We start from the raw sequence: 72,089 nt of genomic DNA on the forward strand, positions 1-72,089 counted from the left end.
CGAGGTTTCGTATTATTTAGTTCCAAGAAAAGGCATATGACAATGTTGTTTCCAATACAAATGATAAAAAACAATGTGTTTTCATTAGACTTAACTGTAATGTTCTTGATTTTCCGTTTATATTAACGAGGGAAGATGTACACGTAAAACCGCTCTAATCCGGCTGAAACGTCGATATATGCAATAAAAACCGAACTTCTCCCCCTTTCAACATCTTACTCAGTATTTTAACGAGAAACAAATAGATGATTGAAAATTAAGTATTTAAGGTATTATCTAATCAATTATGTGTTTGCATCATTTTTATCGTATATATATGAATTAATACCCATGGACTGAAAATTCACAAAAACGTGGAAAACGGCAAAATATTGCCTAATTCGATGATATTTTGCTTAAATCACATGAAGAAAAAGGGGATGATAAACGTCAAAATATTGCTAAATTCAATGATTTTTCGTACGAAACAAACTGCAAGAAAACTTGCTTAAAATGCAAAATTATGCGAAATTCTGAGATTTCAAGGCCAAATCACATATCGTGATACTACATGAAATAGTATCGAAATATTGGTAAAAATGAATATATTTACGTAATATCAAACTACATGACAAACGTGAAAAAAGTCACTATATAACCATATTAGAGGATTTTAACTTCAAATCATAGAGCGAGGTTTCGTATTATTTAGTTCCAAGAAAAGACATATGACAATGTTGTTTCCAATACAAATGATAAAAAACAATGTGTTTTCATTAGAATTAACTATAATGTTCTTGATTTTCCGTTTATATTAACAAGGGAAGATGTACACGTAAAACCGCTCTAATCCGGGGGAAACGTCGATATATGCAATAAAAACCGAACTTTTCCCCTTTTCAATATCTTACTTAGTATTTTAACGAGAAACAAATAGATGATTGAAAATGAAGTATTTAAGGTTATTATCTAATCAATTATGTGTTTGCATCATTTTTATCGTATATATATGAATTAATACCCATGGACTGAAAATTCACAAAAACGTGGAAAACGGCAAAATATTGCCTAATTCGATGATATTTTGATTAAATCACATGAAGGAAAAGGGGATGATAAACGTCAAAATATTGCTAAATTCGATGATTTTCTGTTCGAAACAAAATGCAAGAAAACTTGCTTAAAATGCAATATTATGCGAAATTCTGAGATTTCAAGGCCAAATCACATATCGTGATACTACATGAAATAGTATCGAAATATTGGTAAAAATGAATATATTTACGTAATATCAAACTACATGAAAAACGTTAAAAAAAGTCACTAATTAACCATATTTGAGGATTTTAACTTCAAATCATAGAGCGAGGTTTCGTATTATTTGGATCCAAGAAAAGACATATGACAATGTTGTTTCCAATACAAATGATAAAAATCAAAGTGTTTTCATTAGAATTAACTAAAATGTTCCTGGTTTTCCGTTTATATTACCGATGGAAGATGTACACGAAAATCGCTCTATTCCGGCTGAAACGTCGATATATGCAATAAAAACAGAACTTCTCCCCTTTTCAATATCTTACTCAGTATTTTAACGAGAAACAAATAGTTGATTGAAAATGAAGTATTTAAGGTTATTATCTAATCAATTATGTGTTTGCATCATTTTTATCGTATATATATGAATTAAAACCGATGGACTGAAAATTCACAAAAACGTGGAAAACGGCAAAATATTGCCTAATTGGATGATATTTTGATTAAATCACATGAAGGAAAAGGGGATGATAAACGTCAAAATATTGCTAAATTCGATGATTTTCTGTTCGAAACAAAATGCAAGAAAACTTGCTTAAAATGCAATATTATGCGAAATTCTGAGATTTCAAGGCCAAATCACATATCGTGATACTACATGAAATAGTATCGAAATATTGGTAAAAATGAATATATTTACGTAATATCAAACTACATAAAAAACGTGAAAAAAGTCACTAATTAACCATATTTGAGGATTTTAACTTCAAATCATAGAGCGAGGTTTCGTATTATTTAGATCCAAGAAAAGACATATGACAATGTTGTTTCCAATACAAATGATAAAAATCAATGTGTTTTCATTAGAATTAACTAAATTGTTCCTGGTTTTCCGTTTATATTACCGATGGAGGATGTACACGAAAATCGCTCTATTCCGGCTGAAACGTCGATATATGCAATAAAAACAGAACTTCTCCCCTTTTCAATATCTTACTCAGTATTTTAACGAGAAACAAATAGTTGATTGAAAATGAAGTATTTAAGGTTATTATCTAATCAATTATGTGTTTGCATCATTTTTATCGTATATATAATGAATTAATACCCATAGACTGAAAATTCACAAAAACGTGGAAAAACGGCAAAATATTGCCTAATTCGATGATATTTTGTTTAAATCAAATAAAGGAAAAGGGGATGATAAACGTCAAAATATTGCTAAATTCGATGATTTTTCGTACGAAACAAAATGCAAGGAAACTTGCTTAAAATGCAATATTATGCGAAATTCTGAGATTTGAAGGCCAAATCACATATCGTGATACTACATGAAATAGTATCGAAATATTGGTAAAAATGAATATATTTACGTAATATCAAACTACATGAAAAACGTGAAAAAAGTCACTATTTAACCATATTTGAGGATTATAACTTAGAATCATAGAGCGAGGTTTCGTATTATTTAGATCCAAGAAAAGACATATGACAATGTTGTTTCCAATACAAATGATAAAAATCAATGTGTTTTCATTAGAATTAACTAAAATGTTCCTGATTTTCCGTTTATATTACTGATGGAACATTTTCACGTAAAACCGCTCTATTCCGGCTGAAACGTCGATATATGCAATAAAAACAGAACTTCTCCCCTTTTCAATATCTTACTCAGTATTTTAACGAGAAACAAATAGTTGATTGAAAATGAAGTATTTAAGGTTATTATCTAATCAATTATGTGTTTGCATCATTTTTATCGTATATATAATGAATTAATACCCATAGACTGAAAATTCACAAAAACGTGGAAAAACGGCAAAATATTGCCTAATTCGATGATATTTTGTTTAAATCAAATAAAGGAAAAGGGGATGATAAACGTCAAAATATTGCTAAATTCGATGATTTTTCGTACGAAACAAAATGCAAGGAAACTTGCTTAAAATGCAATATTATGCGAAATTCTGAGATTTCAAGGCCAAATCCCATATCGTGATACTACATGAAATAGTATCGAAATATTGGTAAAAATGAATATATTTGCGTAATATCAAACTACATGATTAACGTGAAAAAGTCACTATTTTACCATATTTGAGGCTTTTACCTTCAAATCATAGAGCGAGGTTGCGTATTATTTAGTTCCAAGAAAAGACATATGACAATGTTGTTTCCAATACAAATGATAAAGAACAATGTGTTTTCATTAGAATTAACTATAATGTTCTTGATTTTCCGTTTATATTAACGGGGGAAGATGTACACGTAAAACCGCTCTAATCCGGCTGAAACGTCGATATATGCAATAAAAACCGAACTTCTCCCCTTTTCAACATATTACTCTGTATTTTAACGAGAAACAAATAGATGATTGAAAATGAAGTATTTAAGGTTATTATCTAATCAATTATGTGTTTGCATCATTTTTATCGTATATATATATTGTGACGGTAACGCGTTGGTGTTCGGCTGTTTAAGGCTAGGGGTATGGCCTCGTCACATAGTTATAAAAAAAAATAGAAAAACTGGAACTTCGTCTGTGGTAAGGTAAGGAGAAGACACACAAAACACAAGTAAACTTTAACAATGAAATTTTAATTACGTTAAATAAATCAAAACATGAAAAAATGGACAAACAAATTTGTATAATAAAATCAATCAATCAAAATAATGAGAATAATTAAATGACACAATGAAAAGTTACGTTAAGATAAAATAACAAGAAGTGCAACACAAAATAAAGGGAAGGTGCTGGAATATTGGCTTTAAGCTACCACCTCTCTCAGTACATGCTAACGTCTAGCCGGGAGGAGTGATAACCACGAAAGCACTGAATATTCTGAGGTCTGAGGTCGTGGCGACCCCAGACATCAAGTAGTATGGGGGGGGGCGAGTGCAGGTGCAGCCAGACCGGCGACCAATCAGCGGAGCCGGTAGCGATCAACAGGTAGTTTGGCGGTTTGAGTCTGAACAGGTGTCTCTGGCTGCAACGTTTTGCGCTCTGGCAAACCTTGCTGGTGTTGTTGTCGTTGTTAGACATTTCTTCCATAGTAGTATTATATAATTTTAACGACGTAATTATGGAGGGAAGAGCAGGCTCAATCTCTTGAAGGAGATTATCGTCACAACTCTCCCCCGAAGCCTGCGGTTCTGGAAAAAGTACGTCGTTATGTGGTGGAGTAATGGATGGAGTCGCTTCTACTTCATAAACTCTGGAGAGATCATGGGCTAAGATGTTGTCAGACTCTTGGTATAGCGTGTCTCCAGGTTGAATTTCTGCAGGTAGCAAGCCCATAGTAGAAGACGTTGAGATGGGAAGTGGGCGTGCTGCAGGTGGTGTAGGGTGGTGTGGTCCGTATTGATGGTGGACCGAGCACTTTTCAGGTGTGGAGTGAAGTGCTGAAGCTTCAGGATGAGGAAGAGTAGCTCCTTGCCAATTGTTCCGTAGTTCCTTGTAGCAGTAGTTGCTGACAGGTGTATTCTTCACGCCTCGTTGCTGCATCACGACATCACCAACGTCGGTACCATTGGCGTCGACATGGAGGATGAAGGGCTTATCTGACGAGGTGAGAGTGGAATTAGAAGAGGGCAAAGGAGCACGATTATTATCCTGAAAGCATTTGGGAAGATCATTAAGGATTTTGGAACTAGAAAGCGCTGACTCCTTGTCAGTGCTTTCGGGAGGAGAAGCTGGGATGGTCTCACTGTGAATGTAGGGTTCTGTGAAGGTAGAACAATTAGTCAGGACAGTGGGAGGAGTACCATTATATTGCTTCAGGAGGTTGACGTGGCACAGCTGGGTCTTCCGCCGCCTATCTGGAGTCTCTATTACGTAGTTGTTATTATTCCTGCACTCTTTGACGCAGTAGGGTCCTGAAAACCTGTTTTGCAAAGGTGAACCTGGGATAGGGAAATAGGCAAGGACGAAGTCTCCCGGCTTGAATTTTCTTACTTTGCTGGTCTGGTCGTAATGAGTCTTCATTCTCACCTGGGCTTTCAATAGATTATCATGGGCAAAGCGGTGGACTCTCTCTAGAATGTGTTGAAGGTTTTGAAGAAACTGGGGCACATTCTGATGCTCACTGAAGGTGGCATCTCTGAGAGAGTCTTTGAAAGCCTTAAGGGGAGTACGGCACTTACGGCCGTAGAGCATCTCATAAGGAGATACTCCTAGGGACTCATTGGGGAGACTTCTGAAAATACACATTATAAGGTCAATCTGCTTATCCCAATCCTTCGAGGTTTCACTACAAAACTTTTTCAAGAGTGCTTTGATGGTCTGATGACTACGTTCAAGCGAACCCTGTGAAGCAGGATGATAGGGGCTGGACAATACCTGTTTGATGTTGAACTCCTCCAGTGTCCTTTTGAAGAGATCACTGGTGAAGTTGGTACCACAGTCACTTTGAATCTCCCTGGGAAATCCGTATTGAGTGAAGATCTTCAATAGATGTTTTATAACCGTAGCAGCCGTGATGTTCTTCACTGGAACTGCTATGGGAAATCTGGTGGTAGGACACAGGATGGTTAGGATGTAGGCGTTACCTGAACCGGTCCGAGGTAAAGGACCAACACAGTCTATTATGAGTCTGTGGAAAGGTTCCGCAGGCACCTGTATGGGAATCAGTGGTGCTCTGGGAATGGAGACGTTCGGTTTGCCTGCCATCTGACATGTATGACACTGTTTTACGTACTGTTTGACGTTATTTACCATACCTGGCCAGTAGTAGTCTTGACGAATCCCATGGTAAGTCTTGTTGAAGCCGTAGTGGGAGAATGCTCCGTGGGCCAGGTGTAGAATAGTGGGCCGCAGGCTGGTGGGAATCACAAGTTGTTCGATGTTGGCCCAATCGTCCTCCTCCTTCAGTTTACTGGGTCTATATCTGCGGTAGAGCAAGTTGTTCTCTAGGAAGAACCCAGGAATACTGTCGGGTTGAGTCTCAGCCTGGAAAAACAATGGTGTTAAAGTAAGATCTTCTCTCTGCAACTTACGGAACTCTAACTTGGTCAGATGCGGGGGTAGTTTCTGAGGGTCTTGAGGGACAGCGGTAGCAGTAGAGTCAGCTGGCTGTGGACGTGCGGCTTGTGCACGGGTGGTCACGAGAACCGGAGGAGAAACTTCATCACTCTCTTGAACCTCTGCTGGAACATACTCGAGAATAGGGTTTATTGGCACAGAGTTACACACCTGGGGTTTGTCCATGACGATCAGGTTGGTCGGTTGCAGGTCTTCTGCCAAGTCGTTGCCTAGGAGAAGTTGCACTCCAGGCATGGGAAAAGGCTTTTCCCTGACGGCGACTTGGACTTCCCCGTTCACGTAGGGACAGTCCAGGTGGAATCTGGCGAGAGGGTATGGAGTGGTAGCAGTGAGGTCAGTGATGAAGACAGTTTCTCCGGTGTAGACGATGTTGGGCACAGCCGACTTCAAGATGATCGATTGTAGAGCCGCTGTGTCCCTCAAGATCTTCAATTTGAAACGTCCCTCCGGATTTGAACCGTTGGCAGAGACAGTTCCAGTATACAGGTGGTTACTGAAAAGAGAAAGATCATTAACATCAACACCAACATTCATCACAGGCTTACCGGACTTAGGAGGAGTTGGTTTGGGTCTTTGTTGGTCAGTGGTTCCCTTGTATTGAGACTTACCACACTTGTCTATGGAAATGTCCATAGAGTCTACAATACTTGCAGTACAGTTGTGAACCAGCTTGATCGGGGCTCACCTTCTCGTAACTGTACCACGACTTCTTACTGGAGGATGGTTCGGGTGTCAGCCGGTGGATGAGGCTGTAAGTGTCAGCCGACTTAGCACACTTCAGGTAGTCGGTTTCTTCTTTATCTGCTAAGTAGAGGCGGACAGGAGGTGGCACACGTCTCAAGAATTCTTCAACAAGCATCAGGTTGACGAGTTCTGTAAAAGTAGAGACATGTGCTGCTTCCAGCCATTTCATGAAATACCTCCGTTTCGTGTTAGCAAACTCGAGGAAGGTAGTGGTACTTGCCTTCAGGTGGTCACGGAATTTCCTTCTATAACTTTCAGTAGAGAGGAGGTAGGCGTCCAACACTGCTCTTTTCAGAGTGTGGTAGTCATTCTCAGACGCCAAAGTACTGAGTGTGACTGCAGCTCTACCTGTAAGATGGACTCTGAGAAGTGTGGCCCATTGGTCGACAGGCCAACTGAGTTGATTAGCAAGGGTTTCAAAGGTGGTAAAGAACACATCAACTTCTGCTTCTACAAAGGATGGCATTAACTTACTTGCATGTGATATATTAAAACTGACGGGAAGATTGGCAGTAGCTTGCTGGCGTTGAGTGAAGTGTGAAGTTTCCAAGGCGATTTCGCGTTGACGACACTCTAGAGCCAGAGTCGCTTGTTGCTTGTCATGTTCGCGTTGCATCTCCAACTCGCGTCGTTTGGTTTCAAGCTGTACTCGTTCCCGCTCCTGGAGTAGTGCAACCTCACGTTCCTGGAGGGCGAGTCCACGTTCGTGTTCTTCTCTCCTCAAAGCAGCCTCGCGTTCTTGTTCGTTTCTCCTCAAAGCAGCGTCGCGTTCTTGTTCGTCTCTCCTCAAAGCAGCTTCACGTTCTCTGAGGGTCATTTCTCGTTCTTGTTCTTCCCTCCGTATGGCAGCTGCTCGTTCTTGTTGTTCGAGGGCTTCCCTTTGTTGTTCGCGGGCTTCCCTTTGCTGCTCACGTTCAATCTTGGCCAGTTCCAATTGGAGTTTCATCGTTGCCAAATCAGTTTTTCCTGCAATATAGTAAGTTTCATGAGTTTCAGAGTCTATCTTACCTTGCTCTAAATAGTAATCCAGCAACAGGTTGTGTAGGTCATTTTTGTTGGCTTGGTAGGGAACTTCTAGTTGATACTCATGTGCAAGAGTTTGTAATTCAGTCTTCTTGGCACGACTTAAAGTCCCTATTTCACCTGCTGGATTTGTACGGAAAGCTTGGAGACGAAACATGGTGAAATTAGCAAATAAAGGTACACGAATATTCAATAGTGAATGTCAGAAACAGGACAACGTGGCAACTGGTACCTATCCTGTGAGATCTTTAACAATTAAAGTTAAGTAAAAGATGTTAAATGATTAAATTAAATCAAGGGCGCAGGAAATCTTGTACCCGGTACTCATGTAAGAGGATAAGGGCAAGAAAATCCTACTAACAAATGAAACAGAGTTTCGAAAACAAATGAAACAATTAAATGCTTCGAAAGTAAAATTGGTAGTCCAAGGATGTAGGCATACCTTGCCAAGTCTCTATAGGATATAAAGCAAGTTTTTCCTACTGAATTTAATATGATACTTACAGAATTAGCGAACTTTTGTGCTCTGAAAAAATAAGCTAATTCCCTACCGTTGTATGTATCATCATCTCTGACTGATGTGTAGGGGTGCGAGGTGTCAACTGGTGACGAGAACTGCTGCTGAGGTCCCAATTCAGCAACTAAAGTTCGAGCTAGAGGAACTATGGCCCTCTTTGTCCTCCTACAGTCAGATTGCAGAAGATTGGGTACTCTTGACCCGGGGCAGACCACAGTACCAGGGTACCAATATGATGATCTGTCAAAATGAGAAATATTCAAGGGACAAAGATGGTAAACACGAGTAATAACAAGGAGGGAAAGATGACCAATTAAGAGTATGACTGAGGCCTACAGTCACCACGTAATCCAAAGTTGTCTCACCTTCACCATATGTTACTCTCGTAATGCACAATACACCGCACCTTATAAAAAATGAAATTGAATGAAAAATAGTAAAGCTACGTTAACAAAGTTAAATACGCTTACCATAAATTACCACTTGGCACCAGTACCTGAGTGAAGCTCCCGGACAGGCCCCCATATAACTTGTGTTGGTAACGCGTTGGTGTTCGGCTGTTTAAGGCTAGGGGTATGGCCTCGTCACATAGTTATAAAAAAAAATAGAAAAACTGGAACTTCGTCTGTGGTAAGGTAAGGAGAAGACACACAAAACACAAGTAAACTTTAACAATGAAATTTTAATTACGTTAAATAAATCAAAACATGAAAAAAAATCAATCAATCAAAATAATAAGAATAATTAAATGACACAATGAAAAGTTACGTTAAGATAAAATAACAAGAAGTGCAACACAAAACAAAGGGAAGGTGCTGGAATATTGGCTTTAAGCTACCACCTCTCTCAGTACACGCTAACGTCTAGCCGGGAGGAGTGATAACCACGAAAGCACTGAATATTCTGAGGTCTGAGGTCGTGGCGACCCCAGACATCAAGTAGTATGGGGGGGGCGAGTGCAGGTGCAGCCAGACCGGCGACCAATCAGCGGAGCCGGTAGCGATCAACAGGTAGTTTGGCGGTTTGAGTCTGAACAGGTGTCTCTGGCTGCAACGTTTTGCGCTCTGGCAAACCTTGCTGGTGTTGTTGTCGTTGTTGGACATTTCTTCCATAGTAGTATTATATAATTTCAACGACGTAATTATGGAGGGAAGAGCAGGCTCAATCTCTTGAAGGAGATTATCGTCACAATATGAATTCATACCCATGGACGGAAAATTCACAAAAACGTGGAAAACGGCAAAATATTGCCTAATTCGATGATATTTTGTTTAAATCATATGAAGGAAAAGGAGATGATAAACGTTAAAAAATTGCTAAATTCGATGATTTTTCGTACGAAGCAAAATGCAAGAAAACTTGCTTAAAATGCAATATTATGCGAAATTCTGAGATTTGAAGGCCAAATCACATATCGTGATACTATATGAAATAGTATCGAAATATTGGTAAAAATGAATATATTTACGTAATATCAAACTACATGAAAAACGTGAAAAAAGTCACTATTTAACCATATTTGAGGATTATAACTTAGAATCATAGAGCGAGGTTTCGTATTATTTAGATCCAAGAAAAGACATATGACAATGTTGTTTCCAATACAAATGATAAAAATCAATGTGTTTTCATTAGAATTAACTAAAATGTTCCTGATTTTCCGTTTATATTACTGATGGAAGATGTTCATGTAAAACCGCTCTATTCCGGCTGAAACGTCGATATATGCAATAAAAACAGAACTTCTCCCCTTTTCAATATCTTACTCAGTATTTTAACGAGAAACAAATAGTTGATTGAAAATGAGGTATTTAAGGTTATTATCTAATCAATTATGTGTTTGCATCATTTTTATCGTATATATAATGAATAATTACCCATAGACTGAAAATTCACAAAAACGTGGAAAAACGGCAAAACATTGCCTAATTCGACGATATTTTGTTTAAATCAAATAAAGGAAAAGGGGATGATAAACGTCAAAATATTGCTAAATTCGATGATTTTTCGTACGAAACAAAATGCAAGGAAACTTGCTTAAAATGCAATATTATGCGAAATTCTGAGATTTGAAGGCCAAATCACATATCGTGATACTACATGAAATAGTATCGAAATATTGGTAAAAATGAATATATTTGCGTAATATCAAACTACATGACTAACGTGAAAAAGTCACTATTTTACCATATTTGAGGATTTTACCTTCAAATCATAGAGCGAGGTTTCGTATTATTTAGTTCCAAGAAAAGACATATGACAATGTTGTTTCCAATACAAATGATAAAAAACAATGTGTTTTCATTAGAATTAACTGTAATGTTCTTGATTTTCCGTTAATATTAACGAGGGAAGATGTACACGTAAAACCGCTCTAATCCGGCTGAAACGTCGATATATGCAATAAAAACCGAACTTCTCCCCCTTTCAACATCTTACTCAGTATTTTAACGAGAAACAAATAGATGATTGAAAATTAAGTATTTAAGGTATTATCTAATCAATTATGTGTTTGCATCATTTTTATCGTATATATATGAATTAATACCCATGGACTGAAAATTCACAAAAACGTGGAAAACGGCAAAATATTGCCTAATTCGATGATATTTTGCTTAAATCACATGAAGAAAAAGGGGATGATAAACGTCAAAATATTGCTAAATTCGATGATTTTTCGTACGAAACAAACTGCAAGAAAACTTGCTTAAAATGCAATATTATGCGACATTCTGAGATTTCAAGGCCAAATCACATATCGTGATACTACATGAAATAGTATCGAAATATTGGTAAAAATGAATATATTTACGTAATATCAAACTACATGACAAACGTGAAAAAGTCACTATATAACCATATTAGAGGATTTTAACTTCAAATCATAGAGCGAGGTTTCGTATTATTTAGTTCCAAGAAAAGACATATGACAATGTTGTTTCCAATACAAATGATAAAAAACAATGTGTTTTCATTAGAATTAACTATAATGTTCTTGCTTTTCCGTTTATATTAACAAGGGAAGATGTACACGTAAAACCGCTCTAATCCGGCGGAAACGTCGATATATGCAATAAAAACCTAACTTTTCCCCTTTTCAATATCTTACTCAGTATTTTAACGAGAAACAAATAGATGATTGAAAATGAAGTATTTAAGGTTATTATCTAATCAATTATGTGTTTGCATCATTTTTATCGTATATATATGAATTAATACCCATGGACTGAAAATTCACAAAAACGTGGAAAACGGCAAAATATTGCCTAATTCGATGATATTTTGATTAAATCACATGAAGGAAAAGGGGATGATAAACGTCAAAATATTGCTAAATTCGATGATTTTCTGTTCGAAACAAAATGCAAGAAAACTTGCTTAAAATGCAATATTATGCGAAATTCTGAGATTTCAAGGCCAAATCACATATCGTGATACTACATGAAATAGTATCGAAATATTAGTAAAAATGAATATATTTACGTAATATCAAACTACATGAAAAACGTGAAAAAAGTCACTAATTAACCATATTTGAGGATTTTAACTTCAAATCATAGAGCGAGGTTTCGTATTATTTGGATCCAAGAAAAGACATATGACAATGTTGTTTCCAATACAAATGATAAAAATCAAAGTGTTTTCATTAGAATTAACTAAAATGTTCCTGGTTTTCCGTTTATATTACCGATGGAAGATGAACACGAAAATCGCTCTATTCCGGCTGAAACGTCGATATATGCAATAAAAACAGAACTTCTCCCCTTTTCAATATCTTACTCAGTATTTTAACGAGAAAGAAATAGTTGATTGAAAATGAAGTATTTAAGGTTATTATCTAATCAATTATGTGTTTGCATCATTTTTTTCGTATATATATGAATTAAAACCCATGGACTGAAAATTCACAAAAACGTGGAAAACGGCAAAATATTGCCTAATTCGATGATATTTTGTTTAAATCACATGAAGGAAAAGGAGATGATAAACGTCAAAATATTGCTATATTCGATGATTTTTCGTACGAAACAAAATGCAAGAAAACTTGCTTAAAATGCAATATTATGCGAAATTCTGAGATTTGAAGGCCAAATCACATATCGTGATACTACATGAAATAGTATCGAAATATTGGTAAAAATGAATATATTTACGTAATATCAAACTACATAAAAAACGTGAAAAAAGTCACTATATAACCATATTTGAGGATTTTAACTTCAAATCATAGAGCGAGGTTTCGTATTATTTAGATCCAAGAAAAGACATATGACAATGTTGTTTCCAATACAAATGATAAAAATCAATGTGTTTTCATTAGAATTAACTAAAATGTTCCTGATTTTCCGTTTATATTACTGATGGAAGATGTTCACGTAAAACCGCTCTATTTCGGCTGAAACGTCGATATATGCAATAAAAACAGAACTTCTCCCCTTTTCAATATCTTACTCAGTATTTTAACGAGAAACAAATAGTTGATTGAAAATGAAGTATTTAAGGTTATTATCTAATCAATTATGTGTTTGCATCATTTTTATCGTATATATAATGAATTAATACCCATAGACTGAAAATTCACAAAAACGTGGAAAAACGGCAAAATATTGCCTAATTCGATGATATTTTGTTTAAATCAAATAAAGGAAAAGGGGATGATAAACGTCAAAATATTGCTAAATTCGATGATTTTTCGTACGAAACAAAATGCAAGGAAACTTGCTTAAAATGCAATATTATGCGAAATTCTGAGATTTGAAGGCCAAATCACATATCGTGATACTACATGAAATAGTATCGAAATATTGGTAAAAATGAATATATTTGCGTAATATCAAACTACATTACTAACGTGAAAAAGTCACTATTTTACCATATTTGAGGATTTTACCTTCAAATCATAGAGCGAGGTTTCGTATTATTTAGTTCCAAGAAAAGACATATGACAATGTTGTTTCCAATACAAATGATAAAAATCAATGTGTTTTCATTAGAATTAACTAAAATGTTCCTGATTTTCCGTTTATACTACTGATGGAACATGTTCACGTAAAACCGCTCTATTCCGGCTGAAACGTCGATATATGCAATAAAAACAGAACTTCTCCCCTTTTCAACATCTTACTCAGTATTTTAACGAGAAACAAATAGATGATTGAAAATGAAGTATTTAAGGTTATTATCTAATCAATTATGTGTTTGCATCATTTTTATCGTATATATATGAATTAAAACCCATGGACTGAAAATTCACAAAAACGTGGAAAACGGCAAAATATTGCCTAATTCGATGATATTTTGTTTAAATCACATGAAGGAAAAGGGGATGATAAACGTCAAAATATTGCTAAATTCGATGATTTTCCGTTCGAAACAAAATGCAAGAAAACTTGCTTAAAATGCAATATTATGCGAAATTCTGAGATTTCAAGGCCAAATCACATATCGTGATACTACATGAAATAGTATCGAAATATTGGTAAAAATGAATATATTTACGTAATATCAAACTACATAAAAAACGTGAAAAAAGTCACTATTTAACCATATTTGAGGATTTTAACTTCAAATCATAGAGCGAGGTTTCGTATTATTTGGATCCAAGAAAAGACATATGACAATGTTGTTTCCAATACAAATGATAAAAATCAATGTGTTTTCATTAGAATTAACTAAAATGTTCCTGATTTTCCGTTTATATTACTGATGGAAGATGTTCACGAAAAACCGCTCTATTCCGGCTGAAACGTCGATATATGCAATAAAAACAGAACTTCTCCCCTTTTCAATATCTTACTCAGTATTTTAACGAGAAACAAATAGTTGATTGAAAATGAAGTATTTAAGGTTATTATCTAATCAATTATGCGTTTGCATCATTTTTTTCGTATATATAATGAATTAATACCCATAGACTGAAAATTCACAAAAACGTGGAAAAACGGCAAAATATTACCTAATTCGATGATATTTTGTTTAAATCAAATAAAGGAAAAGGGGATGATAAACGTCAAAATATTGCTAAATTCGATGATTTTTCGTACGAAACAAAATGCAAGGAAACTTGCTTAAAATGCAATATTATGCGAAATTCTGAGATTTGAAGGCCAAATCACATATCGTGATACTACATGAAATAGTATCGAAATATTGGTAAAAATGAATATATTTACGTAATATCAAACTACATGAAAAACGTGAAAAAAGTCACTATTTAACCATATTTGAGGATTATAACTTAGAATCATAGAGCGAGGTTTCGTATTATTTAGATCCAAGAAAAGACATATGACAATGTTGTTTCCAATACAAATGATAAAAATCAATGTGTTTTCATTAGAATTAACTAAAATGTTCCTGATTTTCCGTTTATATTACTGATGGAACATGTTCACGTAAAACCGCTCTATTCCGGCTGAAACGTCGATATATGCAATAAAAACAGAACTTCTCCCCTTTTTGATATCTTACTCAGTATTTTAACGAGAAACAAATAGTTGATTGAAAATGAAGTATTTAAGGTTATTATCTAATCAATTATGTGTTTGCATCATTTTTATCGTATATATAATGAATTAATACCCATAGACTGAAAATTCACAAAAACGTGGAAAAACGGCAAAATATTGCCTAATTCGATGATATTTTGTTTAAATCAAATAAAGGAAAAAGGGGATGATAAACGTCAAAATATTGCTAAATTCGATGATTTTTCGTGCGAAACAAAATGCAAGGAAACTTGCTTAAAATGCAATATTATTCGAAATTCTGAGATTTGAAGGCCAAATCACATATCGTGATACTACATGAAATAGTATCGAAATATTGGTAAAAATGAATATATTTGCGTAATATCAAACTACATGATTAACGTGAAAAAGTCACTATTTTACCATATTTGAGGATTTTACCTTCAAATCATAGAGCGAGGTTTCGTATTATTTAGTTCCAAGAAAAGACATATGACAATGTTGTTTCCAATACAAATGATAAAAAACAATGTGTTTTCATTAGAATTAACTATAATGTTCTTCATTTTCCGTTTATATTAACGAGGGAAGATGTACACGTAAAACCGCTCTATTCCGGCTGATACGACGATATATGCAATAAAAACCGAACTTCTCCCCTTTTCAACATCTTACTCAGTATTTTAACGAGAAACAAATAGATGATTGAAAATTAAGTATTTAAGGTATTATCTAATCAATTATGTGTTTGCATCATTTTTATCGTATATATATGAATTAATACCCATGGACTGAAAATTCACAAAAACGTGGAAAACGGCAAAATATTGCCTAATTCGATGATATTTTGTTTAAATCACATGAAGGAAAAGGGGATGATAAACGTCAAAATATTGCTAAATTCGATGATTTTTCGTACGAAACAAACTGCAAGAAAACTTGCTTAAAATGCAATATTATGCGAAATTCTGAGATTTCAAGGCCAAATCACATATCGTGATACTACATGAAATAGTATCGAAATATTGGTAAAAATGAATATATTTACGTAATATCAAACTACATGACAAACGTGAAAAAAGTCACTATTTAACCATATTTGAGGTTTTTAACTTCAAATCATATAGCGAGGTTTCGTATTATTTGGATCCAAGAAAAGACATATGACAATGTTGTTTCCAATACAAATGATAAAAATCAATGTGTTTTCATTAGAATTAACTAAAATGTTCCTGATTTTCCGTTTATATTACTGATGGAAGATGTTCACGTAAAACCGCTCTATTCCGGCTGAAACGTCGATATATGCAATAAAAACAGAACTTCTCCCCTTTTCAATATCTTACTCAGTATTTTAACGAGAAACAAATAGTTGATTGAAAATGAAGTATTTAAGGTTATTATCTAATCAATTATGTGTTTGCATCATTTTTATCGTATATATAATGAATTAATACCCATAGACTGAAAATTCACAAAAACGTGGAAAAACGGCAAAATATTGCCTAATTCGACGATATTTTGTTTAAATCAAATAAAGGAAAAGGGGATGATAAACGTCAAAATATTGCTAAATTCGGTGATTTTTCGTACGAAACAAAATGCAAGGAAACTTGCTTAAAATGCAATATTATGCGAAATTCTGAGATTTGAAGGCCAAATCACATATCGTGATACTACATGAAATAGTATCGAAATATTGGTAAAAATGAATATATTTGCGTAATATCAAACTACATGACTAACGTGAAAAAGTCACTATTTTACCATATTTGAGGATTTTACCTTCAAATCATAGAGCGAGGTTTCGTATTATTTAGTTCCAAGAAAAGACATATGACAATGTTGTTTCCAATACAAATGATAAAAATCAATGTGTTTTCATTAGAATTAACTAAAATGTTCCTGATTTTCCGTTTATACTACTGATGGAACATGTTCACGTAAAACCGCTCTATTCCGGCTGAAACGTCGATATATGCAATAAAAACAGAACTTCTCCCCTTTTCAACATCTTACTCAGTATTTTAACGAGAAACAAATAGATGATTGAAAATGAAGTATTTAAGGTTATTATCTAATCAATTATGTGTTTGCATCATTTTTATCGTATATATATGAATTAAAACCCATGGACTGAAAATTCACAAAAACGTGGAAAACGGCAAAATATTGCCTAATTCGATGATATTTTGTTTAAATCACATGAAGGAAAAGGGGATGATAAACGTCAAAATATTGCTAAATTCGATGATTTTCCGTTCGAAACAAAATGCAAGAAAACTTGCTTAAAATGCAATATTATGCGAAATTCTGAGATTTCAAGGCCAAATCACATATCGTGATACTACATGAAATAGTATCGAAATATTGGTAAAAATGAATATATTTACGTAATATCAAACTACATAAAAAACGTGAAAAAAGTCACTATTTAACCATATTTGAGGATTTTAACTTCAAATCATAGAGCGAGGTTTCGTATTATTTGGATCCAAGAAAAGACATATGACAATGTTGTTTCCAATACAAATGATAAAAATCAATGTGTTTTCATTAGAATTAACTAAAATGTTCCTGATTTTCCGTTTATATTACTGATGGAAGATGTTCACGAAAAACCGCTCTATTCCGGCTGAAACGTCGATATATGCAATAAAAACAGAACTTCTCCCCTTTTCAATATCTTACTCAGTATTTTAACGAGAAACAAATAGTTGATTGAAAATGAAGTATTTAAGGTTATTATCTAATCAATTATGCGTTTGCATCATTTTTTTCGTATATATAATGAATTAATACCCATAGACTGAAAATTCACAAAAACGTGGAAAAACGGCAAAATATTACCTAATTCGATGATATTTTGTTTAAATCAAATAAAGGAAAAGGGGATGATAAACGTCAAAATATTGCTAAATTCGATGATTTTTCGTACGAAACAAAATGCAAGGAAACTTGCTTAAAATGCAATATTATGCGAAATTCTGAGATTTGAAGGCCAAATCACATATCGTGATACTACATGAAATAGTATCGAAATATTGGTAAAAATGAATATATTTACGTAATATCAAACTACATGAAAAACGTGAAAAAAGTCACTATTTAACCATATTTGAGGATTATAACTTAGAATCATAGAGCGAGGTTTCGTATTATTTAGATCCAAGAAAAGACATATGACAATGTTGTTTCCAATACAAATGATAAAAATCAATGTGTTTTCATTAGAATTAACTAAAATGTTCCTGATTTTCCGTTTATATTACTGATGGAACATGTTCACGTAAAACCGCTCTATTCCGGCTGAAACGTCGATATATGCAATAAAAACAGAACTTCTCCCCTTTTTGATATCTTACTCAGTATTTTAACGAGAAACAAATAGTTGATTGAAAATGAAGTATTTAAGGTTATTATCTAATCAATTATGTGTTTGCATCATTTTTATCGTATATATAATGAATTAATACCCATAGACTGAAAATTCACAAAAACGTGGAAAAACGGCAAAATATTGCCTAATTCGATGATATTTTGTTTAAATCAAATAAAGGAAAAAGGGGATGATAAACGTCAAAATATTGCTAAATTCGATGATTTTTCGTGCGAAACAAAATGCAAGGAAACTTGCTTAAAATGCAATATTATTCGAAATTCTGAGATTTGAAGGCCAAATCACATATCGTGATACTACATGAAATAGTATCGAAATATTGGTAAAAATGAATATATTTGCGTAATATCAAACTACATGATTAACGTGAAAAAGTCACTATTTTACCATATTTGAGGATTTTACCTTCAAATCATAGAGCGAGGTTTCGTATTATTTAGTTCCAAGAAAAGACATATGACAATGTTGTTTCCAATACAAATGATAAAAAACAATGTGTTTTCATTAGAATTAACTATAATGTTCTTCATTTTCCGTTTATATTAACGAGGGAAGATGTACACGTAAAACCGCTCTATTCCGGCTGATACGACGATATATGCAATAAAAACCGAACTTCTCCCCTTTTCAACATCTTACTCAGTATTTTAACGAGAAACAAATAGATGATTGAAAATTAAGTATTTAAGGTATTATCTAATCAATTATGTGTTTGCATCATTTTTATCGTATATATATGAATTAATACCCATGGACTGAAAATTCACAAAAACGTGGAAAACGGCAAAATATTGCCTAATTCGATGATATTTTGTTTAAATCACATGAAGGAAAAGGGGATGATAAACGTCAAAATATTGCTAAATTCGATGATTTTTCGTACGAAACAAACTGCAAGAAAACTTGCTTAAAATGCAATATTATGCGAAATTCTGAGATTTCAAGGCCAAATCACATATCGTGATACTACATGAAATAGTATCGAAATATTGGTAAAAATGAATATATTTACGTAATATCAAACTACATGACAAACGTGAAAAAAGTCACTATTTAACCATATTTGAGGTTTTTAACTTCAAATCATATAGCGAGGTTTCGTATTATTTGGATCCAAGAAAAGACATATGACAATGTTGTTTCCAATACAAATGATAAAAATCAATGTGTTTTCATTAGAATTAACTAAAATGTTCCTGATTTTCCGTTTATATTACTGATGGAAGATGTTCACGTAAAACCGCTCTATTCCGGCTGAAACGTCGATATATGCAATAAAAACAGAACTTCTCCCCTTTTCAATATCTTACTCAGTATTTTAACGAGAAACAAATAGTTGATTGAAAATGAAGTATTTAAGGTTATTATCTAATCAATTATGTGTTTGCATCATTTTTATCGTATATATAATGAATTAATACCCATAGACTGAAAATTCACAAAAACGTGGAAAAACGGCAAAATATTGCCTAATTCGACGATATTTTGTTTAAATCAAATAAAGGAAAAGGGGATGATAAACGTCAAAATATTGCTAAATTCGGTGATTTTTCGTACGAAACAAAATGCAAGGAAACTTGCTTAAAATGCAATATTATGCGAAATTCTGAGATTTGAAGGCCAAATCACATATCGTGATACTACATGAAATAGTATCGAAATATTGGTAAAAATGAATATATTTACGTAATATCAAACTACATGAAAAACGTGAAAAAAGTCACTATTTAACCATATTTGAGGATTATAACTTAGAATCATAGAGCGAGGTTTCGTATTATTTAGATCCAAGAAAAGACATATGACAATGTTGTTTCCAATACAAATGATAAAAATCAAAGTGTTTTCATTAGAATTAACTAAAATGTTCCTGGTTTTCCGTTTATATTACCGATGGAGGATGTACACGAAAGTCGCTCTATTCCGGCTGAAACGTCGATATATGCAATAAAAACAGAACTTCTCCCCTTTTTAATATCTTACTCAGTATTTTAACGAGAAACAAATAGTTGATTGAAAATGAAGTATTTAAGGTTATTATCTAATCAATTATGTGTTATCATCATTTTTATCGTATATATATGAATTAATACGCATGGACTGAAAATTCACAAAAACGTGGAAAAACGGCAAAATATTGCGTAATTCGATGATATTTTGTTTAAATCACATGAAGGAAAAGGGGATGATAAACGTCAAAATATTGCTAAATTCAATGATTTTTCGTACGAAGCAAAATGCAAGAAAACTTGCTTAAAATGCAATATTATGCGAAATTCTGAGATTTGAAGGCCAAATCACAGATCGTGATACTACATGAAATAGTATCGAAATATTGGTAAAAATTAATATATTTACATAATATCAAACTACATGAAAAACGTGAAAAAAGTCACTATATAACCATATTTGAGGATTTTAACTTCAAATCATAGAGCGAGGTTTCGTATTATTTGGATCCAAGAAAAGACATATGACAATGTTGTTTCGAATACAAATGATAAAAATCAATGTGTTTTCATTAGAATTAACTAAAATGTTCCTGATTTTCCGTTTATATTACTGATGGAAGATGTTCAAGTAAAACCGCTCTATTCCGGCTGAAACGTCGATATATGCAATAAAAACAGAACTTCTCCCCTTTTCAATATCTTACTCAGTATTTTAACGAGAAACAAATAGTTGATTGAAAATGAAGTATTTAAGGTTATTATCTAATCAATTATGTGTTTGCATCATTTTTATCGTATATATAATGAATTAATACCCATAGACTGAAAATTCACAAAAACGTGGAAAAACGGCAAAATATTGCCTAATTCGACGATATTTTGTTTAAATCAAATAAAGGAAAAGGGGATGATAAACGTCAAAATATTGCTAAATTCGGTGATTTTTCGTACGAAACAAAATGCAAGCAAACTTGCTTAAAATGCAATATTATGCGAAATTCTGAGATTTCAAGGCCAAATCACATATCGTGATACTACATGAAATAGTATCGAAATATTGGTAAAAATGAATATATTTGCGTAATATCAAACTACATGACTAACGTGAAAAAGTCACTATTTTACCATATTTGAGGATTTTACCTTCAAATCATAGAGCGAGGTTTCGTATTATTTAGTTCCAAGAAAAGACATATGACAATGTTGTTTCCAATACAAATGATAAAAAACAATGTGTTTTCATTAGAATTAACTGTAATGTTCTTGATTTTCCGTTTATATTAACGAGGGAAGATGTACACGTAAAACCGCTCTAATCCGGCTGAAACGTCGATATATGCAATAAAAACCGAACTTCTCCCCTTTTCAACATCTTACTCAGTATTTTAACGAGAAACAAATAGATGATTGAAAATTAAGTATTTAAGGTATTATCTAATCAATTATGTGTTTGCATCATTTTTATCGTATATATATGAATTAATACCCATGGACTGAAAATTCACAAAAACCTGGAAAACGGCAAAATATTGCCTAATTCGATGATATTTTGCTTAAACCACATGAAGGAAAAGGGGATGATAAACGTCAAAATATTGCTAAATTCGATGATTTTTCGTACGAAACAAACTGCAAGAAAACTTGCTTAAAATGCAATATTAAGCAAAATTCTGAGATTTCAAGGCCAAATCACATATCGTGATACTACATGAAATAGTATCGAAATATTGGTAAAAATGAATATATTTACGTAATATCAAACTACATGACAAACGTGAAAAAAATCACTATTTAACCATATTTGAGGTTTTTAACTTCAAATCATAGAGCGAGGTTTCGTATTATTTGGATCCAAGAAAAGACATATGACAATGTTGTTTCCAATATAAATGATAAAAATCAAAGTGTTTTCATTAGAATTAACTAAAATGTTCCTGGTTTTCCGTTTATATTACCGATGGAGGATGTACACGAAAATCGCTCTATTCCGGCTGAAACGTCGATATATGCAATAAAAACAGAACTTCTCCCCTTTTCAATATCTTACTCAGTATTTTAACGAGAAACAAATAGTTGATTGAAAATGAAGTATTTAAGGTTATTATCTAATCAATTATGTGTTTGCATCATTTTTATCGTATATATAATGAATTAATACCCATAGACTGAAAATTCACAAAAACGTGGAAAACGGCAAAATATTGCCTAATTCGATGATATTTTGTTTAAATCACATGAAGGAAAAGGGGATGATAAACGTCAAAATATTGCTAAATTCGATGATTTTTCGTACGAAACAAACTGCAAGAAAACTTGCTTAAAATGCAATATTATGCGAAATTCTGAGATTTCAAGGCCAAATCACATATCGTGATACTACATGAAATAGTATCGAAATATTGGTAAAAATGAATATATTTACGTAATATCAAACTACATGACAAACGTGAAAAAAGTCACTATTTAACCATATTTGAGGTATTTAACTTCAAATCATAGAGCGAGGTTTCGTATTATTTGGATCCAAGAAAAGACATATGACAATGTTGTTTCCAATACAAATGATAAAAATCAAAGTGTTTTCATTAGAATTAACTAAAATGTTCCTGGTTTTCCGTTTATATTACCGATGGAGGATGTACACGAAAGTCGCTCTATTCCGGCTGAAACGTCGATATTTGCAATAAAAACAGAACTTCTCCCCTTTTCAATATCTTACTCAGTATTTTAACGAGAAACAAATAGTTGATTGAAAATGAAGTATTTAAGGTTATTATCTAATCAATTATGTGTTTGCATCATTTTTATCGTATATATATGAATTAATACGCATGGACTGAAAATTCACAAAAACGTGGAAAAACGGCAAAATATTGCCTAATTCGATGATATTTTGTTTAAATCACATGAAGGAAAAGGGGATGATAAACGTCAAAATATTGCTAAATTCAATGATTTTTCGTACGAAGCAAAATGCAAGAAAACTTGCTTAAAATGCAATATTATGCGAAATTCTGAGATTTGAAGGCCAAATCACATATCGTGATACTACATGAAATAGTATCGAAATATTGGTAAAAATTAATATATTTACGTAATATCAAACTACATGAAAAAACGTGAAAAAAGTCACTATATAACCATATTTGAGGATTTTAACTTCAAATCATAGAGCGAGGTTTCGTATTATTTAGTTCCAAGAAAAGACATATGACAATGTTGTTTCCAATACAAATGATAAAAAACAATGTGTTTTCATTAGAATTAACTATAATGTTCTTGATTTTCCGTTTTTATTAACGAGGGAAGATGTACACGTAAAACCGCTCTAATCCGGCTGAAACGTCGATATATGCAATAAAAACCGAACTTCTCCCCTTTTCAACATATTACTCAGTATTTTAACGAGAAACAAATAGATGATTGAAAATGAAGTATTTAAGGTTATTATCTAATCAATTATGTGTTTGCATCATTTTTATCGTATATATATATATGAATTCATTCCCATGGACGGAAAATTCACAAAAACGTGGAAAACGGCCAAATATTGCCTAATTCGATGATATTTTGTTTAAATCACATGAAGGAAAAGGAGATGATAAACGTTAAAAAATTGCTAAATTCGATGATTTTTCGTACGAAGCAAAATGCAAGAAAACTGGCTTAAAATGCAATATTATGCGAAATTCTGAGATTTGAAGGCCAAATCACATATCGTGATACTATACGAAATAGTATCGAAATATTGGTAAAAATGAATATATTTACGTAATATCAAACTACATGAAAAACGTGAAAAAAGTCACTATTTAACCATATTTGAAGATTATAACTTAGAATCATAGAGCGAGGTTTCGTATTATTTAGATCCAATAAAAGACATATGACAATGTTGTTTCCAATACAAATGATAAAAATCAATGTGTTTTTATTAGAATTAACTAAAATGTTCCTGATTTACCGTTTATATTACTGATGGAAGATGTTCACGTAAAACCGCTCTATTCCGGCTGAAACGTCGATATATGCAATAAAAACAGAACTTCTCCCCTTTTCAATATCTTATTCAGTATTTTAACGAGAAACAAATAGTTGATTGAAAATGAAGTATTTAAGGTTATTATCTAATCAATTATGTGTTTGCATCATTTTTATCGTATATATAATGAATTAATACCCATAGACTGAAAATTCACAAAAACGTGGAAAAACGGCAAAATATTGCCTAATTCGATGATATTTTGTTTAAATCAAATAAAGGAAAAGGGGATGATAAACGTCAAAATATTGCTAAATTCGATGATTTTTCGTACGAAACAAAATGCAAGGAAACTTGCTTAAAATGCAATATTATGCGAAATTCTGAGATTTGAAGGCCAAATCACATATCGTGATACTACATGAAATAGTATCGAAATATTGGTAAAAATGAATATATTTGCGTAATATCAAACTACATGATTAACGTGAAAAAGTTACTATTTTACCATATTTGAGGATTTTACCTTCAAATCATAGAGCGAGGTTTCGTATTATTTAGTTCCAAGAAAAGACATATGACAATGTTGTTTCCAATACAAATGATAAAAAACAATGTGTTTTCATTAGAATTAACTATAATGTTCTTCATTTTCCGTTTATATTAACGAGGGAAGATGTACACGTAAAACCGCTCTATTCCGGCTGAAACGTCGATATATGCAATAAAAACCGAACTTCTCCCCTTTTCAACATCTTACTCAGTATTTTAACGAGAAACAAATAGATGATTGAAAATTAAGTATTTAAGGTATTATCTAATCAATTATGTATTTGCATCATTTTTATCGTATATATATGAATTAATACCCATGGACTGAAAATTCACAAAAACGTGGAAAACGGCAAAATATTGCCTAATTCGACGATATTTTGTTTAAACCACATGAAGGAAAAGAGGATGATAAACGTCAAAATATTGCTAGATTCGATGATTTTTCGTACGAAACAAACTGCAAGAAAACTTGCTTAAAATGCAATATTATGCGAAATTCTGAGATTTCAAGGCCAAATCACATCTCGTGATACTACATGAAATAGTATCGAAATATTGGTATAAATGAATATATTTACGTAATATCAAACTACATGACAAACGTGAAAAAAGTCACTATTTAACCATATTTGAGGTTTTTAACTTCAAATCATAGAGCGAGGTTTCGTATTATTTGGATCCAAGAAAAGACATATGAAAATGTTGTTTCCAATATAAATGATAAAAATCAAAGTGCTTTCATTAGAATTAACTAAAATGTTCCTGGTTTTCCGTTTATATTACCGGAGGATGTACACGAAAATCGCTCTATTCCGGCTGAAACGTCGATATATGCAATAAAAACAGAACTTCTCCCCTTTTCAATATCTTACTCAGTATTTTAACGAGAAACAAATAGTTGATTGAAAATGAAGTATTTAAGGTATTATCTAATCAATTATGTATTTGCATCATTTTTATCGTATATATATGAATTAATACCCATGGACTGAAAATTCACAAAAACGTGGAAAACGGCAAAATATTGCCTAATTCGACGATATTTTGTTTAAATCACATGAAGGAAAAGGGGATGATAAACGTCAAAATATTGCTAGATTCGATGATTTTTCGTACGAAACAAACTGCAAGAAAACTTGCTTAAAATGCAATATAATGCGAAATTCTGAGATTTCGAGGCCAAATCACATCTCGTGATACTACATGAAATAGTATCGAAATATTGGTATAAATGAATATATTTACGTAATATCAAACTACATGACAAACGTGAAAAAAGTCACTATTTAACCATATTTGAGGTTTTTAACTTCAAATCATAGAGCGAGGTTTCGTATTATTTGGATCCAAGAAAAGACATATGACAATGTTGTTTCCAATATAAATGATAAAAATCAAAGTGTTTTCATTAGAATTAACTAAAATGTTCCTGGTTTTCCGTTTATATTACCGGAGGATGTACACGAAAATCGCTCTATTCCGGCTGAAACGTCGATATATGCAATAAAAACAGAACTTCTCCCCTTTTCAATATCTTACTCAGTATTTTAACGAGAAACAAATAGTTGATTGAAAATGAAGTATTTAAGGTTATTATCTAATCAATTATGTGTTTGCATCATTTTTATCGTATATATAATGAATTCATACCCATGGACGGAAAATTCACAAAAACGTGGAAAACGGAAAAATATTGCCCAATTCGATGATATTTTGTTTAAATCACATGAAGGAAAAGAGATGATAAACGTTAAAAAATTGCTAAATTCGATGATTTTTCGTACGAAGCAAAATGCAAGAAAACTTGCTTAAAATGCAATATTATGCGAAATTCTGAGATTTGAAGGCCAAATCACATATCGTGATACTATATGAAATAGTATCGAAATATTGGTAAAAATGAATATATTTACGTAATATCAAACTACATGAAAAACGTGAAAAAAGTCACTAATTAACCATATTTGAGGATTTTAACTTCAAATCATAGTGCGAGGTTTCGTATTATTTGGATCCAAGAAAAGACATATGACAATGTTGTTTCCAATACAAATGATAAAAATGAAAGTGTTTTCATTAGAATTAACTAAAATGTTCCTGGTTTTCCGTTTATATTACCGATGGAAGATGTACACGAAAATCGCTCTATTCCGGCTGAAACGTCGATATATGCAATAAAAACAGAACTTCTCCCCTTTTCAATATCTTACTCAGTATTTTAACGAGAAAGAAATAATTGATTGAAAATGAAGTATTTAAGGTTATTATCTAATCAATTATGTGTTTGCATCATTTTTATCGTATATATATATGAATTAAAACCCATGGACTGAAAATTCACAAAAACGTGGAAAACGGCAAAATATTGCCTAATTCGATGATATTTTGTTTAAATCACATGAAGGAAAAGGAGATGATAATCGTCAAAATATTGCTATATTCGATGATTTTTCGTACGAAACAAAATGCAAGAAAACTTGCTTAAAATGCAATATTATGCGAAATTCTGAGATTTGAAGGCCAAATCACATATCGTGATACTACATGAAATAGTATCGAAATATTGGTAAAAATGAATATATTTACGTAATATCAAACTACATAAAAAACGTGAAAAAAGTCACTATATAACCATATTTGAGGATTTTAACTTCAAATCATAGAGCGAGGTTTCGTATTATTTAGATCCAAGAAAAGACATATGACAATGTTGTTTCCAATACAAATGCTAAAAATCAATGTGTTTTCATTAGAATTAACTAAAATGTTCCTGATTTTCCGTTTATATTACTGATGGAAGATGTTCACGTAAAACCGCTCTATTCCGGCTGAAACGTCGATATATGCAATAAAAACAGAACTTCTCCCCTTTTCAATATCTTACTCAGTATTTTAACGAGAAACAAATAGTTGATTGAAAATGATGTATTTAAGGTTATTATCTAATCAATTATGTGTTTGCATCATTTTTATCGTATATATATGAATTAGTACCCATGGACTGAAAATTCACAAAAACGTTGAAAAACGGCAAAATATTGCCTAATTCGATGATATTTTGTTTAAATCACATGAAGGAAAAGGGGATGATAAACGTCAAAATATTGCTAAATTCAATGATTTTTCGTACGAAGCAAAATGCAAGAAAACTTGCTTAAAATGCAATATTATGCGAAATTCTAAGATTTCAAGGCCAAATCACATATCGTGATACTACAAGGAATGGTATCGAAATATTGGTAAAAATGAATATATTTACGTAATATCAAACTACATGAAAAACGTGAAAAAAGTCACTATTTAACCATATTTGAGGATTATAACTTAGAATCATAGAGCGAGGTTTCGTATTATTTAGATCCAAGAAAAGACATATGACAATGTTGTTTCCAATACAAATGATAAAAATCAATGTGTTTTCATTAGAATTAACTAAAATGTTCCTGATTTTCCGTTTATATTACTAATGGAAGATGTTCACGTAAAACCGCTCTATTCCGGCTGAAACGTCGATATATGCAATAAAAACAGAACTTCTCCCCTTTTCAATATCTTACTCAGTATTTTAACGAGAAACAAATAGTTGATTGAAAATGAAGTATTTAAGGTTATTATCTAATCAATTATGTGTTTGCATCATTTTTATCGTATATATATGAATTAAAACCCATGGACTGAAAATTCACAAAAACGTGGAAAACGGCAAAATATTGCCTAATTCGATGATATTTTGTTTAAATCACATGAAGGAAAAGGAGATGATAAACGTCAAAATATTGCTATATTCGATGATTTTTCGTACGAAACAAAATGCAAGAAAACTTGCTTAAAATGCAATATTATGCGAAATTCTGAGATTTGAAGGCCAAATCACATATCGTGATACTACATGAAATAGTATCGAAATATTGGTAAATATGAATATATTTACGTAATATCAAACTACATAAAAAACGTGAAAAAAATCACTATATAACCATATTTGAGGATTTTAACTTCAAATCATAAAGCGAGGTTTCGTATTATTTAGATCCAAGAAAAGACATATGACAATGTTGTTTCCAATACAAATGATAAAAATCAATGTGTTTTCATTAGAATTAACTAAAATGTTCCTGATTTTCCGTTTATATTACTGATGGAAGATGTTCACGTAAAACCGCTCTATTCCGGCTGTAACGTCGATATATGCAATAAAAACAGAACTTCTCCCCTTTTCAATATCTTACTCAGTATTTTAACGAGAAACAAATAGTTGATTGAAAATGAAGTATTTAAGGTTATTATCTAATCAATTATGTGTTTGCATCATTTTTATCGTATATATAATGAATTAATACCCATAGACTGAAAATTCACAAAAACGTGGAAAAACGGCAAAATATTGCCTAATTCGATGATATTTTGTTTAAATCAAATAAAGGAAAAGGGGATGATAAACGTCAAAATATTGCTAAATTCGATGATTTTTCGTACGAAACAAAATGCAAGGAAACTTGCTTAAAATGCAATATTATGCGAAATTCTGAGATTTAAAGGCCAAATCACATATCGTGATACTACATGAAATAGTATCGAAATATTGGTAAAAATTAATATATTTACGTAATATCAAACTACATGAAAAACGTGAAAAAGTCACTATATAACCATATTTGAGGATTTTAACTTCAAATCATAGAGCGAGGTTTCGTATTATTTAGATCCAAGAAAAGACATATGACAATGTTGTTTCCAATACAAATGATAAAAAACAATGTGTTTTCATTAGAATTAACTATAATGTTCTTGATTTTCCGTTTATATTAACGAGGGAAGATGTACACGTAAAACCGCTCTAATCCGGCTGAAACGTCGAAATATGCAATAAAAACCGAACTTCTCCCCTTTTCAACATATTACTCAGTATTTTAACGAGAAACAAATAGATGATTGAAAATGAAGTATTTCAGGTTATTATCTAATCAATTATGTGTTTGCATCATTTTTATCGTATATATATATGAATTCATACCCATGGACGGAAAATTCAAAAAACGTGGAAAACGGCAAAATATTGCCTAATTCGATGATATTTTGTTTAAATCACATGAAGGAAAAGGAGATGATAAGCGTTAAAAAATTGCTAAATTCGATGATTTTTCGTACGAAGCAAAATGCAAGAAAACTTGCTTAAAATGCAATATTATTCGAAATTCTGAGATTTGAAGGCCAAATCACATATCGTGATACTATATGAAATAGTATCGAAATATTGGTAAAAATGAATATATTTACGTAATATCAAACTACATGAAAAACGTGAAAAAAGTCACTATATAACCATATTTGAGGATTTTAACTTCAAATCATAGAGCGAGGTTTCGTATTATTTAGATCCAAGAAAAGACATATGACAATGTTGTTTCCAATACAAATGATAAAAAACAATGTGTTTTCATTAGAATTAACTATAATGTTCTTGATTTTCCGTTTATATTAACAAGGGAAGATGTACACATAAAACCGCTCTAATCCGGCGGAAACGTCGATATATGCAATAAAAACCGAACTTTTCCCCTTTTCAATATCTTACTCAGTATTTTAACGAGAAACAAATAGATGATTGAAAATGAAGTATTTAAGGTTATTATCTAATCAATTATGTGTTTGCATCATTTTTATCGTATATATATGAATTAATACCCATGGACTGAAAATTCACAAAAAAGTGGAAAACGGCAAAATATTGCCTAATTCGATGATATTTTGTTTAAATCACATGAAGGAAAAGGGGATGATAAACGTCAAAATATTGCTAAATTCGATGATTTTCCGTTCGAAACAAAATGCAAGAAAACTTGCTTAAAATGCAATATTATGCGAAATTCTGAGATTTCAAGGCCAAATCACATATCGTGATACTACATGAAATAGTATCGAAATATTGGTAAAAATGAATATATTTACGTAATATCAAACTACATGAAAAACGTGAAAAAAGTCACTAATTAACCATATTTGAGGATTTTAACTTCAAATCATAGAGCGAGGTTTCGTATTATTTGGATCCAAGAAAAGACATATGACAATGTTGTTTCCAATACAAATGATAAAAATCAAAGTGTTTTCATTAGAATTAACTAAAATATTCCTGGATTTCCGTTTATATTACCGATGGAAGAGGTACACGAAAATCGCTCTATTCCGGCTGAAACGTCGATATATGCAATAAAAACAGAACTTCTCCCCTTTTCAATATCTTACTCAGTATTGTAACGAGAAAGAAATAGTTGATTGAAAATGAAGTATTTAAGGTTATTATCTAATGAATTATGTGTTTGCATCATTTTTATCGTATATATATGAATTAAAACCCATGGACTGAAAATTCACAAAAACGTGGAAAACGGCAAAATATTGCCTAATTCGATGATATTTTGTTTAAATCACATGAAGGAAAAGGAGATGATAAACGTCAAAATATTGCTATATTCGATGATTTTTCGTACGAAACAAAATGCAAGAAAACTTGCTTAAAATGCAATATTATGCGAAATTCTGAGATTTGAAGGCCAAATCACATATCGTGATACTACATGAAATAGTATCGAAATATTGGTAAAATGAATATATTTGCATAATATCAAACTATATGTTTAACGTGAAAAAGTCACTATTTTACCATATTTGAGGATTTTACCTTCAAATCATAGAGCGAGGTTTCGTATTATTTAGTTCCAAGAAAAGACATATGACAATGTTGTTTCCAATACAAATGATAAAAAACAATGTGTTTTCATTAGAATTAACTATAATGTTCTTCATTTTCCGTTTATATTAACGAGGGAAGATGTACACGTAAAACCGCTCTATTCCGGCTGAAACGTCGATATATGCAATAAAAACCGAACTTCTCCCCTTTTCAACATCTTACTCAGTATTTTAACGAGAAACAAATAGATGATTGAAAATTAAGTATTTAAGGTATTATCTAATCAATTATGTGTTTGCATCATTTTTATCGTATATATATGAATTAATACCCATGGACTGAAAATTCACAAAAACGTGGAAAACGGCAAAATACTGCCTAATTCGATGATATTTTGTTTAAATCACATGAAGGAAAAGGGGATGATAAACGTCAAAATATTGCTAAATTCGATGATTTTTCGTACGAAACAAACTGCAAGAAAACTTGCTTAAAATGCAATATTATGCGAAATTCTGAGATTTCAAGGCCAAATCACATATCGTGATACTACATGAAATAGTATCGAAATATTGGTAAAAATGAATATATTTACGTAATATCAAACTACATGACAAACGTGAAAAAAGTCACAATTTAACCATATTTGAGGTTTTTAACTTCAAATCATAGAACGAGGTTTCGTATTATTTGGATCCAAGAAAAGACATATGGCAATGTTGTTTCCAATACAAATGATAAAAATCAAAGTGTTTTCATTAGAATTAACTAAAATGTTCCTGGTTTTCCGTTTATATTAATGATATAAGATGTACACGAAAATCTCTCTATTCCGGCAGAAACGTCGATATATGCAATAAAAACAGAACTTCTCCCCTTTTCAATATCTTACTCAGTATTTTAACGAGAAACAAATAGTTGATTGAAAATGAAGTATTTAAGGTTATTATCTAATCAATTATGTGTTTGCATCATTTTTATCGTATATATATGAATTAATACCCATGGACTGAAAATTCACAAAAACGTGGAAAAACGGCAAAATATTGCCTAATTCGATTATATTTTGTTTAAATCACATGAAGGAAAAGGGGATGATAAACGTCAAAATATTGCTAAATTCGATGATTTTACGTACGAAACAAAATGCAAGAAAACTTGCTTAAAATGCAATATTATGCGAAATTCTGAGATTTGAAGGCCAAATCACATATCGTGATACTACATGAAATAGTATCGAAATATTGGTAAAAATGAATATATTTGCGTAATATCAAACTACATGATTAACGTGAAAAAGTTACTATTTTACCATATTTGAGGATTTTACCTTCAAATCATAGAGCGAGGTTTCGTATTATTTAGATCCAAGAAAAGACATTTGACAATGTTGTTTCCAATACAAATGATAAAATCAATGTGTTTTCATTAGAATTAACTAAAATGTTCCTGATTTTCCGTTTATATTACCGATGGAAGATGTACACGAAAACCGCTCTATTCCGGCTGAAACGTCGATATACGCAATAAAATCAGAATTTCTCCCCACTTTCAATATCTTACTCAGTATTTTAACGAGAAAGAAATAGTTGATTGAAAATGAAGTATTTAAGGTTATTATCTAATCAATTATGTGTTTGCATCATTTTTATCGTATATGTATGAATTAAAACCCATGGACTGAAAATTCACAAAAACGTGGAAAACGGCAAAATATTGCCTAATTCGATGATATTTTGTTTAAATCACATGAAGGAAAAGGGGATGATAAACGTCAAAATATTGCTAAATTCGATGATTTTTCGTACGAAACAAAATGCAAGGAAACTTGCTTAAAATGCAATATTATGCGAAATTCTGAGATTTCAAGGCCAAATCACATATCGTGATACTACATGAAATAGTATCGAAATATTGGTAAAAATGAATATATTTACGTAATATCAAACTACATGAAAATCGTGAAAAAAGTCACTATTTAACCATATTTGAGGATTATAACTTAGAATCATAGAGCGAGGTTTCGTATTATTTAGATCCAAGAAAAGACATATGACAATGTTGTTTCCAATACAAATGATAAAAATCAATGTTTTCATTAGAATTAACTAAAATGTTCCTGATTTTCCGTTTATATTACTGATGGAAGATGTACACGTAAAACCGCTCTAGTCCGGCTGAAACGTACAATAAATGCATGCAATAAAAACAGAACTTCTCCCCTTTTAAATATCTTACTCAGTATTTTAACGAGGAACAAATAGATGATTGAAAATGAAGTATTTAAGGTTATTATCTAATCAATTATGTGTTTGCATCATTTTTATCGTATATATATATATGAATTAATACCCATGGACGGAAAATTCACAAAAACGTGGAAAACGGCAAAATATTGCCTAATTCGATGATATTTTGTTTAAATCACATGAAGGAAAAGGGGATGATAAACGTCAAAATATTGCTAAATTCGATGATTTTTCGTACGAAACAAAATGCAAGGAAACTTGCTTAAAATGCAATATTATGCGAAATTCTGAGATTTGAAGGCCAAATCACATATCGTGATACTACATGAAATAGTATCGAAATATTGGTAAAAATTAATATATTTGCGTAATATCAAACTACATGAATAACGTGAAAAAGTCAGTATTTTACCATATTTGAGGATTTTACCTTCAAATCATAGAGCGAGGTTTCGTATTATTTAGTTCCAAGAAAAGACATATGACAATGTTGTTTCCAATACAAATGATAAAATACAATGTGTTTTCATTAGAATTAACTATAATGTTCTTGATTTTCCGTTTATATTAACGAGGGAAGATGTACACGTAAAACCGCTCTAATCCGGCTGAAACGTCGATATATGCAATAAAAACCGAACTTCTCCCCTTTTCAACATCTTACTCAGTATTTTAACGAGAAACAAATAGATGATTGAAAATGAAGTATTTAAGGTTATTATCTAGTCGATTATGTGTTTGCATCATTTTTATCGTATATATATGAATTAATACCCATGGACTGAAAATTCACAAAAACGTGGAAAACGGCAAAATATTGCCTAATTCGATGATATTTTGTTTAAATCACATGAAGGAAAAGGGGATGATAAACGTCAAAATATTGCTAAATTCGAAGATTTTTCGTACGAAGCAAAATGCAAGAAAACTTGCTTAAAATGCAATATTATGCGAAATTCTGAGATTTCAATGCCAAATCACATATCGTGATACTACATGAAATAGTATCGAAATATTGGTAAAAATGAATATATTTATGTAATATCAAACTACATGAAAAACGTGAAAAAAGTCACTATTTAACCATATTTGAGGATTTTACCTTCAAATCATAGAGCGAGGTTTCGTATTATTTAGATCCAAGAAAAGACATATGACAATGTTGTTTCCAATACAAATGATAAAAATCAATGTGCTTTCCTTAGAATTAACTAAAATGTTCCTGGTTTTCCGTTTATATAACCGATGGAAGATGTACACGAAAACCGCTCTATTCCGGCTGAAACGTACAATAAATGCATGCAATAAAAACAGAACTTCTCCCCTTTTAAATATCTTACTCAGTATTTTAACGAGGAACAAATAGATGATAGAAAATGAAGTATTTAAGGTTATTATCTAATCAATTATGTGTTTGCATCATTTTTATCGTATATATATATATGAATTAATACCCATGGACGGAAAATTCACAAAAACGTGGAAAACGGCAAAATATTGCCTAATTCGATGATATTTTGTTTAAATCACATGAAGGAAAAGAGGATGATAAACGTCAAAATATTGCTAAATTCGATGATTTTTCGTTCGAAACAAAATGCAAGGAAACTTGCTTAAAATGCAATATTATGCGAAATTCTGAGATTTGAAGGCCAAATCACATATCGTGATACTACATGAAATAGTATCGAAATATTGGTAAAAATTAATATATTTGCGTAATATCAAACTACATGATTAACGTGAAAAAGTCACTATTTTACCATATTTGAGGATTTTACCTTCAAATCATAGAGCGAGGTTTCTTATTATTTAGTTCCAAGAAAAGACATATGACAATGTTGTTTCCAATACAAATGATAAAAAACAATGTGTTTTCATTAGAATTAACTATAATGTTCTTGATTTTCCGTTTATATTAACGATGGAAGATGTACACGTAAAACCGCTCTAATCCGGCTGAAACGTCGATATATGCAATAAAAACCGAACTTCTCCCCTTTTCAATATCTTACTCAGTATTTTAACGAGAAACAAATAGATGATTGAAAATGAAGTATTTAAGGTTATTATCTAATCAATTATGTGTTTGCATCATTTTTATCGTATATATATGAACTAATACCCATGGACTGAAAATTCACAAAAACGTGGAAAACGGCAAAATAGGGCCTAATTCGATGATATTTTGTTTAAATCACATGAAGGAAAAGGAGATGATAAACGTCAAAATATTGCAATATTCGATGATTTTTCGTACGAAACAAAATGCAAGAAAACTTGCTTAAAATGCAATATTATGCGAAATTCTGAGATTTCAAGGCCAAATCACATATCGTGATACTACATGAAATAGTATCGAAATATTGGTAAAAATGAATATATTTACGTAATATCAAACTACATGAAAATTGTGAAAAAAGTCACTATATAACCATATTTGAGGATTTTAACTTAGAATCATAGAGCGAGGTTTCGTATTATTTAGATCCAAGAAAAGACATATGACAATGTTGTTTCCAATACAAATTATAAAAATCAATGTGTTTTCATTAGAATTAACTAAAATGTTCCTGACTTTCCGTTTATATTACTGATGGAAGATGTACACGTAAAACCGCTCTATTCCGGCTGAAACGTACAATAAATGCATGCAATAAAAACAGAACTTCTCCCCTTTTCAATATCTTACTCAGTATTTTAACGAGGAACAAATAGGTGATTGAAAATGAAGTATTTAAGGTTATTATCTAATCAATTATGTGTTCGCATCATTTTTATCGTATATATATATGAATTAATACCCATGGACGGAAAATTCACAAAAACGTGGAAAATGGCAAAATATTTCCTAATTCGATGATATTTTGTTTAAATCACATGAAGGAAAAGGGGATGATAAACGTCAAAATATTGCTAAATTCAATGATTTTTCGTACGAAACAAAATGCAAGGAAACTTGCTTAAAATGCAATATTATGCGAAATTCTGAGATTTGAAGGCCAAATCACATATCGTGATACTACATGAAATAGTATCGAAATATTGGTAAAAATGAATATATTTGCGTAATATCAAACTACATGATTAACGTGAAAAAGTCACTATTTTACCATATTTGAGGATTTTACCTTCAAATCATAGAGCGAGGTTTCGTATTATTTACTTCCAAGTAAAGACATATGACAATGTTGTTTCCAATACAAATGATAAAAAACAATGTGTTTTCATTAGAATTAACTATAATGTTTTTCATTTTCCGTTTATATTAACGTGGGAAGATGTACACGTAAAACCGCTCTAATCTGGCTGAAACGTCGATATATGCAATAAAAACCGAACTTCTCCCCTTTTCAACATCTTACTCAGTATTTAAACGAGAAACAAATAGATGATTGAAAATGAAGTATTTAAGGTTATTATCTAGTCAATTATGTGTTTGCATCATTTTTATCGTATATATATGAATTAATACCCATGCACTGAAAATTCAGAAAAATGTGGAAAACGGCAAAATATTGCCTAATTCGATGATATTTTGTTTAAATCACATGAAGGAAAAGGGGATGATAAACGTCAAAATATTGCTAAATTCGATGATTTTTCGTACGAAGCAAAATGCAAGAAAACTTGCTTAAAATGCAATATTATGCGAAATTCTGAGATTTGAAGGCCAAATCACATATCGTGATACTACATGAAATAGTATCGAAATATTGGTAAAAATGAATATATTTATGTAATATCAAACTACATGAAAAACGTGAAAAAAGTCACTATTTTACCATATTTGAGGATTTTACCTTCAAATCATAGAGCGAGGTTTCGTATTATTTAGATCCAAGAAAAGACATATGACAATGTTGTTTCCAATACAAATGATAAAAATCAATGTGCTTTCATTAGAATTAACTAAAATGTTCCTGGTTTTCCGTTTATATAACCGATGGAAGATGTACACGAAAACCGCTCTATTCCGGCTGAAACCTCGATATATGCAATAAAATCATTACTTCTCCCCCTTTCAATATCGTTCTCAGTATTTTAACGAGAAAGAAAGAGTTGATTGAAAATGAAGTATTTAAGGTTATTATCTAATCAATTATGTGTTTGCATCATTTTTATCGTATATATATGAACTAATACCCAAGGACTGAAAATTCACAAAAACGTGGAAAACGGCAAAATATTGCCTAATTCGATGATATTTTGTTTAAATCACATGAAGGAAAAGGGGATGATAAACGTCAAAATATTGCTAAATTCGATGATTTTTCGTACGAAACAAAATGCAAGAAAACTTGCTTAAAATGCAATATTATGCGAAATTCTGAGATTTGAAGGCCAAATCACATATCGTGATACTATATGAAATAGTATCGAAATATTGGTAAAAATGAATATATTTACGTAATATCAAACTACATGAAAATTGTGAAAAAAGTCACTATATAACCATATTTGAGGATTTTAACTTGAATCATAGAGCGAGGTTTCGTATTATTTAGATCCAAGAAAAGACATATGACAATGTTGTTTCCAATACAAATTATAAAAATCAATGTGTTTTCATTGGAATTAACTAAAATGTTCCTGATTTTCCGTTTATATTACTGATGGAAGATGTACACGTAAAACCGCTCTATTCCGGCTGAAACGTACAATAAATGCATGCAATAAAAACAGAACTTCTCCCCTTTTCAATATCTTACTCAGTATTTTAACGAGGAACAAATAGATGATTGAAAATGAAGTATTTAAGGTTATTATCTAATCAATTATGTGTTTGCATGAATTTTATCGTATATATATGAATTAATACCCATGGACTGAAAATTCACAAAAACGTGGAAAACGGCAAAATATTGCCTAATTCGATGATATTTTCTTTAAATCACTTGAAGGAAAAGGGGATGATAAACGTCAAAATATTGCTAAATTCGATGATTTTTCGTACGAAACAAAATGCAAGAAAACTTGCTTAAAATGCAATATTATTCGAAATTCTGAGATTTCAAGGCCAAATCACATATCGTGATACTACATGAAATAGTATCGAAATATTGGTAAAAATGAATATATTTGCGTAATATCAAACTACATGATTAACGTGAAAAAGTCACTATTTTACCATATTTGAGGATTTTACCTTCAAATCATAGAGCGAGGTTTCGTATTATTTAGATCCAAGAAAAGACATATGACAATGTTGTTTCCAATACAAATGATAAAAAACAATGTGTTTTCATTAGAATTAACTATAATGTTCTTGATTTTCCTTTTATATTAACGAGGGAAGATGTACACGTAAAACCGCTCTAATCCGGCTGAAACGTCGATATATGCAATAAAAACCGAATTTCTCCCCTTTTCAATATCTTACTCAGTATTTTAACGAGAAACAAATAGATGATTGAAAATGAAGTATATAAGGTTAGTATCTAATCAATTATGTGTTTTCATCATTTTTATCGTATATATATGAATTAATACCCATGGACGGAAAATTCACAAAAACCTGGAAAACGGCAAAATATTGCCTAATTCGATGATATTTTGTTTAAATCACATGAAGGAAAAGGAGATGATAAACGTTAAAATATTGCTAATTTCGATGATTTTTCGTACGAATCAAAATGCAAGAAAACTTGCTTAAAATGCAATATTATGCGAAATTCTGAGATTTGAAGGCCAAATCACATATTGTGATACTACATGAAATAGTATCGAAATATTGGTAAAAATGAATATATTTACGTAACATCAAACTGCATGAAAAACGTGAAAAAGTCACAATATAACCATATTTGAGGATTTTAACTTCAAATCATAAAGCGAGGTTTCGTAATATTTAGATGCAAGAAAAGACATATGACAATGTTGTTTCCAATACAAATGATAAAAAACAATGTGTTTTCATTAGAAATAACTAAAACGTTCTTGATTTTCCGTTTATATTAACGAGGGAAGATGTACACGTAAAACCGCTCTAATCCGGCTGAAACGTCGATATATGCAATAAAAACCGAACTTCTCCCCTTTTCAATATCTTACTCAGTATTTTAACGAGAAACAAATAGATGATTGAAAATGAAGTATTTAAGGTTATTATCTAATCAATTATGTGTTTGCATCATTTTTATCGAATATATATGAATTAAAACGCATGGACGGAAAATTCACAAAAACGTGGAAAACGGCAAAATATTGCCTAATTCGTTGATATTTTCTTTAAATCACATGAAGGAAAAGGAGATGATAAACGTTAAAATATTGCTAAATTCGATGATTTTTCGTACGAAACAAAATGCAAGAAAACTTGCTTAAAATGCAATATTATGCGAAACTCTGAGATTTGAAGGCCAAATCACATATCGTGATACTACATGAAATAGTATCGAAATATTGGTAAAAATGAATATATATACGTAATATCAAACTACATGAAAAACGTGAAAAAAATCACTATATAACCATATTTGAGGATTTTAACTTCAAATCATAGAGCGAGGTTTCGTATTATTTAGTTCCAAGAAAAGACATATGACAATGTTGTTTCCAATACAAATGATAAAAAACAATGTGTTTTCATTAGAATTAACTATAATGTTCTTGATTTTCCGTTTATATTAACGAGGGAAGATGTTCACGTAAAACCGCTCTAATCCGGCTGAAACGTCGATATATGCAATAAAAACCGAACTTCTCACCTTTTCAACATCTTACTCAGTATTTTAACGAGAAAGAAAGAGTTGATTGAAAATGAAGTATTTAAGGTTATTATCTAATCAATTATGTGTTTGCATCATTTTTATCGTATATATATGAATTAAAACCCATGGACTGAAAATTCACAAAAACGTGGAAAAGGCAAAATATTGCCTAATTCGATGATATTTTGTTTAAATCTCATGAAGGAAAAGGTGATGATGAACGTCAAAATATAGCTAAATTCGATGATTTTTCGTACGAAACAAAATGCAAGGAAACTTGCTTAAAATGCAATATTATGCGAAATTCTGAGATTTGAAGGCCAAATCACATATCGTGATACTACATGAAATAGTATCGAAATATTGGTAAAAATGAATATATTTACGTAATATCAAACTACATGAAAAACGTGAAAAAAGTCACTATATAACCATATTTGAGGATTTTAACTTCAAATCATAGAGCGAGGTTTCGTATTATTTAGATCCAAGAAAAGACATATGACAATGTTGTTTCCAATACAAATGATAAAAAACAATGTGTTTTCATTAGAATTAACTAAAATGTTCCTGATTTTCCGTTTATATTACTGATGGAAGATGTACACGTAAAACCACTCTATTCCGGCTGAAACGTACAACAAATGCATGCAATAAAAACAGAACTTCTCCCCTTTTCAATATCTTACTCAGTATTTTAACGAGGAACAAATAGATGATTGAAAATGAAGTATTTAAGGTTATTATCTAATCAATTATGTGTTTGCATCATTTTTATCGTATATATATATGAATTAATACCCATGGACGGAAAATTCACAAAAACGTGGAAAACGGCAAAATATTGACTAATTCGATGATATTTTGTTTAAATCACATGAAGGAAAAGGGGATGATAAACGTCAAAATATTGGTAAATTCGATGATTTTTCGTACGAAGCAAAATGCAAGAAAACTTGCTTAAAATGCAATATTATGCGAAATTCTGAGATTTCAAGGCCAAATCACATATCGTGATACTACATGAAATAGTATCGAAATATTGGTAAAAATGAATATATTTACGTAATATCAAACTACATGAAAAACGTGAAAAAAGTCACTATTTAACCATATTTGAGGATTTTACCTTCAAATCATAGAGCGAGGTTTCGTATTATTTAGATCCAAGAAAAGACATATGACAATGTTGTTTCCAATACAAATGATAAAAAACAATGTGTTTTCATTAGAATTAACTATAATGTTCTTGATTTTCCGTTTATATTAACGATGGAAGATGAACACGTAAAACCGCTCTAATCCGGCTGAAACGTCGGTATATGCAATAAAAACCGAACTTCTCCCCTATTCAATATCTTACTCAGTATTTTAACGAGAAACAAACAGATGATTGAAAATTAAGTTTTTAAGGTTATTATCTAATCAATTATGTGTTTGCATCATTTATATCGTATATATATATGAATTAATACCCATGGACGGAAAATTCACAAAAACGTGGAAAACGGCAAAATATTGCCTAATTCGATGATATTTTGTTTAAATCACATGAAGGAAAAGGAGATGATAAACGTCAAAATATTGCTATATTCGATGATTTTTCGTACGAAACAAAATGCAAGAAAACTTGGTTAAAATGCAATATTATGCGAAATTCTGAGATTTGAAAGCCAAATCACATATCGTGATACTACATGAAATAGTATCGAAATATTGGTAAAAATGAATATATTTACGTAATATCAAACTACATGAAAAACGTGAATAAAGTCACTATATAACCATATTTGAGGATTTTAACTTCAAATCATAGAGCGAGGTTTCGTATTATTTAGATCCAAGAGAAGACATATGACAATGTTGTTTCCAATACAAATGATAAAAAACAATGTGTTTTCATTAGAATTAACTATAATGTTCTTGATTTTCCGTTTATATTAACGATGGAAGATGTACACGTAAAACCGCTCTAATCCGGCTGAAACGTCGGTATATGCAATAAAAACCGAACTTCTCCCCTATTCAATATCTTACTCAGTATTTTAACGAGAAACAAACAGATGATTGAAAATGAAGTTTTTAAGGTTATTATCTAATCAATTATGTGTTTGCATCATTTATATCGTATATATATATGAATTAATACCCATGGACGGAAAATTCACAAAAACGTGGAAAACGGCAAAATATTGCCTAATTCGTTGATATTTTCTTTAAATCACATGAAGGAAAAGGAGATGATAAACGTTAAAATATTGCTAAATTCGATGATTTTTCGTACGAAACAAAATGCAAGAAAACTTGCTTAAAATGCAATATTATGCGAAACTCTGAGATTTGAAGGCCAAATCACATATCGTGATACTACATGAAATAGTATCGAAATATTGGTAAAAATGAATATATTTATGTAATATCAAACTACATGAAAAACGTGAAAAAAGTCACTATTTTACCATATTTGAGGATTTTACCTTCAAATCATAGAGCGAGGTTTCGTATTATTTAGATCCAAGAAAAGACATATGACAATGTTGTTTCCAATACAAATGATAAAAATCAATGTGCTTTCATTAGAATTAACTAAAATGTTCCTGGTTTTCCGTTTATATAACCGATGGAAGATGTACACGAAAACCGCTCTATTCCGGCTGAAACCTCGATATATGCAATAAAATCATTACTTCTCCCCCTTTCAATATCGTTCTCAGTATTTTAACGAGAAAGAAAGAGTTGATTGAAAATGAAGTATTTAAGGTTATTATCTAATCAATTATGTGTTTGCATCATTTTTATCGTATATATATGAACTAATACCCAAGGACTGAAAATTCACAAAAACGTGGAAAACGGCAAAATATTGCCTAATTCGATGATATTTTGTTTAAATCACATGAAGGAAAAGGGGATGATAAACGTCAAAATATTGCTAAATTCGATGATTTTTCGTACGAAACAAAATGCAAGAAAACTTGCTTAAAATGCAATATTATTCGAAATTCTGAGATTTCAAGGCCAAATCACATATCGTGATACTACATGAAATAGTATCGAAATATTGGTAAAAATGAATATATTTGCGTAATATCAAACTACATGATTAACGTGAAAAAGTCACTATTTTACCATATTTGAGGATTTTACCTTCAAATCATAGAGCGAGGTTTCGTATTATTTAGATCCAAGAAAAGACATATGACAATGTTGTTTCCAATACAAATGATAAAAAACAATGTGTTTTCATTAGAATTAACTATAATGTTCTTGATTTTCCTTTTATATTAACGAGGGAAGATGTACACGTAAAACCGCTCTAATCCGGCTGAAACGTCGATATATGCAATAAAAACCGAATTTCTCCCCTTTTCAATATCTTACTCAGTATTTTAACGAGAAACAAATAGATGATTGAAAATGAAGTATATAAGGTTAGTATCTAATCAATTATGTGTTTTCATCATTTTTATCGTATATATATGAATTAATACCCATGGACGGAAAATTCACAAAAACCTGGAAAACGGCAAAATATTGCCTAATTCGATGATATTTTGTTTAAATCACATGAAGGAAAAGGAGATGATAAACGTTAAAATATTGCTAATTTCGATGATTTTTCGTACGAATCAAAATGCAAGAAAACTTGCTTAAAATGCAATATTATGCGAAATTCTGAGATTTGAAGGCCAAATCACATATTGTGATACTACATGAAATAGTATCGAAATATTGGTAAAAATGAATATATTTACGTAACATCAAACTGCATGAAAAACGTGAAAAAGTCACAATATAACATTATTTGAGGATTTTAACTTCAAATCATAAAGCGAGGTTTCGTAATATTTAGATGCAAGAAAAGACATATGACAATGTTGTTTCCAATACAAATGATAAAAAACAATGTGTTTTCATTAGAAATAACTAAAACGTTCTTGATTTTCCGTTTATATTAACGAGGGAAGATGTACACGTAAAACCGCTCTAATCCGGCTGAAACGTCGATATATGCAATAAAAACCGAACTTCTCCCCTTTTCAATATCTTACTCAGTATTTTAACGAGAAACAAATAGATGATTGAAAATGAAGTATTTAAGGTTATTATCTAATCAATTATGTGTTTGCATCATTTTTATCGAATATATATGAATTAAAACGCATGGACGGAAAATTCACAAAAACGTGGAAAACGGCAAAATATTGCCTAATTCGTTGATATTTTCTTTAAATCACATGAAGGAAAAGGAGATGATAAACGTTAAAATATTGCTAAATTCGATGATTTTTCGTACGAAACAAAATGCAAGAAAACTTGCTTAAAATGCAATATTATGCGAAACTCTGAGATTTGAAGGCCAAATCACATATCGTGATACTACATGAAATAGTATCGAAATATTGGTAAAAATGAATATATATACGTAATATCAAACTACATGAAAAACGTGAAAAAAATCACTATATAACCATATTTGAGGATTTTAACTTCAAATCATAGAGCGAGGTTTCGTATTATTTAGTTCCAAGAAAAGACATATGACAATGTTGTTTCCAATACAAATGATAAAAAACAATGTGTTTTCATTAGAATTAACTATAATGTTCTTGATTTTCCGTTTATATTAACGAGGGAAGATGTTCACGTAAAACCGCTCTAATCCGGCTGAAACGTCGATATATGCAATAAAAACCGAACTTCTCACCTTTTCAACATCTTACTCAGTATTTTAACGAGAAAGAAAGAGTTGATTGAAAATGAAGTATTTAAGGTTATTATCTAATCAATTATGTGTTTGCATCATTTTTATCGTATATATATGAATTAAAACCCATGGACTGAAAATTCACAAAAACGTGGAAAAGGCAAAATATTGCCTAATTCGATGATATTTTGTTTAAATCTCATGAAGGAAAAGGTGATGATGAACGTCAAAATATAGCTAAATTCGATGATTTTTCGTACGAAACAAAATGCAAGGAAACTTGCTTAAAATGCAATATTATGCGAAATTCTGAGATTTGAAGGCCAAATCACATATCGTGATACTACATGAAATAGTATCGAAATATTGGTAAAAATGAATATATTTACGTAATATCAAACTACATGAAAAACGTGAAAAAAGTCACTATATAACCATATTTGAGGATTTTAACTTCAAATCATAGAGCGAGGTTTCGTATTATTTAGATCCAAGAAAAGACATATGACAATGTTGTTTCCAATACAAATGATAAAAAACAATGTGTTTTCATTAGAATTAACTAAAATGTTCCTGATTTTCCGTTTATATTACTGATGGAAGATGTACACGTAAAACCACTCTATTCCGGCTGAAACGTACAACAAATGCATGCAATAAAAACAGAACTTCTCCCCTTTTCAATATCTTACTCAGTATTTTAACGAGGAACAAATAGATGATTGAAAATGAAGTATTTAAGGTTATTATCTAATCAATTATGTGTTTGCATCATTTTTATCGTATATATATATATGAATTAATACCCATGGACGGAAAATTCACAAAAACGTGGAAAACGGCAAAATATTGACTAATTCGATGATATTTTGTTTAAATCACATGAAGGAAAAAGGGATGATAAACGTCAAAATATTGGTAAATTCGATGATTTTTCGTACGAAGCAAAATGCAAGAAAACTTGCTTAAAATGCAATATTATGCGAAATTCTGAGATTTCAAGGCCAAATCACATATCGTGATACTACATGAAATAGTATCGAAATATTGGTAAAAATGAATATATTTACGTAATATCAAACTACATGAAAAACGTGAAAAAAGTCACTATTTAACCATATTTGAGGATTTTACCTTCAAATCATAGAGCGAGGTTTCGTATTATTTAGATCCAAGAAAAGACATATGACAATGTTGTTTCCAATACAAATGATAAAAAACAATGTGTTTTCATTAGAATTAACTATAATGTTCTTGATTTTCCGTTTATATTAACGATGGAAGATGAACACGTAAAACCGCTCTAATCCGGCTGAAACGTCGGTATATGCAATAAAAACCGAACTTCTCCCCTATTCAATATCTTACTCAGTATTTTAACGAGAAACAAACAGATGATTGAAAATTAAGTTTTTAAGGTTATTATCTAATCAATTATGTGTTTGCATCATTTATATCGTATATATATATGAATTAATACCCATGGACGGAAAATTCACAAAAACGTGGAAAACGGCAAAATATTGCCTAATTCGATGATATTTTGTTTAAATCACATGAAGGAAAAGGAGATGATAAACGTCAAAATATTGCTATATTCGATGATTTTTCGTACGAAACAAAATGCAAGAAAACTTGGTTAAAATGCAATATTATGCGAAATTCTGAGATTTGAAAGCCAAATCACATATCGTGATACTACATGAAATAGTATCGAAATATTGGTAAAAATGAATATATTTACGTAATATCAAACTACATGAAAAACGTGAATAAAGTCACTATATAACCATATTTGAGGATTTTAACTTCAAATCATAGAGCGAGGTTTCGTATTATTTAGATCCAAGAGAAGACATATGACAATGTTGTTTCCAATACAAATGATAAAAAACAATGTGTTTTCATTAGAATTAACTATAATGTTCTTGATTTTCCGTTTATATTAACGATGGAAGATGTACACGTAAAACCGCTCTAATCCGGCTGAAACGTCGGTATATGCAATAAAAACCGAACTTCTCCCCTATTCAATATCTTACTCAGTATTTTAACGAGAAACAAACAGATGATTGAAAATGAAGTTTTTAAGGTTATTATCTAATCAATTATGTGTTTGCATCATTTATATCGTATATATATATGAATTAATACCCATGGACGGAAAATTCACAAAAACGTGGAAAACGGCAAAATATTGCCTAATTCGTTGATATTTTCTTTAAATCACATGAAGGAAAAGGAGATGATAAACGTTAAAATATTGCTAAATTCGATGATTTTTCGTACGAAACAAAATGCAAGAAAACTTGCTTAAAATGCAATATTATGCGAAACTCTGAGATTTGAAGGCCAAATCACATATCGTGATACTACATGAAATAGTATCGAAATATTGGTAAAAATGAATATATTTATGTAATATCAAACTACATGAAAAACGTGAAAAAAGTCACTATTTTACCATATTTGAGGATTTTACCTTCAAATCATAGAGCGAGGTTTCGTATTATTTAGATCCAAGAAAAGACATATGACAATGTTGTTTCCAATACAAATGATAAAAATCAATGTGCTTTCATTAGAATTAACTAAAATGTTCCTGGTTTTCCGTTTATATAACCGATGGAAGATGTACACGAAAACCGCTCTATTCCGGCTGAAACCTCGATATATGCAATAAAATCATTACTTCTCCCCCTTTCAATATCGTTCTCAGTATTTTAACGAGAAAGAAAGAGTTGATTGAAAATGAAGTATTTAAGGTTATTATCTAATCAATTATGTGTTTGCATCATTTTTATCGTATATATATGAACTAATACCCAAGGACTGAAAATTCACAAAAACGTGGAAAACGGCAAAATATTGCCTAATTCGATGATATTTTGTTTAAATCACATGAAGGAAAAGGGGATGATAAACGTCAAAATATTGCTAAATTCGATGATTTTTCGTACGAAACAAAATGCAAGAAAACTTGCTTAAAATGCAATATTATGCGAAATTCTGAGATTTGAAGGCCAAATCACATATCGTGATACTATATGAAATAGTATCGAAATATTGGTAAAAATGAATATATTTACGTAATATCAAACTACATGAAAATTGTGAAAAAAGTCACTATATAACCATATTTGAGGATTTTAACTTGAATCATAGAGCGAGGTTTCGTATTATTTAGATCCAAGAAAAGACATATGACAATGTTGTTTCCAATACAAATTATAAAAATCAATGTGTTTTCATTAGAATTAACTAAAATGTTCCTGATTTTCCGTTTATATTACTGATGGAAGATGTACACGTAAAACCGCTCTATTCCGGCTGAAACGTACAATAAATGCATGCAATAAAAACAGAACTTCTCCCCTTTTCAATATCTTACTCAGTATTTTAACGAGGAACAAATAGATGATTGAAAATGAAGTATTTAAGGTTATTATCTAATCAATTATGTGTTTGCATGAATTTTATCGTATATATATGAATTAATACCCATGGACTGAAAATTCACAAAAACGTGGAAAACGGCAAAATATTGCCTAATTCGATGATATTTTCTTTAAATCACTTGAAGGAAAAGGGGATGATAAACGTCAAAATATTGCTAAATTCGATGATTTTTCGTACGAAACAAAATGCAAGAAAACTTGCTTAAAATGCAATATTATTCGAAATTCTGAGATTTCAAGGCCAAATCACATATCGTGATACTACATGAAATAGTATCGAAATATTGGTAAAAATGAATATATTTGCGTAATATCAAACTACATGATTAACGTGAAAAAGTCACTATTTTACCATATTTGAGGATTTTACCTTCAAATCATAGAGCGAGGTTTCGTATTATTTAGATCCAAGAAAAGACATATGACAATGTTGTTTCCAATACAAATGATAAAAAACAATGTGTTTTCATTAGAATTAACTATAATGTTCTTGATTTTCCTTTTATATTAACGAGGGAAGATGTACACGTAAAACCGCTCTAATCCGGCTGAAACGTCGATATATGCAATAAAAAACGAATTTCTCCCCTTTTCAATATCTTACTCAGTATTTTAACGAGAAACAAATAGATGATTGAAAATGAAGTATATAAGGTTAGTATCTAATCAATTATGTGTTTTCATCATTTTTATCGTATATATATGAATTAATACCCATGGACGGAAAATTCACAAAAACCTGGAAAACGGCAAAATATTGCCTAATTCGATGATATTTTGTTTAAATCACATGAAGGAAAAGGAGATGATAAACGTTAAAATATTGCTAATTTCGATGATTTTTCGTACGAATCAAAATGCAAGAAAACTTGCTTAAAATGCAATATTATGCGAAATTCTGAGATTTGAAGGCCAAATCACATATTGTGATACTACATGAAATAGTATCGAAATATTGGTAAAAATGAATATATTTACGTAACATCAAACTGCATGAAAAACGTGAAAAAGTCACAATATAACCATATTTGAGGATTTTAACTTAAAATCATAAAGCGAGGTTTCGTAATATTTAGATGCAAGAAAAGACATATGACAATGTTGTTTCCAATACAAATGATAAAAAACAATGTGTTTTCATTAGAAATAACTAAAACGTTCTTGATTTTCCGTTTATATTAACGAGGGAAGATGTACACGTAAAACCGCTCTAATCCGGCTGAAACGTCGATATATGCAATAAAAACCGAACTTCTCCCCTTTTCAATATCTTACTCAGTATTTTAACGAGAAACAAATAGATGATTGAAAATGAAGTATTTAAGGTTATTATCTAATCAATTATGTGTTTGCATCATTTTTATCGAATATATATGAATTAAAACGCATGGACGGAAAATTCACAAAAACGTGGAAAACGGCAAAATATTGCCTAATTCGTTGATATTTTCTTTAAATCACATGAAGGAAAAGGAGATGATAAACGTTAAAATATTGCTAAATTCGATGATTTTTCGTACGAAACAAAATGCAAGAAAACTTGCTTAAAATGCAATATTATGCGAAACTCTGAGATTTGAAGGCCAAATCATATATCGTGATACTACATGAAATAGTATCGAAATATTGGTAAAAATGAATATATATACGTAATATCAAACTACATGAAAAACGTGAAAAAAATCACTATATAACCATATTTGAGGATTTTAACTTCAAATCATAGAGCGAGGTTTCGTATTATTTAGTTCCAAGAAAAGACATATGACAATGTTGTTTCCAATACAAATGATAAAAAACAATGTGTTTTCATTAGAATTAACTATAATGTTCTTGATTTTCCGTTTATATTAACGAGGGAAGATGTTCACGTAAAACCGCTCTAATCCGGCTGAAACGTCGATATATGCAATAAAAACCGAACTTCTCACCTTTTCAACATCTTACTCAGTATTTTAACGAGAAAGAAAGAGTTGATTGAAAATGAAGTATTTAAGGTTATTTTCTAATCAATTATGTGTTTGCATCATTTTTATCGTATATATATGAATTAAAACCCATGGACTGAAAATTCACAAAAACGTGGAAAAGGCAAAATATTGCCTAATTCGATGATATTTTGTTTAAATCTCATGAAGGAAAAGGTGATGATGAACGTCAAAATATAGCTAAATTCGATGATTTTTCGTACGAAACAAAATGCAAGGAAACTTGCTTAAAATGCAATATTATGCGAAATTCTGAGATTTGAAGGCCAAATCACATATCGTGATACTACATGAAATAGTATCGAAATATTGGTAAAAATGAATATATTTACGTAATATCAAACTACATGAAAAACGTGAAAAAAGTCACTATATAACCATATTTGAGGATTTTAACTTCAAATCATAGAGCGAGGTTTCGTATTATTTAGATCCAAGAAAAGACATATGACAATGTTGTTTCCAATACAAATGATAAAAAACAATGTGTTTTCATTAGAATTAACTAAAATGTTCCTGATTTTCCGTTTATATTACTGATGGAAGATGTACACGTAAAACCACTCTATTCCGGCTGAAACGTACAACAAATGCATGCAATAAAAACAGAACTTCTCCCCTTTTCAATATCTTACTCAGTATTTTAACGAGGAACAAATAGATGATTGAAAATGAAGTATTTAAGGTTATTATCTAATCAATTATGTGTTTGCATCATTTTTATCGTATATATATATATGAATTAATACCCATGGACGGAAAATTCACAAAAACGTGGAAAACGGCAAAATATTGACTAATTCGATGATATTTTGTTTAAATCACATGAAGGAAAAGGGGATGATAAACGTCAAAATATTGGTAAATTCGATGATTTTTCGTACGAAGCAAAATGCAAGAAAACTTGCTTAAAATGCAATATTATGCGAAATTCTGAGATTTCAAGGCCAAATCACATATCGTGATACTACATGAAATAGTATCGAAATATTGGTAAAAATGAATATATTTACGTAATATCAAACTACATGAAAAACGTGAAAAAAGTCACTATTTAACCATATTTGAGGATTTTACCTTCAAATCATAGAGCGAGGTTTCGTATTATTTAGATCCAAGAAAAGACATATGACAATGTTGTTTCCAATACAAATGATAAAAAACAATGTGTTTTCATTAGAATTAACTATAATGTTCTTGATTTTCCGTTTATATTAACGATGGAAGATGTACACGTAAAACCGCTCTAATCCGGCTGAAACGTCGGTATATGCAATAAAAACCGAACTTCTCCCCTATTCAATATCTTACTCAGTATTTTAACGAGAAACAAACAGATGATTGAAAATTAAGTTTTTAAGGTTATTATCTAATCAATTATGTGTTTGCATCATTTATATCGTATATATATATGAATTAATACCCATGGACGGAAAATTCACAAAAACGTGGAAAACGGCAAAATATTGCCTAATTCGATGATATTTTGTTTAAATCACATGAAGGAAAAGGAGATGATAAACGTCAAAATATTGCTATATTCGATGATTTTTCGTACGAAACAAAATGCAAGAAAACTTGGTTAAAATGCAATATTATGCGAAATTCTGAGATTTGAAGGCCAAATCACATATCGTGATACTACATGAAATAGTATCGAAATATTGGTAAAAATGAATATATTTACGTAATATCAAACTACATGAAAAACGTGAATAAAGTCACTATATAACCATATTTGAGGATTTTAACTTCAAATCATAGAGCGAGGTTTCGTATTATTTAGATCCAAGAGAAGACATATGACAATGTTGTTTCCAATACAAATGATAAAAAACAATGTGTTTTCATTAGAATTAACTATAATGTTCTTGATTTTCCGTTTATATTAACGATGGAAGATGTACACGTAAAACCGCTCTAATCCGGCTGAAACGTCGGTATATGCAATAAAAACCGAACTTCTCCCCTATTCAATATCTTACTCAGTATTTTAACGAGAAACAAACAGATGATTGAAAATGAAGTTTTTAAGGTTATTATCTAATCAATTATGTGTTTGCATCATTTATATCGTATATATATATGAATTAATACCCATGGACGGAAAATTCACAAAAACGTGGAAAACGGCAAAATATTGCCTAATTCGTTGATATTTTCTTTAAATCACATGAAGGAAAAGGAGATGATAAACGTTAAAATATTGCTAAATTCGATGATTTTTCGTACGAAACAAAATGCAAGAAAACTTGCTTAAAATGCAATATTATGCGAAACTCTGAGATTTGAAGGCCAAATCACATATCGTGATACTACATGAAATAGTATCGAAATATTGGTAAAAATGAATATATATACGTAATATCAAACTACATGAAAAACGTGAAAAAAATCACTATATAACCATATTTGAGGATTTTAACTTCAAATCATAGAGCGAGGTTTCGTATTATTTAGTTCCAAGAAAAGACATATGACAATGTTGTTTCCAATACAAATGATAAAAAACAATGTGTTTTCATTAGAATTAACTATAATGTTCTTGATTTTCCGTTTATATTAACGAGGGAAGATGTTCACGTAAAACCGCTCTAATCCGGCTGAAACGTCGATATATGCAATAAGAACCGAACTTCTCACCTTTTCAACATCTTACTCAGTATTTTAACGAGAAAGAAAGAGTTGATTGAAAATGAAGTATTTAAGGTTATTATCTAATCAATTATGTGTTTGCATCATTTTTATCGTATATATATGAATTAAAACCCATGGACTGAAAATTCACAAAAACGTGGAAAAGGCAAAATATTGCCTAATTCGATGATATTTTGTTTAAATCTCATGAAGGAAAAGGTGATGATGAACGTCAAAATATAGCTAAATTCGATGATTTTTCGTACGAAACAAAATGCAAGGAAACTTGCTTAAAATGCAATATTATGCGAAATTCTGAGATTTGAAGGCCAAATCACATATCGTGATACTACATGAAATAGTATCGAAATATTGGTAAAAATGAATATATTTACGTAATATCAAACTACATGAAAAACGTGAAAAAAGTCACTATATAACCATATTTGAGGATTTTAACTTCAAATCATAGAGCGAGGTTTCGTATTATTTAGATCCAAGAAAAGACATATGACAATGTTGTTTCCAATACAAATGATAAAAAACAATGTGTTTTCATTAGAATTAACTAAAATGTTCCTGATTTTCCGTTTATATTACTGATGGAAGATGTACACGTAAAACCACTCTATTCCGGCTGAAACGTACAACAAATGCATGCAATAAAAACAGAACTTCTCCCCTTTTCAATATCTTACTCAGTATTTTAACGAGGAACAAATAGATGATTGAAAATGAAGTATTTAAGGTTATTATCTAATCAATTATGTGTTTGCATCATTTTTATCGTATATATATATATGAATTAATACCCATGGACGGAAAATTCGCAAAAACGTGGAAAACGGCAAAATATTGACTAATTCGATGATATTTTGTTTAAATCACATGAAGGAAAAGGGGATGATAAACGTCAAAATATTGGTAAATTCGATGATTTTTCGTACGAAGCAAAATGCAAGAAAACTTGCTTAAAATGCAATATTATGCGAAATTCTGAGATTTCAATGCCAAATCACATATCGTGATACTACATGAAATAGTATCGAAATATTGGTAAAAATGAATATATTTACGTAATATCAAACTACATGAAAAACGTGAAAAAAGTCACTATTTAACCATATTTGAGGATTTTACCTTCAAATCATAGAGCGAGGTTTCGTATTATTTAGATCCAAGAAAAGACATATGACAATGTTGTTTCCAATACAAATGATAAAAAACAATGTGTTTTCATTAGAATTAACTATAATGTTCTTGATTTTCCGTTTATATTAACGATGGAAGATGTACACGTAAAACCGCTCTAATCCGGCTGAAACGTCGGTATATGCAATAAAAACCGAACTTCTCCCCTATTCAATATCTTACTCAGTATTTTAACGAGAAACAAACAGATGATTGAAAATTAAGTTTTTAAGGTTATTATCTAATCAATTATGTGTTTGCATCATTTATATCGTATATATATATGAATTAATACCCATGGACGGAAAATTCACAAAAACGTGGAAAACGGCAAAATATTGCCTAATTCGATGATATTTTGTTTAAATCACATGAAGGAAAAGGAGATGATAAACGTCAAAATATTGCTATATTCGATGATTTTTCGTACGAAACAAAATGCAAGAAAACTTGGTTAAAATGCAATATTATGCGAAATTCTGAGATTTGAAGGCCAAATCACATATCGTGATACTACATGAAATAGTATCGAAATATTGGTAAAAATGAATATATTTACGTAATATCAAACTACATGAAAAACGTGAATAAAGTCACTATATAACCATATTTGAGGATTTTAACTTCAAATCATAGAGCGAGGTTTCGTATTATTTAGATCCAAGAGAAGACATATGACAATGTTGTTTCCAATACAAATGATAAAAAACAATGTGTTTTCATTAGAATTAACTATAATGTTCTTGATTTTCCGTTTATATTAACGATGGAAGATGTACACGTAAAACCGCTCTAATCCGGCTGAAACGTCGGTATATGCAATAAAAACCGAACTTCTCCCCTATTCAATATCTTACTCAGTATTTTAACGAGAAACAAACAGATGATTGAAAATGAAGTTTTTAAGGTTATTATCTAATCAATTATGTGTTTGCATCATTTATATCGTATATATATATGAATTAATACCCATGGACGGAAAATTCACAAAAACGTGGAAAACGGCAAAATATTGCCTAATTCGTTGATATTTTCTTTAAATCACATGAAGGAAAAGGAGATGATAAACGTTAAAATATTGCTAAATTCGATGATTTTTCGTACGAAACAAAGTGCAAGAAAACTTGCTTAAAATGCAATATTATGCGAAACTCTGAGATTTGAAGGCCAAATCACATATCGTGATACTACATGAAATAGTATCGAAATATTGGTAAAAATGAATATATATACGTAATATCAAACTACATGAAAAACGTGAAAAAAATCACTATATAACCATATTTGTGGATTTTAACTTCAAATCATAGAGCGAGGTTTCGTATTATTTAGTTCCAAGAAAAGACATATGACAATGTTGTTTCCAATACAAATGATAAAAAACAATGTGTTTTCATTAGAATTAACTATAATGTTCTTGATTTTCCGTTTATATTAACGAGGGAAGATGTTCACGTAAAACCGCTCTAATCCGGCTGAAACGTCGATATATGCAATAAAAACCGAACTTCTCACCTTTTCAACATCTTACTCAGTATTTTAACGAGAAACAAATAGATGATTGAAAATGAAGTATTTAAGGTTATTATCTAGTCAATTATATGTTTGCATCATTTTTATCGTATATATATGAGTTAATACCCATGGACTGAAAATTCACAAAAACGTGGAAAACGGCAAAATATTGCCTAATTCGATACTATTTTGTTTAAATCACATGAAGGAAAAGGGGATGATAAACGTCAAAATATTGCTAAATTCGATGATTTTTCGTACGAAGCAAAATGCAAGAAAACTTGCTTAAAATGCAATATTATGCGAAATTCTGAGATTTCAAGGCCAAATCACATATCGTGATACTACATGAAATAGTATCGAAATATTGGTAAAAATGAATATATTTACGTAATATCAAACTACATGAAAAACGTGAAAAAAGTCACTATATAACCATATTTGAGGATTTTAACTTCAAATCATAGAGCGAGGTTTCGTATTATTTAGATCCAAGAAAAGACATATGACAATGTTGTTTCCAATACAAATGATAAAAAACAATGTGTTTTCATTAGAATTAACTAAAATGTTCCTGATTTTCCGTTTATATTACTGATGGAAGATGTACACGTAAAACCACTCTATTCCGTCTGAAACGTAGAACAAATGCATGCAATAAAAACAGAACTTCTCCCCTTTTCAATATCTTACTCAGTATTTTAACGAGGAACAAATAGATGATTGAAAATGAAGTATTTAAGGTTATTATCTAATCAATTATGTGTTTGCATCATTTTTATCGTATATATATATATGAATTAATACCCATGGACGGAAAATTCACAAAAACGTGGAAAACGGCAAAATATTGCCTAATTCGATGATATTTTGTTTAAATCACATAAAGGAAAAGGGGATGATAAACGTCAAAATATTGCTAAATTCGATGATTTTTCGTACGAAGCAAAATGCAAGAAAACTTGCTTAAAATGCAATATTATGCGAAATTCTGAGATTTCAAGGCCAAATCACATATCGTGATACTACATGAAATAGTATCGAAATATTGGTAAAAATGAATATATTTACGTAATATCAAACTACATGAAAAACGTGAAAAAAGTCACTATTTAACCATATTTGAAGATTTTACCTTCAAATCATAGAGCGAGGTTTCGTATTATTTAGATCCAAGAAAAGACATATGACAATGTTGTTTCCAATACAAATGATAAAAAACAATGTGTTTTCATTAGAATTAACTATAATGTTCTTGATTTTCCGTTTATATTAACGATGGAAGATGTACACGTAAAACCGCTCTAATCCGGCTGAAACGTCGGTATATGCAATAAAAACCGAACTTCTCCCCTATTCAATATCTTACTCAGTATTTTAACGAGAAACAAACAGATGATTGAAAATTAAGTTTTTAAGGTTATTATCTAATCAATTATGTGTTTGCATCATTTATATCGTATATATATATGAATTAATACCCATGGACGGAAAATTCACAAAAACGTGGAAAACGGCAAAATATTGCCTAATTCGATGATATTTTGTTTAAATCACATGAAGGAAAAGGAGATGATAAACGTCAAAATATTGCTATATTCGATGATTTTTCGTACGAAACAAAATGCAAGAAAACTTGGTTAAAATGCAATATTATGCGAAATTCTGAGATTTGAAGGCCAAATCACATATCGTGATACTACATGAAATAGTATCGAAATATTGGTAAAAATGAATATATTTACGTAATATCAAATTACATGAAAAACGTGAATAAAGTCACTATATAACCATATATGAGGATTTTAACTTCAAATCATAGAGCGAGGTTTCGTATTATTTAGATCCAAGAGAAGACATATGACAATGTTGTTTCCAATACAAATGATAAAAAACAATGTGTTTTCATTAGAATTAACTATAATGTTCTTGATTTTCCGTTTATATTAACGATGGAAGATGTACACGTAAAACCGCTCTAATCCGGCTGAAACGTCGGTATATGCAATAAAAACCGAACTTCTCCCCTATTCAATATCTTACTCAGTATTTTAACGAGAAACAAACAGATGATTGAAAAGGAAGTTTTTAAGGTTATTATCTAATCAATTATGTGTTTGCATCATTTATATCGTATATATATATGAATTAATACCCATGGACGGAAAATTCACAAAAACGTGGAAAACGGCAAAATATTGCCTAATTCGTTGATATTTTCTTTAAATCACATGAAGGAAAAGGAGATGATAAACGTTAAAATATTGCTAAATTCGATGATTTTTCGTACGAAACAAAATGCAAGAAAACTTGCTTAAAATGCAATATTATGCGAAACTCTGAGATTTGAAGGCCAAATCACATATCGTGATACTACATGAAATAGTATCGAAATATTGGTAAAAATGAATATATATACGTAATATCAAACTACATGAAAAACGTGAAAAAAATCACTATATAACCATATATGAGGATTTTAACTTCAAATCATAGAGCGAGGTTTCGTATTATTTAGTTCCAAGAAAAGACATATGACAATGTTGTTTCCAATACAAATGATAAAAAACAATGTGTTTTCATTAGAATTAACTATAATGTTCTTGATTTTCCGTTTATATTAACGAGGGAAGATGTTCACGTAAAACCGCTCTAATCCGGCTGAAACGTCGATATATGCAATAAAAACCGAACTTCTCACCTTTTCAACATCTTACTCAGTATTTTAACGAGAAACAAATAGATGATTGAAAATGAAGTATTTAAGGTTATTATCTAGTCAATTATATGTTTGCATCATTTTTATCGTATATATATGAGTTAATACCCATGGACTGAAAATTCACAAAAACGTGGAAAACGGCAAAATATTGCCTAATTCGATGATATTTTGTTTAAATCACATGAAGGAAAAGGGGATGATAAACGTCAAAATATTGCTAAATTCGATGATTTTTCGTACGAAGCAAAATGCAAGAAAACTTGCTTAAAATGCAATATTATGCGAAATTCTGAGATTTCAAGGCCAAATCACATATCGTGATACTACTTGAAATAGTATCGAAATATTGGTAAAAATGAATATATTTACGTAATATCAAACTACATGAAAAACGTGAAAAAAGTCACTATTTAACCATATTTGAGGATTTTACCTACAAATCATAGAGCGAGGTTTTGTATTATTTAGATCCAAGAAAAGACATATGACAATGTTGTTTCCAATACAAATGATAAAAATCAATGTGCTTTCATTAGAATTAACTAAAATGTTCCTGGTTTTCCGTTTATATTACCGATGGAAGATGTACACGAAAACCGCTCTATTCCGGCTGAAACCTCGATATATGCAATAAAATCAGAACTTCTCCCCCTTTCAATATCTTACTCAGTATTTTAACGAGAAAGAAAGAGTTGATTGAAAATGAAGTATTTAAGGTTATTATCTAATCAATTATGTGTTTGCATCATTTTTATCGTATATATATGAATTAAAACCCATGGACTGAAAATTCACAAAAACGTGGAAAAGGCAAAATATTGCCTAATTCGATGATATTTTGTTTAAATCAAATAAAGGAAAAGGGGATGATAAACGTCAAAATATTGCTAAATTCGATGATTTTTCGTACGAAACAAAATGCAAGAAAACTTGCTTAAAATGCAATATTATGCGAAATTCTGAGATTTGAAGGCCAAATCACATATCGTGATACTACATGAAATAGTATCGAAATATTGGTAAAAATGAATATATTTGCGTTATATCAAACTACATGATTAACGTGAAAAAGTAACTATTTTACCATATTTGAGGATTTTATCTTCAAATCATAGAGCGAGGTTTCGTATTATTTAGTTCCAAGAAAAGACATATGACAATGTTGTTTCATATACAAATGATAAAAAACAATGTGTTTTCATTAGAAATAACTAAAATGTTCTTGATTTTCCGTTTATATTAACGAGGGAAGATGTACACGTAAAACCGCTCTAATCCGGCTGAAACGTCGATATATGCAATAAAAACCGAACATCTCCCCTTTTCAATATCTTACTTAGTATTTTAACGACAAACAAATAGATGATTGAAAATGAAGTATTTAAGGTAATTATTTAATCAATTATGTGTTTGCATCATTTTTATCGTATATTTCCATAGACTGAAAATATCGTATATTTCAGTCTATTTCCATAGACTGAAAATTCACAAAAACGTTGAAAAACGGCAAAATATTGCCTAATTCGATGATATTTTGTTTAAATCAAATAAAGGAAAAGGGGATGATAAACGTCAAAATATTACTAAATTCGATGATTTTTCATACGAAACAAAATGCAAGAAAACTTGCTTAAAATGCAATATCATGCGAAATTCTGAGATTTGAAGCCCAAATCACATATCGTGATACTACATGAAATAGTATCGAAATATTGGTAAAAATGAATATATATGCGTTATATCAAACTACATGAAAAACGTGAAAAAAGTCACTATTTAACCATATTTGAGGATTTTAACTTCAAATCATAGAGCGAGGTTTCGTATTATTTTGATCCCAGAAAAGACATATGACAATGTTGTTTCCAATACAAATGATAAAAATCAAAGTGTTTTCATTAGAATTAACTAAAATGTTCCTGATTTGCCGTTTATATTACCGATGGAAGATGTACACGTAAAACCACTCTATTCCGTCTGAAACGTAGAACAAATGCATGCAATAAAAACAGAACTTCTCCCCTTTTCAATATCTTACTCAGTATTTTAACGAGGAACAAATAGATGATTGAAAATGAAGTATTTAAGGTTATTATCTAATCAATTATGTGTTTGCATCATTTTTATCGTATATATATATATGAATTAATACCCATGGACGGAAAATTCACAAAAACGTGGAAAACGGCAAAATATTGCCTAATTCGATGATATTTTGTTTAAATCACATGAAGGAAAAGGGGATGATAAACGTCAAAATATTGCTAAATTCGATGATTTTTCGTACGAAGCAAAATGCAAGAAAACTTGCTTAAAATGCAATATTATGCGAAATTCTGAGATTTCAAGGCCAAATCACATATCGTGATACTACATGAAATAGTATCGAAATATTGGTAAAAATGAATATATTTACGTAATATCAAACTACATGAAAAACGTGAAAAAAGTCACTATTTAACCATATTTGAGGATTTTACCTTCAAATCATAGAGCGAGGTTTCGTATTATTTAGATCCAAGAAAAGACATATGACAATGTTGTTTCCAATACAAATGATAAAAAACAATGTGTTTTCATTAGAATTAACTATAATGTTCTTGATTTTCCGTTTATATTAACGATGGAAGATGTACACGTAAAACCGCTCTAATCCGGCTGAAACGTCGGTATATGCAATAAAAACCGAACTTCTCCCCTATTCAATATCTTACTCAGTATTTTAACGAGAAACAAACAGATGATTGAAAATTAAGTTTTTAAGGTTATTATCTAATCAATTATGTGTTTGCATCATTTATATCGTATATATATATGAATTAATACCCATGGACGGTAAATTCACAAAAACGTGGAAAACGGCAAAATATTGCCTAATTCGATGATATTTTGTTTAAATCACATGAAGGAAAAGGAGATGATAAACGTCAAAATATTGCTATATTCGATGATTTTTCGTACGAAACAAAATGCAAGAAAACTTGGTTAAAATGCAATATTATGCGAAATTCTGAGATTTGAAGGCGAAATCACATATCGTGATACTACATGAAATAGTATCGAAATATTGGTAAAAATGAATATATTTACGTAATATCAAACTACATGAAAAACGTGAATAAAGTCACTATATAACCATATTTGAGGATTTTAACTTCAAATCATAGAGCGAGGTTTCGTATTATTTAGATCCAAGAGAAGACATATGACAATGTTGTTTCCAATACAAATGATAAAAAACAATGTGTTTTCATTAGAATTAACTATAATGTTCTTGATTTTCCGTTTATATTAACGATGGAAGATGTTCACGTAAAACCGCTCTAATCCGGCTGAAACGTCGATATATGCAATAAAAACCGAACTTCTCACCTTTTCAACATCTTACTCAGTATTTTAACGAGAAACAAATAGATGATTGAAAATGAAGTATTTAAGGTTATTATCTAGTCAATTATATGTTTGCATCATTTTTATCGTATATATATGAGTTAATACCCATGGACTGAAAATTCACAAAAACGTGGAAAACGGCAAAATATTGCCTAATTCGTTGATATTTTCTTTAAATCACATGAAGGAAAAGGAGATGATAAACGTTAAAATATTGCTAAATTCGATGATTTTTCGTACGAAACAAAATGCAAGAAAACTTGCTTAAAATGCAATATTATGCGAAACTCTGAGATTTGAAGGCCAAATCACATATCGTGATACTACATGAAATAGTATCGAAATATTGGTAAAAATGAATATATATACGTAATATCAAACTACATGAAAAACGTGAAAAAAATCACTATATAACCATATTTGAGGATTTTAACTTCAAATCATAGAGCGAGGTTTCGTATTATTTAGTTCCAAGAAAAGACATATGACAATGTTGTTTCCAATACAAATGATAAAAAACAATGTGTTTTCATTAGAATTAACTATAATGTTCTTGATTTTCCGTTTATATTAACGAGGGAAGATGTTCACGTAAAACCGCTCTAATCCGGCTGAAACGTCGATATATGCAATAAAAACCGAACTTCTCACCTTTTCAACATCTTACTCAGTATTTTAACGAGAAACAAATAGATGATTGAAAATGAAGTATTTAAGGTTATTATCTAGTCAATTATATGTTTGCATCATTTTTATCGTATATATATGAGTTAATACCCATGGACTGAAAATTCACAAAAACGTGGAAAACGGCAAAATATTGCCTAATTCGATGATATTTTGTTTAAATCACATGAAGGAAAAGGGGATGATAAACGTCAAAATATTGCTAAATTCGATGATTTTTCGTACGAAGCAAAATGCAAGAAAACTTGCTTAAAATGCAATATTATGCGAAATTCTGAGATTTCAAGGCCAAATCACATATCGTGATACTACTTGAAATAGTATCGAAATATTGGTAAAAATGAATATATTTACGTAATATCAAACTACATGAAAAACGTGAAAAAAGTCACTATTTAACCATATTTGAGGATTTTATCTACAAATCATAGAGCGAGGTTTTGTATTATTTAGATCCAAGAAAAGACATATGACAATGTTGTTTCCAATACAAATGATAAAAATCAATGTGCTTTCATTAGAATTAACTAAAATGTTCCTGGTTTTCCGTTTATATTACCGATGGAAGATGTACACGAAAACCGCTCTATTCCGGCTGAAACCTCGATATATGCAATAAAATCAGAACTTCTCCCCCTTTCAATATCTTACTCAGTATTTTAACGAGAAAGAAAGAGTTGATTGAAAATGAAGTATTTAAGGTTATTATCTAATCAATTATGTGTTTGCATCATTTTTATCGTATATATATGAATTAAAACCCATGGACTGAAAATTCACAAAAACGTGGAAAAGGCAAAATATTGCCTAATTCGATGATATTTTGTTTAAATCAAATAAAGGAAAAGGGGATGATAAACGTCAAAATATTGCTAAATTCGATGATTTTTCGTACGAAACAAAATGCAAGAAAACTTGCTTAAAATGCAATATTATGCGAAATTCTGAGATTTGAAGGCCAAATCACATATCGTGATACTACATGAAATAGTATCGAAATATTGGTAAAAATGAATATATTTGCGTTATATCAAACTACATGATTAACGTGAAAAAGTAACTATTTTACCATATTTGAGGATTTTATCTTCAAATCATAGAGCGAGGTTTCGTATTATTTAGTTCCAAGAAAAGACATATGACAATGTTGTTTCATATACAAATGATAAAAAACAATGTGTTTTCATTAGAAATAACTAAAATGTTCTTGATTTTCCGTTTATATTAACGAGGGAAGATGTACACGTAAAACCGCTCTAATCCGGCTGAAACGTCGATATATGCAATAAAAACCGAACATCTCCCCTTTTCAATATCTTACTTAGTATTTTAACGACAAACAAATAGATGATTGAAAATGAAGTATTTAAGGTAATTATTTAATCAATTATGTGTTTGCATCATTTTTATCGTATATTTCCATAGACTGAAAATATCGTATATTTCAGTCTATTTCCATAGACTGAAAATTCACAAAAACGTTGAAAAACGGCAAAATATTGCCTAATTCGATGATATTTTGTTTAAATCAAATAAAGGAAAAGGGGATGATAAACGTCAAAATATTACTAAATTCGATGATTTTTCATACGAAACAAAATGCAAGAAAACTTGCTTAAAATGCAATATCATGCGAAATTCTGAGATTTGAAGCCCAAATCACATATCGTGATACTACATGAAATAGTATCGAAATATTGGTAAAAATGAATATATATGCGTTATATCAAACTACATGAAAAACGTGAAAAAAGTCACTATTTAACCATATTTGAGGATTTTAACTTCAAATCATAGAGCGTGGTTTCGTATTATTTTGATCCCAGAAAAGACATATGACAATGTTGTTTCCAATACAAATGATAAAAATCAAAGTGTTTTCATTAGAATTAACTAAAATGTTCCTGATTTTCCGTTTATATTACCGATGGAAGATGTACACGAAAATCGCTCTATTCCGGCTGAAACGTCGATATATGCAATAAAAACAGAACTTCTCCCCTTTTCAATATCTTACTCAGTATTTTAACGAGAAACAAATAGTTGATTGAAAATGAAGTATTTAAGGTTATTATCTAATCAATTATGTGTTATTATCATAATGATTATCATTTTTATCGTATATATAATGAATTAATACCCATAGACTGAAAATTCACAAAAACGTGGAAAAACGGAAAAAATATTGCCTAATTCGATGATATTTTGTTTAAATCAAATAAAGAAAAAGGGGATGATAAACGTCAAAATATTGCAAAATTCGATGATTTTTCGTACGAAACAAAATGCAAGAAAACTTGCTTAAAATGCAATATTATGCGAAATTCTGAGATTTGAAGGCCAAATCACATATCGTGATACTACATGAAATAGTATTGAAATATTGGTAAAAATGAATATATTTGCGTAATATCAAATTACATGATTAACGTGAAAAAGTCACTATTTTACCATATTTGAGGATTTTACCTTCAAATCATAGAGCGAGGTTTCGTATTATTTAGTTCCAAGAAAAGACATATGACAATGTTGTTTCCAATACAAATGATAAAAAACAATGTGTTTTCATTAGAAATAACTAAAATGTTCTTGATTTTCCGTTTATATTAACGAGGGAAGATGTACACGTAAAACCGCTCTAATCCAGCTGAAACGTCGATATATGCAATAAAAACCGAACTTCTCCTCTTCTCAATATTTTACTCAGTATTTTAACGACAAACAAATATATGATTGAAAATGAAGTATTTAAGGTTATTATCTAATCAATTATGTGTTTGCATCATTTTTATCGTATATATATGAATTAATACCCATGGACGGAATATTAACAAAAACGTGGAAAACGGCAAAATATTGCCTAATTCGATGATATTTTGTTTGAATCACATGAAGGAAAAGGAGATGATAAACGTCAAAATATTGCTAAATTCCATGATTTTTCGTACGAAACAAAATGCAAGAAAACTTGCTTAAAATGCAATATTATGCGAAATATTGAGATTTGAAGGCCAAATCACATCTCGTGATACTACATGAAATAGTATCGAAATATTGGTAAAAATGAATATATTTACGTAATATCAAACTACATGAAAAACGTGAAAAAAGTCACTATTTAACCATATTTGAGGATTTTAACTTCAAATCATAGAGCGAGGTTTCGTATTATTTAGATCCAAGAAAAGACATATGACAATGTTGTTTCCAATACAAATGATAAAAATAAATTAGTTTTCATTAGAATTAACTAAAATGTTCCTGATTTTCCGTTTATATTACCGATGGAAGATGTACACGTAAAACCGCTCTATTCCGACTGAAACGTCGATATATGCAATAAAAACAGAACTTCTCCCCTTTTCAATATCTTACTCAGTATTTTAACGAGAAACAAATAGATGATTGAAAATGAAGTATTTAAGGTTATTATCTAATGAATTATGTGTTTGCATCATTTTTATCGTATATATATGAATTAATACCCATGGACGGAAAATTCACAAAAACGTGGAAAACGGCAAAATATTGCCTAATTCGATGATATTTTGTTTAAATCACATGAAGGAAAAGGAGATGATAAACGTTAAAATATTGCTAAATTCGATGATTATTCGTACGAAACGAAATGCAAGAAAACTTGCTTAAAATACAATATTATGCGAAATTCTGAGATTTGAAGGCCAAATCACATATCGTGATACTACATGAAACAGTATCGAAATATTGGTAAAAATGAATATATTTACGTAATATCAAACTACATGAAAAACGTGAAAAAAGTCACTATATAACCATATTTGAGGATTTTAACTTCAAATCATAGAGCGAGGTTTCGTATTATTTAGATCCAAGAAAAGACATATGACAATGTTGTTTCCAATACAAATGATAAAAATCAATGTGTTTTCATTAGAATTAACTAAAATGTTCCTGATTTTCTGTTTATATTACCGATGGAAGATGTACACGAAAACCGCTCTATTCCGGCTGAAACGTCGATATATGCAATAAAATCAGAACTTCTCCCCCTTTCAATATCTTACTCAGTATTTTAACGAGAAAGAAATAGTTGATTGAAAATGAAGTATTTAAGGTTATTATCTAATCAATTATGTGTTTGCATCATTTTTATCGTATATATATGAATTAAAACCCATGGACTGAAAATTCACAAAAACGTGGAAAACGGGAAAATATTGCCTAATTCAATGATATTTTGTTTAAATCACATGAAGGAAAAGGAGATGATAAACGTCAAAATATTGCTATATTCGATGATTTTTCGTACGAAACAAAATGCAAGAAAACTTGCTTAAAATGCAATATTATGCGAAATTCTGAGATTTGAAGGCCAAATCACATATCGTTATACTACATGAAATAGTATCGAAATATTGGTAAAAATGAATATATTTACGTAATATCAAACTACATGAAAAACGTGAAAAAAGTTACTATATAACCATATTTGAGGATTTTAACTTAGAATCATAGAGCAAGGTTTCGTATTATTTAGATCCAAGAAAAGACATATGACAATGTTGTTTCCAATACAAATGATAAAAATCAATGTGTTTTCATTAGAATTAACTAAAATGTTCCTGATTTTCCGTTTATATTACCGATGGAAGATGTACACGAAAACCGCTCTATTCCGGGTGAAACGTCGATATATGCAATAAAAACCGAACTTCTCCCCCTTTCAATATCTTACTCAGTATTTTAACGAGAAAGAAATAGTTGATTGAAAATGAAGTATTTAAGGTTATTATCAAATCAATTATGTGTTTGCATCATTTTACCGTATATATTTGAATTAAAACCCATGGACTGAAAATTCACAAAAACGTGGAAAACGGCAAAATATTGCCTAATTCGATGATATTTTGTTTAAATCAAATAAAGGAAAAGGGGATGATAAACGTCAAAATATTGCTAAATTCGATGATTTTTCGTACGAAACAAAATGCAAGAAAACTTGCTTAAAATGCAGTATTATGCGAAATTCTGAAATTTGAAGGCCAAATCACATATCGTGATATTACATGAAATAGTATCGAAATATTGGTAAAAATGAATATATTTGCGTAATATCAAACTACATGATTAACGTGAAAAAGTCACTATTTTACCATATATGAGGATTTTACCTTCAAATCATAGAGCGAGGTTTCGTATTATTTAGTTCCAAGAAAAGACATATGACAATGTTGTTTCCAGTACAAATGATAAAAAACAATGTGTTTTCATTAGAAATAACTAAAATGTTCTTGATTTTCCGTTTATATTAACGAGGGAAGATGTACACGTAAAACCGCTCTAATCCGGTTGAAACGTCGATATATGCAATAGAAACCGAACTTCTCCCCTTTTTAATATCTTACTCAGTATTTTAACGAGAAACAAATAGATGATTGAAAATGAAGTATTTAAGGTTATTATCTAATCAATTATGTGTTTGCATCATTTTTATCGTATATATATGAATTAATACCCATGGACTGAAAATTCACAAAAACGTGCAAAACGGCAAAATATTGCCTAATTCGATGATATTTTGTTTAAATCACATGAAGGAAAAGGGGATGATAAACGTCAAAATATTGCTAAATTCGATGATTTTTCGTACGAAACGAAATGCAAGAAAACTTGCTTAAAATGCAATATTATGCGAAATTCTGAGATATGAAGGCCAAATCACATATGGTGATACTACATGAAATAGTATCGAAATATTGGTAAAAATGAATATATTTACGTATTATCACACTACATGAAAAACGTGAAAAAAGTCACTATTTAACCTTATTTGAGGATTTTAACTTCAAATCATAGAGCGAGGTTTCGTATTATTTAGATCCAAGAAAAGACATATAACAATGTTGTTTCCAATACAAATGATAAAAATCAATGTGTTTTCATTAGAATTAACTAAAATGTTCCTGATTTTCCGTTTATATTACCGATGGAAGATGTACACGTAAAACCGCTCTAATCCGGCTGAAACGTCGATATATGCAATAAAAACCGAACTTCTTCCCTTTTCAATATCTTACTCAGTATTTTAACAAGAAACAAATAGATGATTGCAATGAAGTATTTAAGGTTATTATCTAATCAATTTTGTGTTTGCATCATTTTTATCGTATATATAATGAAATAATACCCATAGACTGAAAATTCACAGAAACGAGGAAAAACGGCAAAATATTGCCTAATTCGATGATATTTTGTTTAAATCAAATAAAGGAATGGGGATGATAAACGTCAAAATATTGCTAAATTCGATGATTTTTCGTACGAAACAAAATGCATGAAAACTTGCTTAAAATGCAATATTATGCGAAATTCTGAGATTTGAAGGCCAAATCACATATCGTGATACTACATGAAATAGAATCGAAATATTGGTAAAAATTAATATATTTGCGTAATATCAAACTACATGATTAACGTGAAAAAGTCACTATTTAACCACATTTGAGGATTTTAACTTAAAATCATAGAGCGAGGTTTCGCATTATTTTGATCCAAGAAAAGACATATGACAATGTTGTTTCCAATACAAATGATAAAAATCAATGTGTTTTCATTAGAATTACTAAAATGTTCCTCATTTTCCGTTTATATTACCGATGGAAGATGTATACGAAAATCGCTCTATTCCGGGTGAAACGTCGATATATGCAATAAAAACAAAACTTCTCCCCTTTTCAATATCTTACTCAGTATTTTAACGAGAAACAAATAGTTGATTGAAAATGAAGTATTTAAGGTTATTATCTAATCAATTATGTGTTTGCATCATTTTTATCGTATATATAATGAATTAATACCCATAGACTGAAAATTCACAGAAACGTGGAAAACGGCAAAATATTGCCAAATTCGATGATATTTTGTTTAAATCAAATAAAGGAAAAGGGGATGATAAACGTCAAAATATTACTAAATTCGATGATTTTTCATACGAAACAAAATGCAAGAAAACTTGCTTAAAATGCAATATCATGCGAAATTCTGAGATTTGAAGGCCAAATCACATATCGTGATACTACATGAAATAGTATCGAAATATTGGTAAAAATGAATATATATGCGTTATATCAAACTACATGATTAACGTGAAAAAGTAACTATTTTACCATATTTGAGGATTTTACCTTCAAATCATAGAGCGAGGTTTCGTATTATTTAGTTCCAAGAAAAGACATATGACAATGTTGTTTCCAATGCAAATGATAAAAAACAATGTGTTTTCATTAGAAATAACTAAAATGTTCTTGATTTTCCGTTTATATTAACGAGGGAAGATGTACACGTAAAACCGCTCTAATCCGGCTGAAACGTCGATATATGCAATAAAAACCGAACTTCTCCCCTTTTCAATATCTTACTCAGTATTTTAACGACAAACAAATAGATGATTGAAAATGAAGTATTTAAGGTTATTATCTAATCAATTATGTGTTTGCATCAATATTATCGTATATATATGAAATAATACCCATGGACTGAAAATTCACAGAAACGTGGAAAACGGCAAAATATTGCCTAATTCGATGATATTTTGTTTAAATCACATGAAGGAAAAGGAGATGATAAACGTCAAAATATTGGTAAATTCGATGATTTTTCGTACGAAACAAAATGCAAGAAAACTTGCTTAAAATGCAATATTATGCGAAATTCTGAGATTTCAAGGCCAAATCACATATCGTGATACTACATGAAATGGTATCGAAATATTGATAAAAATGAATATATTTACGTAATATCAAACTACATGAAAAACGTGAAAAAAGTCACTATTTAACCATATTTGAGGATTTTAACTTCAAATCATAGAGCGAGGTTTCGTATTATTTTGATCCCAGAAAAGACATATGACAATGTTGTTTCCAATACAAATGATAAAAATCAAAGTGTTTTCATTAGAATTAACTAAAATGTTCCTGATTTTCCGTTTATATTACCGATGGAAGATGTACACGAAAATCGCTCTATTCCGGCTGAAACGTCGATATATGCAATAAAAACAGAACTTCTCCCCTTTTCAATATCTTACTCAGTATTTTAACGAGAAACAAATAGTTGATTGAAAATGAAGTATTTAAGGTTATTATCTAATCAATTATGTGTTATTATCATAATAATTATCATTTTTATCGTATATATAATGAATTAATACCCATAGACTGAAAATTCACAAAAACGTGGAAAAACGGAAAAAAATATTGCCTAATTCGATGATATTTTGTTTAAATCAAATAAAGGAAAAAGGGATGATAAACGTCAAAATATTGCAAAATTCGATGATTTTTCGTACGAAACAAAATGCAAGAAAACTTGCTTAAAATGCAATATTATGCGAAATTCTGAGATTTGAAGGCCAAATCACATATCGTGATACTACATGAAATAGTATCGAAATATTGGTAAAAATGAATATATTTACGTATTATCAAACTACATGAAAAACGTGAAAAATGTCACTATTTAACCATATTTGAGGATTTTAACTTCAAATCATAGAGCGAGGTTTCGTATTATTTAGATCCAAGAAAAGACATATGACAATGTTGTTTCCAATACAAATGATAAAAATAAATGTGTTTTCATTAGAATTAACTAAAATGTTCCTGATTTTCCGTTTATATTACCGATGGAAGATGTACACGTAAAACCGCTCTATTCCGACTGAAACGTCGATATATGCAATAAAAACAGAACTTCTCCCCTTTTCAATATCTTACTCAGTATTTTAACGAGAAACAAATAGTTGATTGAAAATGAAGTATTTAAGGTTATTATCTAATCAATTATGTGTTTGCATCATTTTTATCGTATATATAATGAATTAATACCCATGGACTGAAAATTCACAAAAACGTGGAAAACGGCAAAATATTGCCTAATTCGATGATATTTTGTTTAAATCACATGAAGGAAAAGGGGATGATAAACGTCAAAATATTGCTAAATTCGATGATTTTTCGTACGAAACAAAATGCAAGAAAACTTGCTTAAAATGCAATATTATGCGAATTTCTGAGATTTGAAGGCCAAATCACATATCGTGATACTACATGAAATAGTATTGAAATATTGGTAAAAATGAATATATTTGCGTAATATCAAATTACATGATTAACGTGAAAAAGTCACTATTTTACCATATTTGAGGATTTTACCTTCAAATCATAGAGCG

This window comes from Procambarus clarkii, chromosome 78, assembly GCF_040958095.1.
Source record: "Procambarus clarkii isolate CNS0578487 chromosome 78, FALCON_Pclarkii_2.0, whole genome shotgun sequence".
NCBI classification, from domain to species: Eukaryota; Metazoa; Arthropoda; class Malacostraca; order Decapoda; family Cambaridae; genus Procambarus; species Procambarus clarkii.